General features: G+C 41.7%; 6 protein-coding genes across 6 annotated transcripts in view; 2 read left to right on the forward strand and 4 right to left on the reverse strand.

Moving 5' to 3' along the window:
• Positions 1-261, forward strand: part of LOC308318679 (sodium-dependent neutral amino acid transporter B(0)AT1-like) — a gene marked incomplete at both ends in the record, with an annotated part of 10,894 nt that extends 10,633 nt beyond the window's left edge. Inside the window, one exon of the mRNA XM_080768303.1 lies at positions 58-261. Coding sequence (XP_080624429.1) covers positions 58-261 — 204 coding nt within the window. The remainder of the gene's footprint in view (positions 1-57) is intronic.
• A 3,024-nt stretch (positions 262-3,285) lies between these two features.
• On the reverse strand, positions 3,286-4,824 carry LOC308318680 (calnexin-like; the record flags this gene model as incomplete). Its single annotated transcript, XM_080768304.1, has 1 exon — positions 3,286-4,824. The coding sequence occupies one exon, from the start codon at positions 4,822-4,824 to the stop codon at positions 3,286-3,288; it is 1,539 nt and encodes a 512-aa protein (XP_080624430.1).
• A 4,335-nt stretch (positions 4,825-9,159) lies between these two features.
• On the forward strand, positions 9,160-20,318 carry LOC308319265 (sodium-dependent neutral amino acid transporter B(0)AT3-like). The gene is made up of 11 exons (XM_080769243.1): positions 9,160-9,246; positions 11,432-11,569; positions 12,090-12,271; positions 13,030-13,140; positions 14,005-14,117; positions 15,447-15,575; positions 15,670-15,826; positions 16,113-16,317; positions 17,672-17,831; positions 18,657-18,819; positions 19,313-20,318. Exons 2-11 carry the CDS (start codon positions 11,443-11,445, stop codon positions 19,508-19,510), a joined length of 1,545 nt encoding a protein of 514 aa, XP_080625369.1. The 5' UTR covers positions 9,160-9,246; positions 11,432-11,442; the 3' UTR covers positions 19,511-20,318.
• Positions 20,319-39,187: 18,869 nt separating this feature from the next.
• Positions 39,188-49,105, reverse strand: cyp21a2 (cytochrome P450, family 21, subfamily A, polypeptide 2; the record flags this gene model as incomplete). Its single annotated transcript, XM_080768305.1, has 13 exons — positions 39,188-39,435; positions 40,000-40,103; positions 40,347-40,513; positions 40,875-40,988; positions 41,324-41,476; positions 41,713-41,799; positions 42,419-42,529; positions 42,756-42,851; positions 43,036-43,190; positions 44,218-44,307; positions 45,961-46,152; positions 47,075-47,200; positions 49,057-49,105. 13 exons carry the CDS (start codon positions 49,103-49,105, stop codon positions 39,188-39,190), a joined length of 1,692 nt encoding a protein of 563 aa, XP_080624431.1.
• Positions 49,106-50,205: 1,100 nt separating this feature from the next.
• On the reverse strand, positions 50,206-51,420 carry LOC308318438 (alpha-1,3/1,6-mannosyltransferase ALG2-like; the record flags this gene model as incomplete). The annotated part of the gene is made up of 1 exon (XM_080767996.1): positions 50,206-51,420. One exon carries the CDS (start codon positions 51,418-51,420, stop codon positions 50,206-50,208), a length of 1,215 nt encoding a protein of 404 aa, XP_080624122.1.
• A 1,880-nt stretch (positions 51,421-53,300) lies between these two features.
• LOC308319098 (stathmin-like) lies at positions 53,301-58,460 on the reverse strand. The gene is made up of 5 exons (XM_080768956.1): positions 58,343-58,460; positions 56,307-56,344; positions 55,182-55,375; positions 54,167-54,358; positions 53,301-53,595 (listed from the first exon to the last, which is right to left on the reverse strand). Exons 2-5 carry the CDS (start codon positions 56,317-56,319, stop codon positions 53,536-53,538), a joined length of 459 nt encoding a protein of 152 aa, XP_080625082.1. The 5' UTR covers positions 56,320-56,344; positions 58,343-58,460; the 3' UTR covers positions 53,301-53,535.
• Positions 58,461-60,948: the final 2,488 nt, after the last annotated feature.

Genomic DNA, 60,948 nt, shown 5'->3' on the forward strand with positions numbered 1-60,948 from the left:
CAACTGTCACACAATACTGTATAGGCCTACATAACCATTTATGCTTTATGTTTTCAGGAGACTTTCCCAGTAATGGAGCAAGAGGCCTATCCTTTCTGGGTGTATCTCGTCATCTTTACACTGGCAGGAATTCCCAGTCTCGCTGTCCCTCTTATTGCTATTTTTAAATGTTTATGGGGAAAGAAACGTGATAAAAGTCTTATCCACAACATCTCTGACAACACGCAAATGAATGACGAGCCCCAGAAGTCATTTGACTGATGAACTGCAAAAGAAGCCTTTGTCGACTTTGGCACACTCTTGGAGTTTACATGAGTTTGTATTATTATTATTATTATTAGTATTATTCAGAATCAGCTATATTGTCACATCACAGGTTTACAGAAGTAAAGAAGTGGGTGTTTTTTGTGAATTGTGCCCATCGTATCGTTATTTCTTAGAAGTAAGAGAGGGGAGAAGAGGGGGGGCAAGGGGGGAAGAAGATCAAAGAAAAAACATATATCTACAGTACGGTATAAAAGGTGCGTAAACAGCATGCACATTGTATGCTGTGCATGATATACTTATGAGCATCAGTTAAGGTGCTAGAAAAAAGGAAAAAAAATCAGTGCGTTGTACATAGGATTAGGTGCAAAATGTCAGTGCGTGACGACCGCATAATCCACATAAACGTAGACTGACGCGGTTTAATCCATACGTAGGTCCATGAGGAAATTAAGGCAAGGAAAAATGAAAAGTTATGAAGGCACATGTCTGTACAATCCACAAGGCCCAAGGAAGAAACCGTGTGTATAATCCACAAGGCCCAAGGAAGAAACCAAGTCAATTTGTCCCTGGTATAATCCACCAGTAGGTCTGAGACCAGCCTACACCGCCTGTTATCAGGCTGTGGAACGAGGCTTCTGCCTGCTACTCTTGATACTGCGGTAGAGGCCCATGCCCGGACGCGGTCGTTGTATAGCGGTTAAACAGCTTGTGACTCTCGTGGTGCTTGTCCTTGATGATGAGCTGCATGTTGTTTGACTATACACCGCTTTTTGTACAGTTCCTGGTGTGTGGGGAGCTCGCCTCTCATGATGCACTCTGCAGATCGCACTACTCTTGCTATGGTATGGTTCTTTAACGTGCTCTGCTGACGTTGACCCACTAACAAGTTTACATTAATCACTTGAACCCTCGCATCTCTATTCTTAGGGGAACATTCACAGACAATAGCAGATCTACAAACTCACAACGTGACACGTTGTGAGCTTGTAGAACTATTACGACAGGCAACATCCTGCTATATGGCGACCATATAGTGACAGGCAGCCGCTATACGGGGAGGGAGCTTCAGTGAATGCACCTTATGAGTCTGGCCCTGCCAGGCTACCGCTGTTTGGCAAGATGCAATTGTGATGCAACTCTCTATGGGTCTGATACAGACACATGCTTACACGCCCTACAGTATGGTGATTGTGGCGAAAAAATCGCAACCAAGACTTTTAGATTAAAATTCACAATTAGGTGAAAACAAAAACAATTAAAAACAATAAACCGGGTACTGCATTGGTACAAAGTATCAGGAATTTGTCAAAAGGTTGTTTTATTTGTGCCTGTAACTGTGGTTTAATACTGTACTGTAGGTACTTTGTAGTAATTTTTTATAACTTCAAACTTTCCAAGGGAGTTTCAAAGAAGAGCTACAGTGTACAGTAGAATAGAGAAAGAAAATAATAAAGCCGAAAAGAAACAAGAAAGTGCTACCAGTACCAGCTTTGTTTCTAACTGGATGTACTTTATGTCTAACCTCATACTGTCCCAGTTGGATTATGCTATGTGTAAGTAGATATCTCAGAGTGTATGTAGATGTCCAAAGTCCTCAATTGCCACAACAACAAATAATGACACTAAAAATAACCATAGACTACAAGTCGACAACAAAAGTATATGCCATGGGACGGACTGTGTGCTTTATGAGGTTCATGAGTCAAGGAACCACACCTTTGAGAAAGGTTAAAGATGTTTATTGAATGAATGAAAATGAATGGATCGTTTGTTCCACTTTAGCTTGTGGGTCCAGTGGATTAAGATATCTTTAATACTTTTCATTGTTTCAATAGTTATTTTTTTCAAATTTTCAAATTTGATTCAAATTTTTATAGCTTTTTCAATTTAGTCACACAAACAATTAAGACAACAAACGAAACAAAACTAGACAAGAAAATAATAAATACATTACACAATGAAATCTTTACAGAAAAGATTGTTTCAATAGTTATTAAGGAACAAAAAAAAATCCAAAACCTCCCGACAGCAACCAAAAGGAAATAATAGGTGGATGCTATAAGAGCCCATTTGGTCCCCCATTCTAGTATCCATAGAATATCTGTTAGTGTCTGCCACAGCGCTTTCTCTTTTTGAGCACCTCCTATATCCAGCTTTTGGTGTCTCAACAAACTTTGTAATACACAAACATTAAATTCCCATGGATGTACCTTTATGTCTGATGATGTACGAAAATTAGAGCGCCCCTCACTTCACACGGGTGTGATTTTTGTAATCATACAATTATTATGATTTTGTTCCCGAGTCAACCCTTGTTGGATTAATGTGTTGCATGTGTTAGTTTAGGTTTGGTTTATGTTCCTGTGTTTGTTCACCCGTGTCACCTGCATTAAAACACCCAAGTCTCGGGGTCTGACCACCTCACCGCACCATCATGGGACACAAACAAGTTCAACTACTGACCCGTTACCCAGGTAGGTTATAGTGCAGGTGAAGGCACAAGGTTTCAGTCCAAGTCAGCTGTACAATAAATTATGTCAAATTCGGGGACAGTTTCAGCCTGACCCAAGCCGCACTGACTTGCATTACAAAAGTCAAATTAACATCAAAGTTGCATTTCGTTATCCTCAGTAGGCTGCAGCCCTGACAGCTGACTAGCCTCCAAAGACAATACTGACATTATAGGACACTGTTTTGCCCAATGGGTACTGACATCATGGGACAATTGGTACTTACCTTACTGACAATGCTAACTGATTGCAATAGTATTCAAAATCACACTTGTGTGAAGTGAGTGCATGGTGCCTAGATGATGAAGTCTGATGATGAGGTATTGACCCACATGACAAAGTATATTTTCCCATTTTCCCATTGACTTGAATAGGAATTGGGGTGAGGGGGGATAATATGGCATACACACAAAGTCACATGTTGGAGCGGCTAGCATCTCATGACTTGGGAGAGGGGGATTTCCATATGCAGGCATATCTGCGTCCAGCATTGTGCCAGTGAAATAGGCTAGTACTTGTCTAACCTCCTGCGTCTCACCCCTTCGCTATCGTTATCCGACTCCGTGGAATCCTCCTCTTCATGCGTGTGATCTCCAGAATCTCCATCACAGGTTTTATTCGGCGTCGTCTTCTTGTAGTGTACGACACCGACCAACACAGTGGCCAGGACCGTGACCACGGCTACATACAGCACAAGCGGCCAGGGAAGACCACCAGCCGTACCCTGGTGAATCACGCGATCCTCGTCTTCCTCCTCAGCATCGTACTCCTCATCCTCCTCAGCTTTGTCCTCGGCTTCCATCTCGGCGGCCCTCTTCAAAGACCAGCCATCGTTGGCCCAGTGCTTGGCTGTGCTGTGGTCGCTGGTGACTAGGAAGTTGTCGAAGAAGATATCGGGTGACGTGGACCACAGCTCCAGCCCCACGGCACCGATCGGACTCATTCTGAACGGGTGCAGGTCCTCGAAGAAGTCTGGGTTGGGAATCTTCCTGGGTTTCCAGGTGGCAGCCGATTCATCGTCCATAGCCTCATCCCAGTCATCCGATTCATCGTCCATATTCTCACGCCGGTTATCCCTTCTGTCATCCGATTCATCATCTATATCCTCATCCTCGTCTTCGCCTTGTTGTTGTTCAACGTCAGATTCATCGGCCACATCCTCACCATCGGCAGATTCGGTGTCATCTCCGCCCACTGCATCTGCGCCAGCGATCCATGTAGGGGAGTCTTCATTCACATCATCAGGTTTGACGGCATTTGGCTTCTGGCTCTTGTTCTTCTCATCCCAGTCATCTGGCTTGCGGTCATCCGGGTCTTCGATCTCTGCAGGGGGATTGACCGAGGGCGTCATGTCCGTCAGCAGGTTGCCGCTGTTCACCACCTTTTCATCCACCAGGATCTCAAAGCTGTTGTCTGGCTTCACCACCAGTGTGTACAGGTGGGTCCTTTTATCGGTGAAGTATGACTTGAGGTCGCCGTCAGGTTTCTTTGCGCGTTTCTCCTCAAACTCTCCCGTCTTGGGGTTCTTGTGTCTGAAGATGAAGTGCAGCTTGTGGTCCTCTCCACACTTATCTGGCCCAAACATTATGGTGTAGGGGGTTGTGTCCGCAAACCGTTTCAGGTCGAGGTCGGGGGTCTGGGTCAGGAGTTTGAGGTATGCACCACCACAGTCAGGAACTGTCTGAAAGTTCACCTCATACTGGACAACGAGGGGCTGAGTGTCAAAGATAAAAGGTCTAGGAAAATGGGTAGATATGGCGTGGTGTTTGTCCTGAGACTTAAGGACGAGGCCTTTGTCTCCTGGAAGCTTGCTGAGCTTCATCTCTTCAACCTCCCATTCACCGTCATACCTGGCGATGTCCTCATCGGCGCCTTCCTTCTTGGCACTTGATACCACCCAGCCGTCTAACGTCCCCTCGCCAAAGGACTCTGCGAAGAAATGTTCTCCTCTGGGCTCTGGTGCTTTGAAGGTGTGTGGGGAGGCCGGGCGGAGGCAGCACAGACCCATGGCGAGCAGGGCAACACATAGCCTGAACTTAAGCTCCATGATCTTCCCTGTTTGGTGATGTGACCGCTTGAAACTACCAGCCTATATATGTCTCTCGTGATTATCTTAAACGATGTCCTAACATCACTCTTCAACTAGGATTAACTAATGAGCAAAAAACGCTAAAAACAAGCTTCTTATAACACTGATTGAATGCGCTCTCGCTCTTTTATGTTGATGGTGACGTCGCAATTCCGTCCGCTTTGTGATTGGCTGAGAGGCATTAGGTGCACCTTATTTCTTTGCATTATAATCACTAGCTGATTAGAGTTGGAGGCCAGTCTGACTGTGACGTTAGCATGTTGGCTCATCCTATTAAACATCTGCATATCATTCTGTTGCTGCAAATAACTATACACAGCAAAATACGTTTATGTTTATGTAACACCATGTGGCAGATATAAATTCAGTGGGTGCCCCTCACTTCACACAAGTGTGATTTTTGAGGGCCACTAGCCCCTCCTATGCCCAGCTTTCCGGGTTTATGCTCTGTGTTTGTGCGTACAAATTTGAGATGATTTGATTGGCTAAGCACGGAATGTGATCTATGATGATGATGATGTATGATGATGTACAGTATGACGAAATGTGCCCCTCACTTCACACGAGTGTGATTTATTTCTAAAATAGAGAACATTGCATGTTGTGAGCTTGTATATCGTCTATTTTTGCTATACCTATTGTGCGACAAATCATATAGGGCTTTAGGCTTAAGTGGCTTATTCGGAATGGATGATTCTATTGAATTCATTATTCATTATTCTAACATGCATTCGAAATGTAGACTATAGAACCTTAATTTAATTCAGGCGTGCGTGTGTGCGTGTAGGCGCGCGCGCGTGTGTGTGTATGTGTGTGTGTGTGTGTGTGTGTGTGTGTGTGTTTGTAGCATTTGAGGCCTATCTGTGGTTCTCCCACTAAAATTAGTACCAGTCTTCAATAATCATGATTACTCACCACCAGGGGGCAGTGTAGAAACTCGCCATAGTCACACAGTGGCCACAGTTAATCACAGATTACTGGACTTGGACTTGGTTTAAAATGTCTGGTCTATGGTTAAAGTACCAGCCATGCTGGTAATAATGATGACAAACAAAATGCATTATTTCAAAACACGGTTAATTAATTAGCACACAATGGATGTCATGTCATATTAGCTGCAGGCATTAAGGCCTATTGGTCAGGCATAAATAGAAGGTCACTGAAAACGTGTCTAAGGTCACTGGAAATTATCATGGCCCTCTGTTGACGCCTACTGATTTCGGTGACCCCATGGACTGTTTCTACCGCCACCCACTGGACAATATGTTTATTTGACGCAATTAAGATATCTAAAAAAGTAATCATTTTAGAGATATTATAAAGGTCTTAAAAGTCCTTAAATTGTCACTTTGGTTTGTTTACTGTTCATCCATCCATCCATCTTCAACCGCTTATCCGTAGTCGGGTCGCAGGGGCAACAGCTCCAGCAGAGAGTTCCAGACTTCCCTCTCCAAAGCAACATTACATTTGTAACTGTTTACTGTTGAATGTTACACAACCAAAATCATTTAGACCCACAGTTTGAGAACCACTGAATAGCGATATGAAACAGTGATGAAGGCACAATAGATGAGACCTGAATATTTTACCATCCGCAGCACAGGTGGAGACAAGGGCAGTTTAGTGGCTATTTCAGCTTAAGTGACTACAGGTATCATGTCCTACTATTTCTGCTAATCTTTTTTGCAGGTAGGTATAGCATAATGCTGTTTCTTCAGAAACTGTATTTGTAGTTGCTATACTGTTATCAAAGTCATATCTTGAAGCTTTACACAAGGGCTTTTGATTCAACAAACCGATGAGACGGATTGTTCCATTAGCTCCTATACAGCCAACGAGACGTGTAAGACGCCTAATGTCTCCTGACACACAGTTATCAAACCAACCAAGTCCTTTTCTTCAAAGGGGAGACGGAACAGTGTGGGCCAAACAGTGTATCTGTATTCCATTCAAATAATATACCTCCTACAGTAGTACACTCATTTTGTAAATATCGCTGCCAAAAGAAAGGCGATGGAAGTCATTGGTGATGAGACTGAGACTGAGGTTCATGGATCTAAACAGACTACAGAACGACCAAAATGGGACAATAAGGTTCAGTACCTGCTTACTTGTATAGGGTTTGCAGTGGGACTTGGCAACGTTTGGAGATTCCCCTATTTGTGTCAAATCTACGGTGGAGGTAAGACTATGTCACCGTCTCTAAACGCCTTTTCATTTGAACATTCCTCTCCTTAAACTTTCAATGATAAAAAATAAAAAAAAGTTTGACAGCAAATTCAGATTTTGTCTTAGTATGTACTGTATGCCTTTTAAATAACACACCTAAACATTAGGATATGTAGGCCTACTGCATGTTGATGTTAAACTTCATTAATCATGAATTAACAGAAATAGCTTACATGTATAGGTATACACTATACGATTATATATGTTTTTTATTTGTGTGTGTGTGTGTGTGTGTGTGTGTGTGTGTGTGTGTGTGTGTGTGTGTGTGTGTGTGTGTGTGTGTGTGTGTGTGTGTGTGTGTGTGTGTGTGTGTGGGGGGGGGTATTGATTGTTGTCGTTTTATTTAAAAACATATTCTTATGCATGCATTCATGCCATAGCTATAGTAGAAATATCAAAATATACAACAGGCCTCTGCATTGCTTTGTTACGGTCAAAGTCACTGTGGACAAGGGGACACGCACCTCCTTTTTTCCCCTCCACCAAATCTCTTTTTTACTAGAGTTCATGTAGTTAAAACCCAGTCCATTGTAGATTTTACAGTGACCTGCAATCCTGCATGCTTTGCAAAAATATGTCTGTTTGTTTGTTTTTCACTGAAAGCCACATCATATGGGTTCCTTATCTGGAAATGTCCAATACTAGAGATGAGAAAATCTCCCACAGAGCTTGTGTACCGTGTTGTACTGAATGTCAACACAGCACACTGGCGGAGTTGTTTGGTGTGATATTGCATGACTGACACTTTATGAGCTCAACTCATTACACCAACATAACTGGAAATGAGACAAAATGCAGTCGCACTCGCAGCATATACAACAAAGTTTTGTAAATGAGAGGGAGTAAGTAAGTAACGTAGTGAGTACATTGCATTGTATAGGCCTACAGTACATTGACATGGCTTTTAATGTTTGGATGTTGACTCAGAACTTGATAGGAGAGCGTGTGATAAAGTTCAAAATGTTGATTAAAATTGGCCAGTGGACATGAATTCAATGACCTTCAATAGAAGTGACAAAATAAATACCCCCCCCCCCCCCCCCACATGTATAGGATATATATAATATTTATATATACTGTATATATTGATATTTAAATTATTACTACTATTACTAATCTATTGTCATTTAATTTTTACCTGAAGGAGCCTTCCTGATCCCCTACGTGATTGCGTTGGTTTTAGAAGGCCTTCCACTGCTGCATATGGAGCTGGCCATCGGACAGAGACTCCGCATGGGAAGCATTGGAGTGTGGAGCTCCATGTCTCCATATCTAGGAGGTGTAGGTGGGAACTTCATGTCTTCATATCTAGGAGGTGTAGGTGGGAACTCCATGTCTCCATATCTAGGAGGTGTAGGTGGGAACTCCATGTCTTCATATCTAGGTGTAGGTGGGAACTCCATGTCTCCATAGGTGTATAGGTGGCCAGCGATGAATGACTGTTGATGAATGAAACTCATTGAAATGTTGATTAAAGCTGCAATCTGGGACTTTTAAATGAACTGGAAATTATTACACCAATCTGTATGATAGAGTATTATACAAACTATAGTACTATATGTGTATCGTAGAGTATTATATAACTAGTACACAGGGGCGTGCACACGTAGACGCTAAGGGGTGCTTGAGCACCCCTTGGTGGCCCTCTCTGGACCAACATGCCCTTTTGTCAAGTCCATTTGATACACTTTTCTTTCCTTGTTTTGTATTATTTGTACGTGTATAGTATGTGGCCCAAGGTGACATCGATCAATTCTGGATTAAAAGCTTATAATATATTTATTTATACATTTGTTATGATGTTGTATGTCTGCAGTTTACATCCAAAATAATGCGTCACTCTCTCGGTTCTGCACTGCTGTACTGGAGAAGTATATCACTGAGGGCAGGCAAATTTGCTTTTTGTAAGCGACTTCGTCATTCTGGGCTTGTGTTGTCTGTAACGTCGCTTGGGCTTGTTTTTCCATACCTGGTTGCTGGTTTCTCTCTCGAAATCTGGCGTGTGTGTGTGTGCGTGTACTACACGTGGTGACGCGCAAGTTTGTTTACTGTGTGACTAGTGTGAGTGTCATGGCGGAGCCCGCGTTTCAAATGGATATATTCTTCCTTATTTCCTTCAACTGCTCCAATCCAGCACAAAGAATAGTCAGAGTAAGTTGTTGAGTCCAATGCATATTATGATCCCATTCCCACCGCCGCCACGAACGTACGCTTATAGCTTGATGCTAACGCGACCCCCCCCCCCCTCTCTCTCTCTCTCTCTTTAATGCGCGATAGAGACGCGTCTCTCTCTCTCTCTCTTTAACATGCAATAGAGAGATGCGTCTCTCTCTCTCTCTCTCTTTAATGCGCGATAGAGACGCGTCTCTCTCTCTCTCTCTTTAACATGCAATAGAGAGATGCGTCTCTCTCTCTCTCTCTCAGCAGGGAATGCTTCAAATTGACATTAAAGTTAAATTGATGTGTTGATGTTATTATGATATGTACCATAGGCAATATGCCAATATTGAAAAAAGTTAAAATGACCAGAGAGCAGGCTCATCAAAAATGTAGGTTAGGCTGTTTCTGCTGTGCAGACCTGTTTTTGACCCGAAAATAATGACTTTATAATCGGAAATAACCGATTTTTTTTATGTTGGCAATTGGACCCCTCCATCTGTGAAGTACTGGTACTGGTGCATGGTTCCATGCGCCAGATAAGGTGCCCTTTTGTTTCACTTGAGCACCTGCCCCTCAAAGTGTCTGTGCACGCCACTGCTAGTACATGTGTATGTACTATGTGTATGGTAGAGTATATGTTATGACAATATGAAGTACATCTGATGGTAGAGTTACTAGAGTATGTTAATACAATATGACTGGTAAATCTGTATGGTAGAGTGTGTTAATACAATATAACTAGTACATCTGTATGGTAGAGTATGTTAATACACTAGTACATCTGTATGGTAGTCGAGTATGTTAATACACTATATAACTGCTCCTAAACCCTCTTTATCCGTGGCAGAAATAAGAAAAATCACATAATATACTTTTAAATACAATGAAACAATGAAATATGAACGTCCTTGTCAGCTAAACAAACAATAAAATGTACACAAACAATAAACACAAACAATGGCAATATAACTTTTACAGACAAACAAACCAATTGGGAACGTACCGTATGCGCCTTCTGCACCGATTATTCAGGAGTTCAGTTAAGTTCTTTCATATTATATTATTTTCTCTTATCTTATCTTTGTTATGTCATGTCATGTCAGACTCTGACATGAGAGAGCTCCTCTCTGCAGCTCTGTTCTGTTTGTTCTGATCTGACATGCCCAAGACCCACAGGTGCTTTAAATGAGGTGATTAGAACGAGGTGATTAGAGCAGGTGAGCCTAATTCAACCTGCCCAGGAACCAGATAGACCACAAAACAGAGCACAGTAGATGGCACTATATCACCATGCATTTACCATATGTACCCAAATAACATACCTATAAAGTTCACATATACATTTTCAGAAAGGTAAGCAATAAAATAGAATAGAAACTAGAAATAGAAAAATAGAAATAGAAACTACAAAATACCCATTGCTGGGACAGTTACACACTACATCTGTATGGTAGCGTATGTTAAGTATGTTCCAACGCAGGGAAGCTGGAAGTACCTTCACTAAAAACGCCGGGACAACGCTCCCCACGTCCCAAACTCTTCTCCCTTCTGGCTCCAAAACTATGCGGAATGCACTTCCCATTGCAATCGGAACGGCACACTCACTCCCAATATTCCGCCGTAGTCTGAAAACCCAACTCTTCAGACGCCATCTAAGTCCGTAGCACCTGCCGTAGCACTCGCATTTTATGTAGACATAGCGTATAGTCATAGTGTATAAGCAATGCATATGTATGATGTATGTTTGTGTTCTTGCTATTGTAAGTCACTCTGAATTAAAAATGCCTAAATTGTAAATTGTATGTTAGTACAATAGTAGGCTACATCTGTATGGTAGAGTATATGTTAATACAATATTAGACCCTGGTGTTTTTTGTGACATATGCTTCATGTATTTCACATATCATATAAAGTATAAAGTCGACAAAAGATCATAATGGTGATTTTAGTCAACTGTTAATGTAACGGAGAGAGAAATGGAACCTTTTGGTTCCATTTTTTACCCTCTCGGATTTTCAAGGCGGCGTGCCAGAAAGGGGCCATCTATGAATGTTATGATGTTATTTGACATATATTACGTTGTGAAGATGAATAACACTCCCTCTCTCTCACACACACACACACACACACACACACACACACACACACACACACACACACACACACACACACACAGGTGTGGCGTCCATGATGGTGTCCTTCCTGGTAGGGCTGTTCTACAACACCATCCTGGCCTGGGTCATCTGGTACTTCTTCCACTCATTTCAAGACCCACTTCCCTGGAGAGACTGTCCAGTAAACTTAAACCAAACTGGTAGGCTCCTCTTACTGTAAACTTACAAAACCATACTGCCATGGTACTGCAAATAATACAACCATATCGGTATACTGGCACAGTACATATACACATACAGTAAACTACTCCTACTGTAGAGTCTTCAAAGCAAATCAACATTTAAAGATGGTGTTAAATAGCTTTATATTCAGAATAAAATAGAACAGCGCACATCCTCCGATCTTGGTGCTGAGCCAAACTGTTACTTGAAAAAGACCAATACCGGTCGAAACGTTGTATGTCCTGCCTGCTGTGATTGTGAATAAATACTTGGAGCATTGCGAGCCTTTAAATAGCTTTACATTCCCATTCCATACTAATCATTGCGCTACTCTACAGTAAGAGTGTTTGTTCAGTAACAGGTCTGATATGAATAAATCTCATAAATAAAATAAAATATGGGCATGGTGCATCTGTGCATGGCACACAACATAGCTGCCATGCAATGCTATATGCTTTCCATTGAGTTGTGAACACTTGTGTTGGACACGTCACACAGCATATGTGAGCGAGTGTGAGAAGAGCACGGCGGTGAACTACTTCTGGTACCGCGTGACGCTGAACATAACGCCCGACGTGGAGACCAGCGGCTCCTTACAGTGGTGGCTGGTGCTGTGCCTGGCCAGCGCCTGGTGTCTGGTCTACATCTGCTTCATCCGTGGCATCGAGACCATCGGAAAGGTACTGTAACTGTGTAACAGACAGTGGTGTAATGTAACTGAAGCACAGTAGCTGTCCTTAAGTATACAATTTTGACTTTATTTATTTTTTTACTTGGAGTTTTTACTCCATGGAGTATTTCATCAGTAGGCCTACTTTTACTTCTACACTGGAAACACACTGTTGATACAACTTAAAGGTAGAGTCCGTGATTTCACTTAATTCAAATATCACTTATTTTTTTGTTTTGTTGTGATAATCCTCTCTACTATAGAGTGTGCTGACCATATAAGGAGTTCCTCCCTGTCCCCAGTTAACCCCTGGGGGTCAAAAAACCTTAGGTTTCGTTTTTGTTCTCTATCCTGATTGGATGAAAGCTTGTGTCCCAAGGCAAAAACGAAACCTAAGGGTTTTTGACTGAAATCACTGACACCCCCTTTAAGTTGACATTCCATTTTGATCATTCATTCGGTGTTCCTACAATTCCCATGATGCATTGCACTAATCTGGCATGCCCATACATGGTCTATATATGGCCACATCAACCTGATCTGACCCTTCAATATGCTCTAAAATTAAGATCTTTACTTCGTAAACGGTTGCAACACAGCGCACACACGCACGCACACACACACACACACACACACACACACACACACACACACACACACACATTACATTGTTTTATCTGTTATGAATGCATAAACATCATATTGTTTTATCTGTTAATGTTTAAGAAAAAGTCCCTCATGCAGACTCTGACATTCCCCACCATGCAGGCAACCTACGTGACGGCCACCTTTCCCTATCTGGTGTTAACCATCTTCTTGATCAGAGCATTGACACTGCCTGGGGCATCCGATGGGCTTGTGTATCTCTTCACACCGGATGTGAGTTGGTTCCTAATTCATGAGAATTATTGGATAATAGGTGTAGGGTAGGTTTAGGTTGAGACTGGCTCGTAGGCTATTCACATCACCATGGTATATTGGTCAGAATATAAGACAAGGAGAGTTCCGTTTAAGCCTTAATTTTCCTTTGCACAGATACACATTACAGTCGAGCAAGGAGGTGGTGAGGCTTGTCAGTTATGTTTTTTATTTCAATGACGCATAACAAAGGCCTGAGGCTCCAGGACAGAGGGCTCTCAGGTGGTGGTGGTGGTGGTGGAGTTGTTTGTTGCTGCTGCTGCTGACAAACACTGACTGCATGGACAGGCACTCAGGCAGTATATATAGCTGGCCATTGATTGAGGTGTGAGTGGGAGCAGGTGAGATTGCTGATTGAGAGGGAGTGACAGCAGGAAGTGGGTGGATCCAATCCATGGGTAGGCCAGGGGGAGGGTTGCTGTTGATAGCTAGGATGACTCTTTTCTACAATAGGCCTATAGCCCTATACTGTATCTTGGTCCCTTGTTATTGTGTTTTTGTTACTTAGATTTCTATTTATTTTTCTTGACCACAAATGCTAAATGCAATGTTGTGTAATCAGATGTACTGTATGCTCATTGTTTGACCTGGTATCCTGGTTTCTTGGAGTGATCTGTGCACTGCACTTATGTGATTATTTACCTTGTTTACCTTATTTACTTGTCGAGTTCATGCTTACTCTTCTTATTCTAATCTCGCTCTGGGTAAGATTATCTGCTAAATGTCTAAATTGTAAATTCTAATTCAAGCATGTTTGATGAAAGTGCACATTTCTGTGTGACTGAAATATGCTTCTCAACCAAAACAACAACGTGTTCATTACAGTGGGAAACCCTGAAGAATCCAGAGGTGTGGTTGGATGCTGCTACCCAGATCTTCTTCTCCTTGTCCTTAGCGTTCGGGGGCCTCATTGCGTTTTCCAGCTACAACCCTCAGAAGTAAGTTCATGTCAGCCACACACACACACATTTCGATTTCTTTATTTGAATCCAAAAATTACAATTAACCGAAACAAATATAACGGGGTTGACAGTTCATGTTCACTTAAGGATACACATGGCACCTCCTTCTCCACACAGACAAACTGCCTATAACAGACGAAACAGAACAGTATTTGGCAAGTTGTTTGGCTTTGCTTTTTGTCATGCCAGCTATTCTTAGGACACTCATGGTCAGTTTATGCACATGGCCCAGGCTTCCGAATATCAGTATGGCAAATCTACAGCGATACCCCAAGTTTGTTATGCTTCCAAGTAATGGTTGATACTTAGAATATTTATCTTGGAATGCCTGGTCCATGTACAAATCAAAGACACAGCCCACCTCCAGAATCAGGACCTCCTTGTGACTGGTGTCAACAAAGACAACATCAGGTGTATTCGGGATGTTAGCAAAGACATCGCATGCACAGCTAAACCAATCTGGTGGTAACACTCTTGAATGTTTATACATTGCTGCACTAGATGGCACATACTTTCGAACTGCATCAGACACTAGGTCAACAATCCGGTCGTGGCGAGCAATATATAAGTTTTTGTATGCACTACATCCATTTGTTATGTGTGCGATGGATTCTAGGTGTTGTTCAGAATCATGATGGTTTACAGTATACAGAGTGGAGTCACACACACACACACACACACACACACACACACACACACACACACACACACACACACACACACACACACACACACACACTACTTATCATTATGGGAAAAGAATCACACCCGTGTGAATTGAGGGACGCTCTTATTATCGTACATCATCATGACCTAAAATAGACACTATGGCTATTTGACACTATGATGTAAAATTCTCCATTCATTGTCGATGGGAATTAAGTTTGTTTAAGACAAAGTTTGTTGACTGTAACTAAAAGCTGGATGTAGGAGGGGCTAGCACCTCTCAAGAAAGGTATGCAGAGATGTTTCAACCACTTAAGACCTATATATTTCGTTGTAGACTGTACATTTTTTAACAGACATAATGACATGCTCAAAATAGGGAAGTTGAAGGTGGTTAAAAACAACTGTTGTGTTCTTATTTAGAGGCAAGGAAAACTACGAGAGCTTGGGTAAATATAGTTTACTGAACAATACTTTGCAGGGCAACAATCAACGTGTTACAAGTAGCTACCAATTGTCTCAATAATAAACATCCGGGCACTTGAGTAAGACGTCATCATTAATGTGTTCACCCAAGTAATGACATTACACCACAACAACAACAATGATTAACCTGTCCGCATTTGATCCGGTCTTCAGGAATAACTGTGAGGGTGACGCCCTGATAGTTGGATTGGTGAACAGCTTCACTTCTATTTATGCTTCGATTCCCATCTTCGCCATTCTGGGATTCAAAGCAAATTCAAACTTCGATGCCTGCCGGAATGAGTATGGACATCTTATTCTGCTCATGATTGTTGTTATTTTTTGTCAGGTTTATAGCTTTGCACGTGTTTACTGTTAAATTTGATCAAATTCACAGCAATATATTGTCACTGACCAACAACTTCAACATTGGCGATGAAAACATCACTCTGGATAACTATAACGACTGGCTCACCCACCTGAATGAGAGTGACCCCTGTAAGGTTGAGAGCCTCAACCTCAAGACCTGTGACCTCCAGACCTTCTTGGACCAGGTGGAGTAGCTTTGTGATGTCCTGTGAAAAGTTTAAAATAAAAAGACAGACAGACAGACAGATACAGAGATCTCCATTATGGTACAGTATAGTATATAGGCCTTGGACACAGACAGATGGGTACAGCTGGTACTCGGACAACAGGTAATGCATAACCGCTGTGGTTATCCAAGCGTATATTGTACCCAACAGGCACCGGCCTTTTTCATCATCATCATCATAACCACTGGTCTTAATGTTAATGAGGTGTGTTGAAGTAGTGTTTGTGGTCCTGCTGTACGTGCAGAGTGCATCTGGGACTGGCCTGGCCTTCATCGTGTTCACGGAGGCAGTGATCCACATGCCAGGCTCTCAGGTGTGGTCCGTGTTGTTCTTCGTCATGCTCTTCAGCCTGGGTCTGTCCTCCATGTTTGGGAACATGGAGGGAGTCCTCACTCCTCTTCTAGACCTGCATCTGGTGCCCAGCTGGATGCCCAAAGAGATCTTCACTGGTAAACATCCTCCAACCACATCTACACCGTAACGTGTCTTGTCACAAATGCCATTTTGTATGGCAATGTGAACTCCCAAATGTTAAAGTAGCATTCAGTTGTTTGGGTGATTTGGAGAAAAAAAACCTGGTCCGGTAACAAGATGTGCGCATGCACACGCTCTACAGGCCAACAGCACGCACACCAAGGCCCGCCTCCGCTCGATCATAATTGGAGGAAGGCCCCTCTCTATCTTATATGTTCAGCACACTCTATAGTAGGGAGAATTATTACAAAAAAATATAAATACATTTGAATTAAGTTAAATCACAGAAGATGGATATATTATCATCAGATTACGGTAATAAAACAGCTCCCGTGGAATCACTGTATCCTTTAAGCATATGAATTACAGTTTAATTAATATCCCTATAACCCCATTAACCCCATGCAGGGAGCTCTATAGGGCCCATTGTTTATTTATCTCTCTACAGCTACACTAAAGCTCTTCCGCAAAAATAGATGATCTACATATACACGACAAGCTTGTAGATCTGTTATTTTAGCAGAATGTTTGCCCCGGGATAGGGTTCAAGTGGTTATGGTGGACAACATGCAAGAGGTTTCAAAGTGAGACAAAGTATACAGCATGATATGGTCTATTCTGATGTTTCCTGGAGACAGAATGTGTATTTATTTGAGGCTGAAACTAAAATACTGAGGCAACTTGTTGGTAGGCCTGGGGCATATATGGGAAGTATATTGCAATATTATACAACTGGCTGAATTGTTGGCATTCTTAATTCATATTCATAGTTTCACGTACTGTACAAGATCTAATAAAGGCAATAAATTGTCTCTGTCGGGTGGAAATCCAAAAAGGATTCAAATTCAAAAATAAAATCAGCAGATCGAAAAGCTTAAAACATGTCGCTTTACGTCATGTTTTGAGCTTGTGGATCTGCTGTTTTTGATACTTTTGCGTGACGCTGTAGTGTGATCAATTAGGCCGGGTGTAAATTCACCAAAAAAAAATAGGTTTCTGCCCGACGGCAACGAAAGAGTCAAATGCATGACATCAGTAAGTATGTATATGATGTCATACATGCCCTGATGAAGACTCTTAGGAGTCGAAACATGTCGGCTATTTAACTTTAAAAAAAACATTTTTATAAAGTACTAAAGTAGTACATTTTACATCCGTCCTCTCCTCCCCCTTTTTTCATCTGTTTGTAGTCTGTGGATCACCCCTCTTCTTTCGTATTCTGTAGTCCTTCTGATCCTTGAGGCACCAACCGTACCTTTTTAACCTTTGTACCTCCACTGACCAGTGAGCACCTGGTTGATCTTTTTCCCCTATGATGTCTTCTGGCAGGCCTGATGTGCCTCACGTCGTTCCTGGTGGCCCTGATCTTCACCATGGGTTCAGGGAACTACTGGCTGGGCATCTTTAACAACTACGTGGGCTCCGTGCCTCTGCTCATCATAGCCTTCTTTGAGATGACTGCTGTCGTATACATCTATGGGATCGATAGGTCACACTTTAAAGGCTATTTAATATTCATTATTCTGGTGTTATTGTTAATATTTGTTAAAATGTGTGCTAAATGACATAATTCTGATGGTGTAAACATGTGGCTATAGAGCGTCGCAGTCCCGCCCCCTTTCATGACGACGCCAGGCCCAGGAAATTCATCTCAATGCATTTTTCGGGACTGCGACGCTCTATAGAGTGTTTGTTCAGTACCAGTGGTAAATGGTGCATTTATATACAGTAGCGCCTTGGATAAAGGCGCGCTATAAATGCACCATTTACCACTGGTTACCACTGGCTTTACAGAGATTGTGCATTAGATTCACCCATTCACACACACATTCACACACCGATGCCGGAGGAAACCATGCAAGAAGGCACCAACCTGCACATCGGGAGCAATTAGGGGTTCAGAGTCTTGCTCAAGGACACTTTGGCCTGTGCGCGTCGGCGGTGGCTCAGGGGTAGAGTGGCTGGATGGTACCGGCAACGTTGCCAGTTCGAACCCGGGCTCCCCCAGAGTCAGTGTCGAAGAGTCCTTGAGCAAGACACTGAACCCCTAATTGCTCCTGATGTGCCTTGCATGGTTTCCGCCGCCATCGGTGTATGAATGTGTGTGTGAATGGGTGAATGTAATGCACAATCTATGTAAAGCGCCTTGGATAAAGGTTCTATATAAATGCACCATTTACTTCGACAATGGGGGCCATGGTCTCCCCCATCTCCTCTTTAGCTTTTCAGATCTACATTTTCATATCAGGACACCAATTTCAGGGTGTCTTTTAAATGAGTGCATGCTTATCCAGAGTGTATTCTGCACCTTTAGGTTCAATGATGACTGTGAGTGGATGACAGGCCGCAGACCCGGCCTGTACTGGCAGGTGACATGGAGGTTCGTCAGTCCTCTGATGCTGCTGCTGGTGTTTTTCGCATATGTTGCAGTGATGGCTGAGAAACAACCCACGTATGATGCCTGGAACCCAGAATATGTAAGATTAGAATCATTTACCTTCCATTGTAAAACTGGCTCAAAGGGTGCATGCACAGAGGCAGAGATTATAGCCTATACAGATGCTCCAAATCCTTGAATATGCTTGAAATTAGATCTTTTAGATAAGGATTTGTTTAACCGGTGTAGATAACTACATCATCTTTTGTCTTTTTGAGAATGCTGAGCTCTAAGATGCATTAGAGCAAGTGGAAAATAAAGTCTATTCTATTCTATTCTATTCTTCTAACTTTAACCATTCTGGCATGCTTTCACAAATCCATAAGCCCATGTGACTCCAAGGGCTGTATTTTGCGTGTCTTAAGTACCAGGTCTTATTCCCTAACTTGAGTAAACTAAAGACCTGGAGGCGTGATCAATGCCATTTGGCTATTCTGAGTGGCCAAAGAGCATTGATCACGCCTAGTCAGCCTGGTACTTAAGACACGCAAAATACAGCCCTTAGTGTATAAACCAGTCCATGCCTCCTGCAGGTGGACTTCCCTCTGTCCGAAGTGAAGCCCTATACTGGTTGGGTGTTCTCCATCTGCGTGCTCCTATCTTCGATCCCCGTGGTCTCCATCCCTCTGGTGGCGCTCTATAACTTCACAGGCTTCCTGAAGAAGAGAATCATGAACAGACATAACAGAAACCCGTACGCAGAAGATGAGCTCCGTCAGGGAGACTTGTAAAGGAAACACTTGTTCATGTTCGGCATCAGCATCAGCTTCTACTGGCTTTCCACTTACTGTGAGGAACACCTTATGGCTTATGTGTTTTTGTTCATAGCTACATTAGACAACACTGTTATTGTCGCATATGGTTGTTGTTCTCCTGTCTTATTAGCACTGTGTAGGAATGACCGTGTTAGTGGCTGGAGAAACTGTACAGAGGCATTGATAAAGGTTAACCAATGGTATGTTTATTGACCAAATGAGCACTACCAACTGGCATCAATACAGGAAATTCTACTCCCAGCACAGATTTTAGTTCACCTGCAAAATGGCAGCCTTTTATACCAAGCTGGAGATAATGAGAATGGAGTGGACTAACCCATTTACAGGGGTGTCTTCAAATGAGAACATACCATAAATAAATAAGCATACAATACATATAAATAAATAACCTTAAACCATACAAATGTTACAAGTTTCTGTGAACTACATGAACTATACAAGTTATCCTTGACACTAGAACATAAATAAGCAATCACAACAGCACATCTACTGGCCATCTCAGCTAGACAGGAAACAGTATTCAACAATAAAATCATGACTGCAAAATACAACTGTGCCAAGTGCAAATATGCTGTGCAAAATAAGTAACAGAGGACCACTCTGTTACACACTGACTTCTGGTAATGTTGCGCAGAGGTCACGTTCATATATTTTACTATATATTAACACTAGAGACAGTTATGAAATGTACAGACTGTGTTTTTATACATTTATTTCTATGATTTGTGTTGACGAAAGAACTGTTCAAATCAATGCAGGATCATTATGCCTGACAAATATAACAAACAAAACAATGGAAATGGAAAAAATAAAAATGCATGGGTGTGCAAACTCCTCCCACACAAAAATGTCTTGGTCTACAGTATGTCTCTCCATTCGTCACATATGAATGATTAACGTTTACCTTGACCTTGATGATGACTGTGTGTGTGTGTGTGTGTGTGTGTGTGTGTGTGTGTGTGTGTGTGTGTGTGTGTGTGTGTGTGTGCGTGCGTGCGTGCGTGCATGCGTGTGTGTGTGTGTGTGTGTGTGTGTGTGTGCGTGCGTGCGTGTGTGTGTGTGTGTGTGTGTGTGTGTGTGTGCTAATAATTTGCTAATTTGAAAGTATTTCTGTAACATAATAAGGATATACTAGTTATATTGTATTAACATACTCGGCCACAGTGGTTCTCAAACCAGCACGGATGCACACACAGAGACCCCCTTTCCACCGGTTCAGTTCTTTTTGGTTCTTAGTCCATGAGCCAGAGCTCCAAAATTGGGGGGAAATCTAGACCTAAATTAAATTGTTTATAGGATCAATACGAGTAAATTAATACATGATAACCCTTCCACAGTAGTAGCTTTTTCATATTTTCTATTATTTTGCATATTTTCCTACATAATGCCTCATTTGCATATTTAAAATGTAAAATGTGTAATAGGGGCCTGTGAGAGTTTTCAGTCAGAGCTTTTCATCTGTTCCTGTTTTGGACAGTTTATCACCACTCTCTCACATCGTCACATGTTCACAGACACAGGTTCTGTTTGAAAAAAGTATTTTTGTATTTGATTTGTACTGCATTACAGTGGACTGGTTTCTGCTAATGATCATTTGCAAAGGACTCCATTCCAGCACAGCCTTTCACTCGATCACAGGTTAATCATTTGACACATTTACAGTAAATGGGATTTGTAAATCCCCATGCACAAATTACGTAACAAAGTAACAAAGAACAATGATATCACATCACACAAAGTGAAACCAATCTTCTCAATAAAACAATAAATCAAGATTAGAAGCGTCAGATCTCTCAATGACATTACATTACCTTTGACTTCATAGGAGTGACATTGTTTCCAGGTTTCAAGTTAAGGACAGTTTCTTCAAATTGTTCAATCGACCATTTTTTCTCCGTTCATTCATTTTGTTATGAAAGCCTATGACAATTGCTAATTTCCCTGAAGGTTAAGCACAAAGCAGAGATAGATGGAGATCAATGCCATAAACACAGGTTACCCAGCAAATGCCTAAGAGTAAACAAGGCAATTATGTAACAGTTAAAACTGTTGAAATAAACATGTCTTACAGGTTTGGAATAAACAAACTTAAAGCTACATACGTTTTATGTCTCTCCTGACAGAGGCAATCATGCACACTTAAATAACTTAACCCTGTTCAATCTGACAGCAGGATAGAACATGTAACTCCCCACTCTCAATGGAAGAGTATATACCGGTAGACTAGAGCACCACTAGAGCACCACTGTCTGCAGATGTAGTTGTATTGTATGAACAGGCTCTACACATGAAGGTTTATTATTTTGTAACCAAACAGTAGCTTAGGTTGATTCATTTCATTGATTTATGTTGCAGACATCATATAAGTGCTCAACAAGGGTCAGCCATTATTCATGATTTCGTTTTGCTCATTTGCTCATTTCACAATAGCGTAGGGGCATCATAAGACTGGGTGTGACCACATACAACCCTGTAATGATTATACAATTACCGGTAGTTTGTTTGTATAATCTCAAAACAAACTATATATCTGTCATGTCATGTCATGTCATGTCTGGAACCCCTTTTATCAAAGGAACAGATGTCTCCAACAATGTTTAATCATTCCCAAAGATCACAAAGTTTAATACCAGTCGGACACTTCTTAAAGATGTTATGGATTAAACACACATAGTATTAACCTTTGATAGCTCATTAATCCACACCTCCCTCTCTCAGGTCCCCTGGCTGTGTACACCAAGGCATCCTCTAAGTACCGACTGTCTTTGATCAACCAAAGCCCCTGGATGCAAGAATTATGATGACATAAAGATAAGATATGATTGATGCATGAAATCATAAAAAATAATCACAGACAGTCACGTGTTATACTCTATGACAACAAAGGCATATAAATACTTTAACATGACCTCCCCAAGCTAGGAGAGAAGCCCGAGCACGAGTTCCCATGAAGTGGTGATTTTCAGGTGTGGTAACATATGTTGTAATGAACTAGAGCTTTTTCTACAATATATTATTAAGTACAATGTTCTACCTCTGCAATGAACCGCATGCCATGCAGTCATTTGCATTGAGTCAGCGATGTCACTTTTCTTAACAATGTTGTAGTCTGTCTAAGAATATTGTGTGTGTATTTTCAACAGGTTTGTGTCAGATCTCCAGGATGTGGACCATGATGAGAGTGTCAGCTGTTCTGGTGGTTCTGTTCATACAGAATGTTAGTGGAAACAGTGCAGGTAAACTGACTCTAATGTCCTCTAGTTGGTATGGGCTCTATCGTATCCCATTCTTTACCCACAACCATTAAACACTTTCCGTGAATTACACATTTAGGAGCTTCCACTGTGCGTAAAAGTTATATTGCAGCCACACAACCCACTATACATTTGCTGACACCTTTATTTGCTGGTGGAGGTGTGTCTGTATAGGTTGTTTCCCTATATTTGTTATCTTATGCACACAGGTTTAGGACAACGGAAAGTGGGTCTTAAGTTCAAACCACCCGTAATGCGAATCCGTTTGATAAAAGAATGCGCTCCTGATTTGGAGCTGCCTCGACGCAGAACATTCACAGCTCAGAGGTCTCGTTCTGTCTTAATTCTCCACAAATCTCTGTGATTGTAATTTTCCTATAATCAGCAGAGAGACCTATCTTGCGTCAGGGGCACTTTTTCCTTAATTTGCCACCGCCTAAATCCTTAAAACACCTCCGCTAACCATTACATTATGCATAGGTGTGGTTTGGGCGTTACGCAAGTTAAACCAATCAGTGTGCCAGGTGCCATTGCCTTTAAGAGACCCATTATCCATAATCCATTATGCCCTGGAATGAGCCTTATGGAAGAGCAACGCATTCAGCCTTGGAATACATTTTTATTACAGAGGGTTGTTTTGTGTGTCCAGTATCCCCCCCACCCCCGTGCCGTTTCTTTTTCTTTCCTTTTTTTCTCAACCGCAAAGAACCATATGCACCAAAAACACACGTTTTAAAAATTCAAAGTGCTGTGTAAGAAGTAACGTTCGATCTTTCATTTGGTATATAGATCGCGATTGTACTGCCTCTCTATGAAACAATATCAAGCGAAAACTAAATGTCCATAATGTTCACAACTTTCAAAATGTATAGCCATAATGAATGACTAATTGCTTTCACAGACACAGGACCAACTTTCCTCAGCTGTGAATCATGCCATGATGAGGCTAAATGTCTGGAGTCACCTGTCAAAACGGAGAGAGGCGACAACTTCAGCCAATCAGTGTCCTGTGTGTGTAAAGATGGCTTTGTGGGTGACGGCCTCACCTGTTACGATGTAAAGCTCTGCAGTGATTCCTCCTGTTGTCACCAAGGTTACAGATGGTCACCAGAGAAAGGCTGTGTGGATATTGATGAGTGCTCCCTCCCTGAGGCACCCTGCACCCATGGCTCTCTCTGTGTGAACACACCTGGCTCCTTTGAGTGCCTCGTGCATCTCTCCAAGGACAGATCCGGTGTTCATTTTTCCTGTGGCAACGTGGTTTGTCCATTAGGTCAGGACTGTATCAACTCTCGCTGTGCCGATCCCTGTGATCACCACACAGTACTGAATGATGCCTGGAGAGCAACAGATTATAGTGATGGTACCGTGCGCTGTGACAACGGTGGTGTCAACTGGCAAGGGTGGTATCGACTGTTCCTGGGGAGAAGCAGTGCCCAGATGTCAGAGACATGTGTAGAAAAAAACATGTGTGGAACACATGCTCCTCTATGGATAACACAGCCTCATCCAGCAGTGTCCGAGGGAGTTGTACGACGCAGCGTCTGTGGTCACTATTCAAACGACTGTTGCCTATTTGCGTCACATCCCATCCATGTGAAGAACTGTAGGAACTACTATGTCTACAAGCTTGTAGCGCCAAATGGCTGCGCATTTGCCTATTGCGCAGGTAAAAGTGGTGTATTATTATTATTTGTTTTTACAAAATATGAATCTATAATATTATATTACAAAGTTTGTTTGGTGACATTGAACGCATGAGTGCTTGTTTGATAAAGATGCACTTTAATAATTCTCCTTCTTTGCTTTTACCTTCCTATAGATTTCTCCTCAAATTATCCTGAACCCACTCCAGCTGTCACTCAACCCCCTCCAGCTTCAGTTTCTGCCCTCATTTGTGGTCAGAGTCAAATCCAAATTGGCCTGAATCTATATAACCTGCAGTCCTCTGGTCTGAATGGATCCTCTGGCCACCTGGCCGACCCACAGTGCTCATCCTTCACAGAGCATAATGGAACAGTGTGGTACCAAGTGGAACGTCAGGCTGACACCTGTGGGAACATATTGACGGTGAAGATTTGTCTGATAACATGTTGCTGTTTTACATGATTGTCTTTGACAGCTGTAAAGTCAGTTTTTCTTTTGTGCTGTCTGCCACAGTGATGATGTTGGCCACAGTACACTATGACTTTGGAGTTGGAATCCAAACTTATTTTTGTGGTTGGACAAAGGTTGTTAAAGGAGTTTACCATAAAATAATCTTGTCGTTCTGTTTAATTATGAGGTGCATAGCCTACTGATACTTTGTATCCAGCTAGATGATTCACTGGACTGACTATTCACTTCAGTTAACCTCTGTCTTTCAGACCAACAACACCCATGCCATCTACTCCAACAGTTTGTTTATCTATCATGCAAATAACACCTCACTTCCTGAGAGGGTTCCATTCTCCTGTGTCTATCCTCTGGAGACAGAGACCAGCCTAGATGTGGCTATCCGACCAAACCTTGAGTAAGTAAACTATTTTCAATAATGCAAATGACATAGTAATGAATATACATTCAACATTAAGAACATAAACATGTGTGGCCAATGTTTCATATGTCAAGACAAACTGCAAAATGTGTCTGCTAACAGTGACAACCGGACACATGACCAAACCAGAGATACAGTTTGATCCTTTAAATGCTGTTTCCTTGACAGGCTTGAAGGTGCAATTTCAGGTGTGGGTTCCCCAGCCAGTGCCTCCATGTCCTTGTTCCAAAACTCCAACTACACAGAGCCTTACCCAGCAGGCCCAGTCACCCTGCCAGTGGGCTCTGCCCTGTATGTAGGAGTATCTGTAGAGGAAACAGATCCAAGGTTGGTGGTCGTTCTGGACGACTGCTACGCCACTCACTCCTCCAGCCCTGATGACCCCACGCGACACTTCCTCATTCAAAACAAGTAGGTTTCATTATTGTGCCACAATAAACAAGAAATTAAAGAGACGGTTAATTGGGTGGGAGTGTGGCAAACTATGATGTGCTTGAGGTGCTTATTATTATTAGTGTGTGAATGTAAAATGGCAATCCTTCAAAACAATAAATGAATAAGTAAATTAATGAATTAATGAAGAATGAGGGATGAAATAGTAGTGATGTATTTTCTTCAGGTGTCCTACCGACCGTCGTCAGGTGTCAGTGGTTGAGAGCGGCTCTTCCCTACAGGCTCGTTTCTCTGCCCTGCTCTTCCTGTTCCATGGAGACTACAGAGATATCTACCTTCACTGCAGCCTCCACCTGTGTGACCAGAGAGCCTCCTCATGTTCTCCTGTAAGTTTCACATTTTCTTTCCACACTGCTGTTTCACACCAGACAGTTAAGTCAGTAGCAAACTGTGTGCTTACTGCTATTCCTTCACCATTCAGGTTTGCTCAGGGAGGCGGCGTCGCTCCATTTCCACATCCTTCAAACCCATCACCATTGGACCAATCAGCTGTGAGTATCAAGAACAACAATAATAACAATAATAATAATATTTTATTTTATTTTATTTTATTTGTGTTGACATCTCAATATAATTAAAGTTGATAACATTTGTTTTTGTTTTGTTTTCTCTTTCCATTGGATCTTTAGGGGACAAGCTAGTGGAGTGAACCAGTGGACATCTTTAAATGATTCCAATATAATTCCATTTGCTTACATTTTATATGATGATGACAAAAATGATGATTTGTTTTTGGTGTGTAGGATTCATAAATATGCTATGATTAATCTAATGATTAGGTATAACTAATCATTAACAATGTTTAAACAATTAAATGGTATTTTGATTGATTAAATAAAATGCATGGAATGGCAAATCTGTGTCTGCTTCTTTAAGGTACTAGTCCCAAATAAAACATTTATGTAAATGTAGAAATATATGAATGCTCAATGATAAATAAATAAAAACATATGTATGTAGCCTCAAAGTTTATAAAAGTAGTATTGTAAGAAAACACACTGATCATTGAAAAAATATCCTTGACATCAAGTATGTGTGTCATAACTAAATAATAGTGAAAAAACAAGGTGATTCTGACATCAACTGTCTATGACTATGAATCCTCCCTGAGAAAATATTCTTCTAAATAGGAGGAAAAACCTTCGATAGGGCTTTAACATACAGTACAATACCACAAATTAGTTAACACTAGCCAATCAAACAAATGATTAAAAACAAATTATAATTTAGCTTTATTTTGTTAGGCTACGTGTTCAACACTGTCTGCTGCACATAATGCTGAGCATTGCTAACTTTGATCCATTATAAATGTACATAATTATATTTGCTGTTACTGTACTTCTTGCATTTGTGAGGAAAGGATATAATTGGTTCTATAGCGGCACTCAGTGGTTACTTTCAGCCATGACACTGTCACACAGAAAACACTTCAACATAGAAGTTGGCAAACTGAAAATTCAGGTATAGAACAACTGGCAAGTTTGGATCATTAACCTGCAGTTAACAGCAGCATCATTTCAGACAGAGACGGTGCTACAGATTAGTTATCTCATTAGAAATGTGACACAGGTGTACGTACTGCCATAGTGCCATCTCAAGGTACAGCCAGGGCCAAATTAGCCATTGGGCTGGCGGAGCCGGGGCCCCTAATTGCAATTCCAATTGCAATCAGCTTGCCTGTGGATAAACACAGCCCTGGTCATAGCACATAGACCTTAGCTCTGGTCCATAGCCGTAGGACTTATAGGCGCGATTCACACTCCTTTTTTAGAGCCGAATAAAAGTCGGTTCGGCTCTGTAGCACCAAGTTATTTTTTTATATACTTTTTGGGATTTTCTTTAATAGTACAGTACTACAGTTGCAGCAAAGGTCGTCGGGCTCGGAGCTTATACAGGTATGTGGTATGTGCCTTAACAACTAGGCCATTGGAGCCCCCAATTAGTAAATTATTTTTGTAGGTATTTGGGCACCCACAGATTTGATTTGTGTTTTAAACTTGAATGTAAAGTACTTTGAATTGCATTTCTCCAGGAAGGGCGAGATCCGGTAGCGACCAACGACCGGAAGATTTCATAGTACAAGTCTGTTGTAAATTTTAATTTATACAATGCAGTTCATAATTACTCATCTTTACTGACTGACTCCACTGTATTATGGTGGTTGACAGAGGCTAAAGTGTTGTGTCAGTTGTACTCCAGGTGTCTTGTCTCAGTACAGATCACCTTTATTTGCATGCATAGGCCTACTTGTGAGGTCAGGCTCCGAGACATGGACACTTTCAAAGAAATGAGAGAAACATGTTTCTTCACTAGTCCGATCCAGAATAACACAGTTTGCCGGCCATGCACTGCTAGTACAAAGCTGACAATGAGGTTATATCTTTCTTCTTCTTCTCTGGAATCCTGCCTCAAAGCAGACCAGAGGTAGAAAACTGTCGTTCCCTAATGTCATCTCTAGGGACACATGCATCAGTAAGTCTTGGATACGTGGCACTAATTGAAAATAGGAATATTTTACTGTAGAATGATAAGATGACTCCAGTCTTTGACTTTACTGTAGAATGATAAGATGACTCCAGTCTCCATGGGAAAAAATAACTTTTATTCATGGCTTTCATAGTAAATGTCCAAAACACAAATATACAAAAATCATCATAAAGAAGGTTTATTTGTCACTGCAAGTGAGTTGAGTGGAATGTTAGTAGTGAGAAATTATTCATCGGACTGTGCAACAGCAACACAAACCATATACAACAATAGGCCTATAATTTAAAAATTATATGTATGAGAATTATTTGCATAGTGATGAAATAACAGTGAAGCTCTTGAACATCCTGTTCTCCTGATTGTTGGCATCAAACAGAGCGTGGGATATATCTTCGTTTCACAATGCGCTACAGACCCTATAGGAGGTGGATCACTGATGTGGAATGCAGCAGAGCACACCGTCAGCTCCCAGTGAGTTTACCACAATATACCACACCCAAACCATGCTACTCTGAGTTGGCAGTGCTCCGGATGGCAAAAAAGTCACAATATGACAAAGTTCTCGGGAATATAATGAATGATTTACGATTTGTAAATCTACCTACTCTACCGCTACAAGTGCCACTGAGTTGGCTCAAGCGGACTTCACAACGTTCGGCACGGCGACTCGCTCACCTAAGGTCACTCGGCTGTGCTTCCGGTGGCTCAAGTCCGCTTGAGACGGCACGCTTTAACAGTCAAAAACACACACTGAGAACTGGACTAAATGCGAAGGGCCTAAAAGTCAACAAGTGCCTTATAGTGCCAAGGTCGAGTTAAGTACTGTATGTGCTATGAATTCCTTTAGTGTTAATCAGAGGTCGATGATGATAAGTTGGACAGAACAAACAAGGCCTTGAGTCCAGTTGGTATACACTCACTGGATTCTCACAAAGTTGACACACACCAAGCCAACTTTGCATGCATGCGTGTGTGTCGGGGTGCGCAGGGGGGGATTCCAGCCAGAATGACTTTAAAATATATATATAGTTTGTTTTAATTCTATTTTATATGCATATATGTGGCCAGTTACAGTACCGTTTGAGTCATCTTTTTACTTCTCTTTGAAACTTGTTGAAGCAGAAAAACACTCCCCCAACTATAGGTTAGCTGCCATAGCATAGTTTAGTGAAAAATGTGTCTTGCATTAAACTCAACTCAACTTAAAGTAGGCAGTGGCAGTGGTGGGAAAAGTACTAAAAGTACTATGTATTAAGCATAGGCATTAATACGCTTTGAGCTTCGGCCTATACCTTATCGTTCAACCAAAAAAAAGACACACACACACGCACGCACGCACGAACGCACGCGCACACACACACACACACACACACACACACACACACACACACACACACACACACACACACACACACACACACACACACACAGAGACACACACACAGTTTGACAGGGGTGAAGGCAATGGATAATCACACAATAAAGAGCCAAAGGCTTGTTTCCATTGTTGTCCATAAACATTCAAACATCAAGCAACAAACAATGATACAAAAAAGATAGTTAAAACATGTCTGTAGCACCTTTATCCAAAGTGCTTTACGCACATTTTACATTCCAAAATTCACACAGTGACAGCCCACTATAAACTGAATAAAAATACAAATAATGGAATCGAGCATTTCCCGTCAGTGTGTCGGGCACCAGTGTGTGTCGGGCACCATATACTGTACCCAGGTCTCGTGACATCATGTGACATCAGGGATGGAGATTTGGAGACCCTGATGTCAAAGTAGATGCGACCTGCTGTCGAAGTTAAGCCCATATATGGACATCCCTGATGGCATCACTATTGGCCAGCAACTCTATCTGACCTCAAACCTCAAACCCTTAGATCTCCATATATGGATAATTTCAGAACCTGTTCAGACATTCCTGTTGATCCTTCCCCATCCATCCTTCCTCTTCAATGTCTCCCATTCAAACTCTAGACGGGCCTGCCCCAAAGTCATTAGTGCAGCCGCACCCGGAAGCCGGCGAAAACAAATTAATTTTAATTTTCGGGCCTGTTGAGAACTCTGGTCTAGCCATATCTCCATATATGGTGGCGTTACGTGTCACGAGCCGTGATTTCACGAGGCGACGAAGGCGTGACCATATATGGAGGCGTGATGTCATGAGGCATGACCATACATGGAGGCGTGATGTCAACAATAATTACAATAATAATTATAAAGCCAAAACTAAAACGAACAACGAATGAAAAGGGCAATACTATTAATACCCTTGCTTCTGGTGCACAGGTGCTAAGTTCCCACGTGTTTGTTTCTCAGCCTTTGGCATGAACGCCAACTTTTCCCACCCAATTCAGCGATAGAAGTTCCACAGAAACATGTTGACATTGACAGATGTTTGGTTGGTACGTACCACGGTGACAACCTCATACTGTATATAAAGAACCCTTGTCAGCACACCAAGGACACTCAGCCTGTGACCTGTTGTCTGAACCATCTGGTGAACCATGGTAAGAAGTATTTCACTGACCTATATTGAGAGAAGATGGATTTGTATATATTTGACTATAGTGCATGCAGGGACAGGGGTGCTTTAACATTTTTCAAAGGGGGCAATGTTTGAATAAAAGAGCTTCATACTGTACCATACTTGTCTGGACCACAAAAAGTGACATTCCAACACAGTACATAGTATTCAATACCGTACAGTGCAATAGTAATAGTCTTTTGTTGGCAGCTCAGATTAGCCAAATGTAAGTGCTTTTTCATATTTGTGCACTGCATTACTATTATATTTATGGAAAATGTAATTGTCTTTTGTTCATTTAGCAGTGTAGCCAAATATTAGCGGGTATGACAGGGTCTTTACAAAAATAGCTTTTCTTTCAAAATTTATGAAACAACATTCAAGGTGGGATTCCTTACAAATTCTACTGAGAAATAGTCTATCTTTCCAGGTTCATTTCCAATAGGAAAGAAGCCGTGGGCCAGATAAAATCTAACCTCGTGCCATGAATTGCCCCTGGTCCGCAATGTGGACATGTTGGAAACTAGACATTTGATATCCTTATGCTGACTACTAGTATAACCAAATCTTATTTAATTTCGTACAAAGAATCTTGAATTAATTGAAGAGCTATTTCAGTTTGGGTTGAGACTAGGCCTATTTACAGTATGCAAGTTGTCCTGTGAACTTAATTGTTGTTATAATAGTCACCTGGTTCTCAAAGTGCGCCAGGGACACCGCAGGGGCCCTTGAGTGAGTGGTTTCCAGGGGGTCCCCAGCAATTTAGTTAATCTAGTATCAAAATCAGTTTAACCACTTTAACCCAATATGCAAGTTGTTTGAAAATAGCTGATCTACGAGCTCACAATTTGCCATCTTGTATGGGGGTCAAAATATGTTTAGCTATCAGTGGTCAAATAATCATCAATCTGGGGGTCCTTGCCCTGGAAAGATTTGAGAACCACTGTGTTATGGTGTAATTGTAAAAATTGTAAAATATTTTGCTTTCCGTCCAATTTGAAATCCTAGCCATTGTATGACGTAGTGTTGGTCCTCCTGTGTGTCCTGAGCCCGGTGGTTGTGAGTTCTCTGCCAAGGGACTGTGATGACGTCCACAGCCTGGACAGCAGTGCTCTGAGTGGGGTCTATAACATCTATCCTGTTGACGATGATACTGCTGTGTCTGCCTACTGTGACATGGTCACCGATGGAGGAAAATGGACCGTAAGAATGTTTTAATTTATGTCAGTTATGTCATCTAACTGCATTATGCAGATTAAAATTCTTCTTCTCATTATTATTATTATTATTATTATTATTATTATTATTATTATTATTATTATTATTATTATTATTATTATTATTATTTTATGAATTTAAAGTGTGTGACAACAAGTCATATCCATGGGTGGCACTGCATGGCAACAAGTTAAAGGTTGTGACACCAACAGGTGTCACTGTTGCACAGCCTAACACACAGACACACACACAGGCCAGGGAGGAGGGATTGTACAGTGCAGTGCAGTGCAGTACAGTACAGTACAGTACAGTACAGTACAGTACAGTACAGTACAGTAGTACAGTACAGTACAGTACAGTACAGTACAGTACAGTACAGTACAGTACAGTACAGTACAGTACAGTACAGTACAGCACCACTCACTTCAGACGGGTCTGATTTTTGATAAAATGTTGCTATATATTCCGATACCAATCATTACTATAGTATAGAGAGTGTTTGTTTACTAATAGCGTACTCCCCATCCCTCTCCAGTTGTTTAATAAACAGGAAATACATTTTCAGGCAAGTTGCCAATTTCAGCCAATAAGGATAGACTACCTACCCATTTATCAGCGTCAATGCTATAGTGTTCCAGTTTCTCACTTTGTGTCATCACTTCCACGTTTCAGTTGCTTATCCTGTAGCCTCTATAGTTCTCTGGATCAAATCGGTATCCTGAACCAAGTTTTACGTCGAAGAGACAGGGAGACCAGGGAGACCCTTTAAAGCACTATAGTACTCTACAGCAATGATTACTATCATAATATAAAATATCACTTACTGCAGTTTTAACTATAGCTTTCTCAGTCTCTGAAGAAGTGACAGTATCTGACATTTTGCAGAAAACTAAAAGAGTTCGTACTTCCATCTTTTGTTTATGATATGACCTTTAAGTGTCAGTTAAACTGCTTCAATAGGCTACTGACACTATTTATATACACATGTGAGATATGCATGTCTATAACATTTGACACTTTAATAAAATTGAATTGAATTGAATTGAAACTCAATAATAGCATCAAGTCAATGTTATTTATATTGGACAAGCAGAGCTTATGTCATTCAGTCATCATACTTCTATCCCCTATATTTCCCTTTTTCTGCCTCTCTCTCTCTCTCTCTCTCTCTGTCTTTCTGTTATTCACTTCCCCACAGGTTTTTCAAAGACGGGTGGATGGCTCAGTGGGATTTACCAGACTATGGGACGATTACAAGAGAGGTTTTGGCAATGCTGATGGAGAATACTGGCTAGGTAAGAAGCATAACATGTGCTGTCAGATGCAGAGATATTTACTTAATTCTTAATTGACATTAAATGAAAGAATGTCCTTTTAACAATCTTTGAAAAGTTGTAACACTGTACTGTTTAGAAACAGTTAATAAAGTATGCAATCAATCAATCAATCAATCAATCAAACGTTATGTAGTGATTCCACTGAGCTGGAATGCTGGATTTGAACCGCAGGGGGTAGAGAGTTAAACCAATCAGATTGCTTCCTATGAACTACCTGTTGTATAATCTGGGTACTTCTAACACCACTGGTCTTCATGTCCTGCAGGGCTGGAGAACATCTACTATCTGACCTACAAAAGAAGTGAGTTGAGAGTGGACATGGAGGACTTCAGTGGGAACACTGCTTCTGCTGAGTACAGCAACTTCTACATCAACTCTGAGGAGCGTGACTACACAATGCACTTTGATCTTTTCAAGGGTGGGACTGCAGGTATGTTTGATATAGTATAGGAGAGGAGTGATTTCGACAAAAGATTTAGAACTACTCCTTTACAAGTAAAAGTTTGGAATTCAAAATGTACTTGAATAGAAGTACAAAAGTATTGGCATCAAAATGCACTTACCAAAAGAACTCACTGTGCAGAATGTCCCATTTAAAGTTTTCAATAAATATTTAGAAAATAGCAGATCTACAAGCTCACAATGTGTCACAGTGTGATGCATTGTAAGCTTGTAGATCGGTATTTTCAAATGGCTGAGTGCTGATGTGGGTAATAATGTAATTAATGTAATAATAATCAAAGTAACTAAAGTACAATATTTGCCTCTGAGATGTAGTAGAGTAGAAGTAAAAGTATTTGAAATTGAAAATACTCAAAATTGTACTTAAGTGCGGTACTAAAGTAAATGTACTTAGTTACTTTACACCACTGGCTTTCAGACACAAATTAATAAATGTATGGCTACCTGCAACTATCCATTATTTTCTTTAGTTATATTCTTCACAGATATATCTGCCACATAATGGTAACAGACTATATTTGCCAGCATTGGTCAATATCGGTATCAGGAAATAAAGCTGACATAAACCGACATTTATCTGTTGTTGATAAGCATCAATTTTGCGCTGGCTATGTTATCTGCAGCCTATACCAAACTGTGGATTCTGAACATGTATTTCTTATAATGAAGATGTATTTGTTTCACTGGCACAAAACGGGGAAATAATAACACCAAAAACTAAACAAAATAAACAAATATATCAGCTAAATTGTTATTTTCACTATCGATATTGGCCAAGAATGTCCATGTTGCCGCATCCTATACTTTTCTTGGTGATTATTCATCATCATCATCATCATTGATCATCATCATCATTTATTTTTCTATATATATACACACCAGTCTGGTGCAATGCACAGGTCCTGGCGGTACTCCTGGTGAGAGCAGGAGTGGACCTGGTGAGACGTACTGTATAGGAGGGGCTCGGACAGGAGTCAACCCACAGAGCCTAGTTCCTCCACATGCCAGAATTGTGCCTCCCAGTCCCGGCAGAGTAGTTCCGGAGTGGATCCAACAGATTGTGTGGCCCTGGTCTTTCCCTAGTGGGTCTGATCGAGGGTAGCTACTGGGACGTAAGTCGGGACTTGATCACCCCGGCTGGGTCATCCGAGTGAGGGTTATGATGTTCGCAAGACCCGAAACCCTGATGACCTTGGGATACATCACTGAGGATACGTCCCAGTTGCATCCAAGTGATGTATTTTCGAATAAAGTTGTCCTTTATTTTAAAGGACAACTTTAGTTTTTTCAACCAAGGTTCATGTTTTAGGTTGTTAGTAGAGTAGTAAAAGATGAGTGTTAAATTCTTTTCATTTGCTGCTTTCTTTCATTTTAGCGTTTTTATCTATTTTTGACAAGGGGCCGGGGGCATTCAGTTAACACGTGGCTAATTATGTCTTTTTGAGTTTTTGTAGAAAAATGTAGTGAGATTTCTTCATTGTTATTTACTATAGTCCTACTAGACCCCAAAATAAATGACATTTGGCCACAGTTCTGAACGAACACCTGGAACCTAGGGGGATGCACTGTGTCATATTGGCTCAATCATCAGTTTGTCACCTCCTCCTTCACATTCAATAGATCCTGTGATCTTTTGTGGCCAGATGTAATTTCCTGGGGTCTAGTAGGACTATAATAAATAATAATAAAGAAATCGCCGTAAATCTTTGTAAAAAGACGTATTTATCCACTTCGAATGCCCCCGTAAAATAGCTAAAATCCTTAAAACTAAATAAAGCTGCAAATGAAAAAAGTTAACACTCACCTTTTACTTTCAACAACCTAAAACATGAACCTTGGTTGTCCTTTAAACTGATGATGATGATGTGGTCAATGTTGAACTGCACTTACCTTCTGTTTTTAACTCTCTCCACAGGTGACTCACTGGGCTATCACAATGGACGCAAATTCTCCACTCTAGACCGAGATCATAGTTCAGGAAATTGTGCAGGAATACGTTTTGGAGGGTACTGGTATGGCAATTGTGCGGTTTCAAATCCCAATGGACTTTATATGTGGGGAGTTTATGACAGAAATAATGAAATTGGTGTTACGTGGAATGCTTGGAAAAGTCACCTCTATTCCCTGAAGTCCATCAGCATGAAGGTCAGACCTATACCCAGAAGAGAAGAGCAGGATGAACAGACAGGTGAATAGATCCATTGCAGCAGGACAGTCCTGTATGACACTTCAGACACATGGTCAGACTCACCCATTAAGACCTGAGGTCGATTCTACAAATGCAGTCTAAATCAGTGGTTCTCAAACGATTATGTTTCTTAGTGCCAGGGACCCCGAGAAGAGAAGATTTGTGTTAAAAAAGGCAAATTATTCTAAATGTTTCACGAATTTTGAAACATTAAAGATTTAAAATAAATAGGCCAATCACAATGAGGACTTTTACTTTTAAGTATGATGCCAATACTTTTGTACTATTACTCAAGTAAAATTTTGATTACAGCCAGGGCTTTAAATAAGGGAGTATTTCTACACTGTGGTACTGTTACTTAAGTAAAGCATCTTAAGTAAAGCCTTACTTCTTCCACTACTGGTGGAAGACACTACCGTGACAATACCGTGTCACTTACCAAATAAATAAAATAAGATTTGTGTCTACAAGCTAAGACTTCTAATGTTTATTATGACTCCTGAACCTTCATGTCTGAACTGCCTGATTACCTGGTTCTGGATATCTGGCTGAATCCCTGTCGGTTAATTTAGATTAATGGCTATGACTCTGTCTCATCCCTGTCGGTTAAGATTGATTGATCTCATGACTCTTGCCTGGATACTGGATTAAGCCCTTGCATTTATTTCATATTTCTAAAACATTATAAACCGTTTTTAATTGTGAAATTTGGTCATATCATGAGTGAAACTAATTAACTCAATGTTATTCCCTTCTCTGTAATGACTGTAATAAAGCAAGCAAGCAACATATATTTTTTAATGTATTTCATTCATTTATAAATACCAGTTTGGAGGCTATAAATTCATTATTCTGTTACTTAGTTTATTTTGTCTTTGTCATGGTTTATCACAGCAGTTGTACACAGTATAGATTTTAAATGTTTCTGAGGAACGTACTGTGTAAATCAAGTGAACATACTAAATATATAGATTGTGGTTAATATGTTCCCTATCCTACCGTATTTGTTATACAGCTTCATTTAGTTATCGTCTTCTGTAAACTAAAACGTTTTGTCAATCACTGTTTTTGTTATTACATGAGTTTTAGTTAGCAAATACTATACAGTATGTGAAGTTGCCCGAACGGCCAAGGCTCCAAAAACAGTCAGAAATGTTAGTTACGGGTTTTTATTTTCCTTTAACTCCTCCACCAACATCCAGAACAGATTCAACAGGGTGAAACCAGAAAAATAACAATAACAATAATACTGAGAAAATAAATTAACACTTGAGCAAACACTATGAACAAACCCCAAATGGATACGAGCTCTCTCAGGCTGTACCTTGTTCACACAAGGCCCTGCAGCTCTCCCTCAGGGATGTTACCTGTGTCATGGCCCACATCTAACTGACTCGCCTGTCCCTGCAGCCTCCTTTATATAGGAGTGGATCCTACCACTGGGCACAGACTCACTCAGCACATTGCTTCTCAATTACATTACTTCACTAATATAAACACTTCCATCAACAACCCCTTGAATACACAGTAACCTAAACCTTCTCAATAATGTGTTACCAGTAAACAAGTATAAATCAGAATGAACACTCCATGACAATTACTCAAAGCATAAGGGGGAACACCCCTCTCCTCCACAGCACCTTCCTCCCCTTCTTAAAGTGCCAGCACTGGAGAGGCCATACACACTGAGGTTGCAATAAACACAGGTTAATAAACTGAATGTTCTCCCTTTGTGTATCATTTCATTTGTATTTTGTACATCCTGTAAATGCATACATCAACAGTATTGACGTCACATTACATAATAGGACCTGTCTGCCCCACTACCCACAGTCTGTGTGGTGTGTGCGTGCGTGCAATGTCCTTAATCAGTGTGTGTGTGTGTGTGTGTGTGTGTGTGTGTGTGTGTGTGTGTGTGTGTGTGTGTGTGTGTATAGGGCACGGGCTGCCCCGTGACACAGTACTTTTGTAATTTTATTCAATTCAAACTTTGAATACAAGGCCTGCAACAGCCTAGGATACAAACTTTGTCAGAAGAATGAAATAAATACATTTTTGTATCTACTCATGTATATCCTGGTGTGCGGACTCTATCCACCTTTAAATTGAAGTCCAAGTGTTGCCTGCAGTGCACAAGGCAGAAGAAACAGTCTTAAGATATAAAAGGTTCATTACTGAAGGATGTCTTGTTTATTGCGACATGATGTGGAATCTGTCATCAGTATAAGTATATTATTCAGGAAATTAGTCATTTCTCCATCTCATTCTCAACATCATCAAGTGGATTACAAAAGACAGACACCACAGTAACAGACTGTTAGTGACGACGAGGACTGGCACCCATGCTGTGGTGTCAGTTCCCTGAACAAGGTAAGAAAAAAGAGGAAAAAAAGGCAAGCACATTGTATTAGGGTGCAGCTCATCACGCATGAAAAAGAAAGAGGCCTGAGAAATGACATGCAATATAGAATAAGAAAATGAGGGGAGGAAAAACTTTGAAACTGATATTAATCCTCAGTAAGCCAGACAGTCCGCTGTGGAAGTAGGCAGCCTCGACTCTCTCTGATGTCCAATTAAAATAAATTCCTCTAATGGAATAATCTTAAGTGTATAGCTTTATCTCAATCCTTTGTTATTAAATATTCAAATTTGTCATCCTATCCCTTTCCCTTTGGGTATAACGGTGTGGTCACTGTGGTGGATCTTCCTCTGTTGGACTGTTGCTGGGATGGCCGACAGAACCACAGGGGAACAGGAGCTTGTTATCTTAGTAAAGACACTCGCAGGACGGCCGACTAGCACAGCGGTCGCCATCGTTACAACTACAAGTGGGGTGGACCTTGGACGAGACAACTTTAGACGAGACTATCTCCAGGGGGACAATTTGTGTTGTAAATGTATATCAAATTGCTCTACATGTATATCACAACATGAAAACAATATATAAAGTGCAGAAAATTACTCAAAGAAAAGGTGAGTGGTTAACTTGGACCAGGATGTTCCACAGTATGTGATGAATGTGATGAAGATAACAACATTATGCTGAATAGACAATTTAGACATCTTAAGGTTTAACGATTATTTAACAAATTAGTTTCATGCACATTTCCACACACATTCCGAACTTCTTATATTAAACACAGAATAAAACACTACAGATTAAGTGGCGGGTCTTGGGCGAGCTATAACGTCATAGGATTTGACCTTGAGCACCACACTGGCAACTCCTCTCAGGTCTGGCAGAGAGGCCTCATTCTCAGGAGGAACAAACTGGAAATCTCTCAGCAAGTAGGCAGTGAACAGAAAGAGTTCCACTTTGGCAACGGATTCCCCGAGACACAGCCGAGCACCTCCTCCGAAAGGCAGCATAGCACGCGTGGAGCCACCGCCTCCCTCCAGAAATCGCTCTGAAAGAGAGAGTGGCTAGTGTTAGCGTTATATTTGATTGATGTAGCAGGGATCTATTTGCTAGGAGGGAAGTGAACATACAGTATGTCCGATCTGGTCATTCATATGGCTACTGTGGGGATATGTTTTGTCCCTGCATGCTTCTGCTCAGACTGAGTAGAATCATTTGGGGTAAAGGTCACCCTGTGCCCTGTGCTATAGGTGTGAAGGTCGCATATCGGTCTGAACTGAACATATATAGTAATTAGTATATCGTCTCTCTCGGGTGGAAACCTAATTATGTCCAAAACTTTTACTATTCAAATTCAAAAGTAGCAGATATACAAGCACAAATGCATTTCAAGCTTGTGGATCTGCTATTTTTCTGTGTGACGATATAGTATGATCAAGTAGGGCATTAATTTACGAAAAAACACAAAAGGTTAAAATATGGAGAAAGGAGGTTTCTGCCCGACAGCGACAATATACTGTTTGCTGTATGGCTTAAAGTAAGTTCAAGTGGTTAAGAAAATGTCTAGCCAAGTGAAAGGAATGGTGTGCACCCCAACCCGCCCAGGAAGGACCTGGTTTGAAGTGAAATGGGTCAGTCCAAACTGCAGGGTCGTGGTGCGCTCCGAACAGGTTGGGAATGATCACTGTGTTCTTAGGGATGAAGTAGCCTGCAATGCTAAACACATACAAGGCACACAGATTAGATCAGTGGTTCTCAATGTTGGGGTCCAGACTCCAGATCAAAATTGCAGTTCAAATTTAATTATTTTGGGGGGTCGTAGTGGCCTGAAAAGGTTGAGAACTACTGCTTTTTCAGGTCTATATGTATAGGCTACTACTGTGAAAACAAGCCTCAGTCAAGAATTAAATTAGAATCTATGAAAAAATGATATGTACGTATAGTATTATCAGCGCTGACCTGCTGTCTCTGATGGCTCTGTGTGGCACTGCCAGTGGAGCTACGGGTCTCAGTCTGAGCACCTCGTTGATCACAGCGCCCAGGACGGGAAGGCGGTGTCGGTCGCTGTACGTGGGGTAGCGTCCCTCCAGCACCGTGCACATCTCCTCATACACTCTGCACTGCAGCTACCGGTCAAACATTTACATTCTATCTGAAGACCATTCAACCACTTCACAATTTACAACATAAGCATTTAGCAGACAGTAGACACTCATATCCAGAGTGACAAAGAGCGAGATCAGAACAAGCAGAGCTTTGAAACAAAGTATAGTATATCAGGAAAATAATCGGTTATATAGCATTCTTCACATGTGTAGTCAAGAAAAACAAATCCAAGTTACAAAAACGTGAGAACATGTGTCCAAGGTCATTATGGTATCTGCATATATACCATCTATTGCAAAAAGTGTGCTAGGGGCGTAGGGTGGAGTCTGAAGAGGTGAGTGCTAGGGGGGTTATGTGAAGTCTGAAGAGCTAGGGGGGTACCTCCGGTCTATGCAGTAGGAAGGCAACAGTCCAGTTTAGCCAGGCTGCAACTGTCTCTGTCCCCCCTATGATGAGGTCCACTGTGGCCATGTGGACATGGCTGTCTGTCAGCACCTATACATACATACCCAAGGACAACATGGATTCATTATGCAGCTATTCAATGTTAATGTTATTAATTAAGCATTCAATCGTGAATGTTGCTTCAATACCAAAGAGGATGCTGAAATTAAGCTGACTTGAAGAGGGTAAATTCAATTGAATTCAATTATTTATTTATTAATGTATACATATTAATAAATATCTTGGGGGGAAAAAGAGGGAGACATTTTCAGACAAATTGAATACAAATAAATTAATTAACATCTTAAGATCTCTCAATGGTGCTTTTAATTCCAAGCTGATGATTAGTGCGCTGACCTAATAGCTGAAGGTCAACAGGTACCCACCACTTCATGTGTCGTGTCTGGTGATTGGTTAGTGGCTCCATGGGTTGTGTCTGGTGATTGGTCAGTGGCTTCATGGGTCGTGTCTGCTGATTGTTGGCCGGTGGCCAGCAGCAGAGATCCTATGATGGCATCTTTGCATGTCTTCTGTTGTGACTGTGCAACAAAACAGTTGATTAATAGCCTACAGTGTGGCAAATAGAAGACTAGCAGCCTGTAGGCTGTAACTAACAGCTTCTTCATCCACCACTCTGAATATTATGGATAGATGGATGGATGGATGGATGATCTATGCGTCCATCTGTCCGAAGTCCGTCTATCTTGAGTAAACAACATGGTCATTGACCGCTCTTCAAATCACATTATGTTTTTCCATTTTGTTTGTTACAAACCTTGTAATCATTTAGCTGCGCTCGTATCATGTCATCTCTCCTGGCAATCTCTTGAAGGAGTCGGGAAAATGGCGGATTGGGGAATTTCTTTACGGAAAGATCAAATTAAAAAGTTGAAGCATCAAGTTGAACCCTATATCGTCCCTATACGTGGCATGGCATGACAGGCTAACATCCAGAGATAGAAAATAACTGATCAAAATCAGAATTAGCTTTATTTTCACACCGTTTTACAGGTAAAACCAATGTTTTTGTGCATGTTCCCATCATGTCATTTTTCCAGGAAAAACAAAGAAAGGGAATAAGAGAGGGGGAGGGTAAGGAGATCACATCAGGAAAATAAACACAGTTTTTGAGCGTAAGCGTAGATAAGATTATATATAAAGGTGTGTGAGCAGAGCAGCTGCTGAGCAAGACTCACGCCTTGCTCAGCATTCTTATGACAGACTCCATGCCATGCCATGCCATGCCATGCCAGAGTCGGGGGTTCAGGGCCGGGTACTCAGGGTCAGAGCCATGGTGCACCCTGATGAATGAAGTTGAAGTGGTTAATGTGTTGGATGTGGTGTGTGTGTGTGTGTGTGTGTGTGTGTGTGTGTGTGTGTGTGTGTGTGTGTGTGTGTGTGTGTGTGTGTGTGTGTGTGTGTGTGTGTGTGTGTGTGTGTGTGTGTGTGTGTGTGTGTGTGTGTGTGGCTGGTGGACTCACCCGCAGCAGTGGAAAGGAGTCCAGAGCAGAGATCCAGGAGGAGCCCCACAGTGCGACGATCTGGTTCAGACAGTCGTGCAGACTCTGCAGCTCCTCTGAGCTCTTGTCATACTGCAGTAAAAAAGAATGCTCACATTTGTTTACTTATGAGGAAAAGTATCAGTACTGCAATGTAGAAATGCTCTGTTACAGGCCAATTGTGTTCATATTGACGATCGACACACGGTGGATTTCGCTCTTTACCACTGCGCCACTCGAGCATTCTCTTTCTGGTCTGTTTTGATTTCCTCAGAGGAAAAACACACTCGGCCACATGGGAGGACAGCTAGTTACTCACTTCTTTTTGGAAGACTAGAGTAGTGATCACATTGCTGGCTGCTACAGTGAAATCCTCTGACAGATCCACAGCACTGCCCTGATAGTCCATCAAAACCTGAAGGGTGAGAGAGCAACGATGGAATGACATTTTTTAAAGTGCTAAGTATTGATGCCGGTTAAACTGGTGATTTCTTTCCCCTTTGTGTTCCGTGACCTGTACATACATATCAATTGGGGGTCCATGACATGAAAAAGGTTTGAGAACCACTGATATAACTCTATTAACAGGTGCTCTGTACCTGTCGCAGGTGCAGAGCCTGCCTCTCGATCACACCGTGCAAAGACCTCTGAGAACAACGCTGCAAGGCGCCGTGGACCAGCCGGCGATGGGCCCTCCACTCCTCTGTGTAGTCCCCCAGAGAGATGGACCGGCCTCCCCACGACACAATGTCTCCTGATTAACACACCGAATCCACGGCAAACGAGGCAGTGAAGTAAGCAAGTAAGTAGGGAGTACATTTTTATCAAATATAGTTATTTTCACAGAGATATGTGGTATATATTTCATACCATACAGGAGAGAAAATGTGCACGGCAGACAGACGACGAGATGATGTTCCTTGATGATTTATTTCAGAGTACACAGCACAGCAGAGCATAAGCTTACCTCCGACGGCCTTCGCCGTCGGGGAGAATGACCAAGTTACACTCAAAGTATAGGTATTAAGTACAGTTTCACAAACGTGTTCACTGTTCCTCTGAAGACCCATTGATCAACCATTATGCTCCCAGCTATCAACATCAATTCTATTGTTACACAAATTGCAGCAGGAACAGACAGCAAACCGTAAACAAACCGAATAACAAAGGCAGGCCTTGTAGACAAACTGACTGCAGAATACATTTACATGAGATATCGTTTAGAATTATTAGAAACCACAGATATCTCACAGTGCTTTACAGTGGGATTAAAAACCGTACATGAGTTAGAACAGAAAAAGGCTGTGCAATTCATCTCGAGGAGGACAGCAGATAATAATAACACAAGCATGGAAATAAAATCAAGTAACTTCTGCAAATGCTTGTTCGAATAGTAGCATTTTCTGGTTGTTCTTAAAATGGTCCACAGAGGCTGCAGCTCTCAAGAGCTGTGGAAGAGTATGCCAAAGTTTGGGAGCTACAGCCTGATAGAATTAATCACCTTTTTAAAGGAGAATTACAAAACAAACTCCATCTCTAGCAACATCTTCGACATTATGAAAGACAGATGTAAACTAAAAATAAATAATTGTCGAGTGATCAAAATAAGCCATTTAGTGAGGGAAAACAAATGCCACTGGTTCATGGATACAATAACATTACGGTAAAATAATAGCTAGTCAGGAATTCTCCTTTAAGTATTCTGGGTCCTGACCACACTGTAGCTAAACATTTAATAATTAATTTGTGGTTGACCCTTTTCAACCTGTATGTTTTTTTACCTGTGTATGAAATTGGTCTCCCAGCAAAGTCTGACCATTTCTTCACCAATGCTTCTCTTATGACATCACTGCTGTTTAGCACCACCATGGCTATAGGAAGACAAAGACACACGAGATGATTACATAATGGAAAACAAAACAACAAATGTCCATGTTCTGGAACCTGACCTCTTTAGTTTAGACTATATGCACCACCTTGTGGTTGGTTTGTGTTATTTCTTCCTCTTGTGTGAATGGTATGTTCCAGTTCATGGTATGGTCCAGTTTAAGTTTGTCAGGGCAAATTGAAAGCAATTTAGTTCATTCCCTCATGGCATATGAGAAGCAAGCATGCAGCAGAGTGTTCTCCACAGCTCTCCAACGTTATGTGTTTTGGTGTAGATATGTCTGTAAGTAAACTTAAATGTGATAATGCAAACTGTCAAAGAAAATGTGTCAGTTGAGTAATGTGAACTAGTCAATTTAGTTGTCTACATGTTGGTCTACAGATTATCATGTACCATGTTAGCTACAGGAGTGTGATTGCATCAGCTATGTGTACATGTTTTCATGACAAACTTGACTACTAGAATCTTTCGACGGTAGTGGAATGTCGACATATACACCAACAGTGAAGTACGCAATTTCAATACAAGACCGGAAAATCATTTACATCTCCTAAAGTTCTGTACGGGTCTGTGTCAACTTTCCATCGGGTACAGGAGGGCTCAGCTATGGAACAGCTATATTGAGATCTCGTCACAGTGTACTTCATATACTCATTTTAAATACAGGCTTTTAGGACACATTTGATTAATCAAATTAAATTGACACTCACACTTGAAATAAATAAATCCATTGCTGCATCAAAAGTGACCAGTAAGCAACCTCGCCCTAAAGGGCGAAGTTGCGTGCACGCAGCCGCCTCGTTGACGGCAGACTGCTGGGCGAGCGCAGGTGCTTTGGCATGGGGGGGTTCAGATCAACATGGAATGTATTTTGTACTGCCCATATAAGGAGCATGTCTTGAGTGTACAGGGCTTTATGAGGCCAGATGAACATAATGGAATGTCAGAACATATCAGCTCCATACAGTATATGGAGGCTTTGGGGCAGGCCCGTCTAGAATTTGAATGGACAGGTGGGCCTATTGAGAACTTACTGGCCATATAAGGAGCATGTCTTAAGTGTACAGGGCTTGATTAGGCCAGACCAATAACTTTGGGGCAGACCGTCTATAGAGTTTGAATGGACAGGTATAAGTCAAAAGGGAGACATGGAAGAGGAAGGATGCATGGGGAAGGATCAACATATGGAATGTCAGAACAGGTACTTCTGACATATATCCATATATGGAGATCTGAGGTCAGATGTAGAGTTGCTGGCCAATATTGATGGCATCAGGAATCTCCATATATGGACTTAACTGCGAGAGCAGGTCGCATTTACTATGATCAGGGATATCCATCCCTGATGATGTCACGATGACCAGGGCGGGCACCATATATGAGGGCTGATGTCACGTGATGTCATGATGACCTGAGCACCATATTTGGTGGCTGATGTCACGTGATGTCATGATGACCTGAGCACCATATATGGTGGCTGATGTCACGTGATGTCACGATGACCTGAGCACCATGGTGGCTGATGTCACGTGATGTCACGATGATCTGGGGGCTTTGCCATGTGACGCACTGACGGGAAATGCAGGATTCCATTATAGTAAATGCAACAACTGTGATCATGTAAAGGATTCATTACTGGTGCTGCCACACTTGAGGCGGTAGATGCTGCCGTAGCGCTGTGCCAGGTTGGTCAGATGTATGGGCAGGTGGTCGTGGGCCAGCTCCTTCATGTTGCCCAGCAGGAAGAGGCTGGGCGGGCCGGGCAGCGAGGGAGAGGAGGACGGGCCAGGGAGAAACTGATAGAGATATTGTCGTAGTCCAGATGTCACTGCAGGGACACAGAGAGGGAACGGCAACGCAGAAATACTCTGTTACACGTAAAGGTCCAGAACTCAACATTTATTTGAGTAAAAGTACAAGTATTGGTATCAAAATGTACTTAAAGTACCAAATGTAGAAAGTACTCATTATGCAGAATGTCCCATTTCAATAGTAATTCATAGCAGATCTACAAGCTTGAAACGTGGTGCTACGCTTTTTGAACTTGTAGATCTGCTACGTTTGCTACTTTTTAAATTAGAATCCTGAAAAGTAACAGTTTAGGTGATAAACAAGTGAAATTATACTGATGAAACAAACAAACAAAATTAAGCTGATAAATGGGTTAAATCTTTTATCGTCTATATAACAAGGGTGCCCAAAAGACAGATCTTGATCTACCAGTAGATCGCACAGGCTGTGCAGGTAGACCACAGTTGACATGCCCCTAAAATATATAATTTAAATAAATAATCTGCCACTTGAATTAAGGTGACTTCCCTTGATTAAAAGACACCAAAAGGGAAGCTCAAACCCAAAATGCAATACTTTGTTTCCAAGAGTGTTTAACGTCAGGATTACAAAGTTAAAACCCTATACCAATTTCATTTCCCCCTTTATTTCCCATTCCAAGTGCATTTGCCTAAAATGTAACTATTTTCAGCAATGGGATAATATATATATTTTGGTGGCTAGATCTGGTTGAGCTATACCTCTCAAGTCTAAAAAGTGTGGGCACCTGACCCCTGGTCTAGAGCTGGAGACCCCTATTCCTATACATTCTTATTGTTATGATCAGAATTCAGAATATAAAGCTATCAGTTTATAAACTTTGCCCCAAAAATGTGGTCAAAGTAGTTTTAGAAGACACAATTGGAACGTTGACATTGAAATGTTAGTTAATTATGTAATGGTCAAGTATAATTAATTACCGTTTGACAGGCTTCCATTGTGCGTGGATGTGCCTCTCTGTCTGGACCTGTAGCTCAGCACGAGCCACAACAACACCACCAGAACCGCCGCTCCCACTGTGATCGCTGACATCTCCAGTGCCAGATCTGGACGTCAACACATCCAAAAGGTCTCATCACCATCATGCTCTGCTCTTTTATATTCTTCCACTCTACTTCCCATGCCTCTCCTCTCCCCTTCTCTAACCTGCCTGCCCTCGGTGTTTGTCTATTTGCCCGATTCAAGGAGGGCTAAATATTGTTGCAGGCCAGTGGGGTGGGAGGGGTCAAGGAAACATACTGTGTATCATCACTCGTGATGATGTGATACACAACAGGGAGCATAAGCTTGATAGATAAGGAATGAATGAATAGCAATAGCGGAGCGCCTTTTGTTTCTTTTCATCGTTGAAAACAGGATTGCGGTGAAGGAAAACAAACGTAATCCATTACCCATCATCACACTGGCATGCAGAAATGTAGGCTACTTGATACGACGTGACAACAGTCACTGGCCTTGGATGGCTGGCTTGAATGTTTATTTATCCTAGAATGATGGATGGAAGGAAGGAAAATGTGGCTTTCCAAATAGGTTTTCAACAGGTGGTCCGTGGACCACTGGTGGTCCGTGAAGGTCCATAGACTTGGCTCAGACTACTCTATTTTTGTTGCCCTAAAGTGCCCTAAACAAACATAGACTTTGCTGCCATATGACATGATTTCCGAAAGGCAGGGGCTAGCGTTCCTCAAAGATCTGCATGGTTTGTTTGTTAATATTGTTAGAGAAAGAAGTGCGTATAGAGGTAATGTCACAATTTACTGCATGGATTTGAGCCATGAGCCTGTACTTCAAGGCTGCAGTCTTTCCAGGTGAAGCACCAGGGACATTGCTTTTATGCCTTGTATCTATGCTCCTAAAGATCAGATACTGTTATAAGTGGAATCAGTAGTTCACTTAGATTTACGTCAACAAAGAGTCAGGAAGACAACCCAAAAGTATGTTAAACAAGTGCTTCTCATACATTTACATTTCAAGGACCCCCACTTTAGTATGCATGATTAGGCCATAAATCCCCATAACTCTTGAGAGTGTACAAATGTTTACATCTCAGAGTTACAGATCGGTAAGGGTTCATTTGCTTCCTAACTATCCTAACCCTGTACCCGTTGATAAAAAAGGTTTCACCTCACTTTTACCTGAAACTGTGTTCTGACAATAAAGCTGGCTGATTGATTGATTGATTGATTGATTGATTGATTGATTGATTGGTAAATGGTGCATTTATATAGCGCTTTACATAGATTGTGCATTACATTCACCCATTCACACACATTCATACACCGATGGCAGTGGAAACCATGCAAGGCACCAACCAGCACATCAGGAGCAATTAGGGGTTCAGTGTCTTGCTCAAGGACACTTCGACACTAACTCTGGGGGAGCCCGGGTTCGAACTGGCAACCTTGCGGTTACCATCCAGCCACTCCAGCCATCACAGCCAGAGTGAGGCCGCAGTAAATAAATGTTGTGTTGAGGCGTAAGTATGTAAGTAAGCATGTTTAATGCAAGGCACATTTATTTGTATAGCACATTTAAACACCAAAGCAATGCGCTTTACATGAAACATGAAGGGAGCATATAGTCAAGTGGTATATGAAATATGATTAAGGTTATTCTGTTTCTTAAGGTGTTGTTTTGAACTTGTTTTTCTCCCCACTGAGCTAAAGGGCCCATATTTCAAGGACATCTCAGCTCCTCTACAGGCCTTTAGATAAACTGAGGAAAAACACTCACTTCCAAGGTGATGGTTTCTTTATTGTAATGTATGTATTTCTTTATTGTAATGTAGTCACTTAACCTTCAGTTAATCACTATGGCTTTGGGGTCTCTGTTATTGACATGAATGACTAAACCCTTTTACTATGCGACACAAAAACCTATAAAAGTAAGACAAATTGAGTACCTGCATTGAGACACATGCAGGTCAAGTGCATGGCAGTAACGTCCTGCATTTGCGGGTGGAAATGTGGCTAAATGTTCTAAACAGGTGATGATGGATGTGTGAAACTAAAAGCATGTGGTTTAACACCTTTGTGGAGGGAACTTTAAGTGACACTGTATACACTACTATTTGTCTCATAAGCTGCTGACATGACTTGGAAAAGAGCTGAGAAAAACACATTAACCACCTTGTGAAATGGTGTGGATGGTGGGGGTAGTGAAGCAGGTGAGGGGAATTGGGAAGAAGGAAGTGAGGGCAGCTACTATGTTGACATTACGTTTAACCTCATGCATGATGTGTATAAGTAGATACGTTTGTTTGTTTAATTTAAAGATGGAGTGCCACGATTTTTTTTCACCATAAAACATATGATCATCAGGTACAATTACAATATAAGAGGAAAGAACTTTTTCCAAAAAGTGTACAGTATTTGTTAAAATCATGCTTTTATGTGGACACGCCCACCAGTTCATTCAGTATGCCTGGTTTGCCTGGTGGGTGGTTCTCGATCCACCTGAACTGAAGCCGCACCCAAAGCTGTAGTTGTATGATAAAGGGGGCTGACAGTGTGGTGTCACTATATTACTGTTTATTTCAATAGCCTGTTTGACTGTCAAGGGTTCAGCCTCCAGGAAGAAACCCTAAATACAAAGTTAATACACCATTGCACAAAACAACTCCAGGGTGTCTAATGAAGTACTGTCACCTCATAGACACATGAATAACTGGAAAAATACAAAAATTGTGGCACTCCATCTTTAACATGTGAGCATGCAGATCGACAGAATGTTTGCATAAAGGGCATGCAACCTTGCAACTACTCTTCAGCTACTTGCGGGGGAGGCCATGTGGAGGCTTCTTCTCCCTTAATGGAACCGCAGCTACAGACAGTGCCCACTAGGAATGTGGGGATCCACTATAGACCGAGGAACAAGTGATGACCAGCTGCCCCAAATACCGGCCAATGGTGATCGTGTCTTAATTGACTTACAGGCGATGTATGACACATGTGTCCTTGGACACACGACAGAGCAGCACATCATTGCTCAAGGGCAGTACCCAGGATTCATTCTGAGCCATGATCCCCGTCACCAGCAGCACTGCTGGGCTTCACTGGATCAGCCTTAGTATGTAACCGTGTAGCTGGTCTGAGAAGGCCCGCAGAGAGAACTTATCCTGCACCCTCCTCCGCCCAGCTTGTCCCATGTCCGTGCGGAGCTGAGGCTCGCTGAGCAGCCTCGCCATGGCCTCGGAGAAGGCCTCCGGCGTGGGCTCGCACAGGAACCCCGTCTCCCTGTCCACCACGCTCTCCAGGGGTCCTCCGGAGTTTGCGGCGATCACGGGGCAGCGGCAGTACATGGCCTCCACGGGAACGATGCCGAAGTGTTCCCCGCTCGGGGTGTACAGCACGGCCGTGCAGCCTCGCAGAAGCGCCACCTTCTGGGAGTCGGAGGGGGAGCGCAGGAAGGTGACGCAGCCATCCAGGCCTAGCCACGCCGCCAGCTCCCTCAGCTCTGCGTAATGGCAGACGTTCTCGGCGACCCGGTCATCGTACCCCCCTGCCACCACCAGGTGGACGCCTGTTCTCTGACCCGGGGGCAGCCTCTTCCTCAGGGCGGCCAGGGCTTCGAGGGCCAGCCCCAAGTTTTTCTTGCGTTCGTAGCGGTTGAGTGAGAGGAATGTGCAGGTGGTTCCCTCGGGGAGCAAGCCTTCAAAGCCCCTCGCCTCAGTGGAGGGCAAGTCGAAGGTGTCGGTGTTGAGCGAAGGATAAAGGACGTCCGTCTGGACTCCTCCGAGACTACGGAAGGTCTCCCTGAACACCCCTGCGGTGAACCGGCTGTTGACCAGGACTACGTCAGCCATGCCGGTGGTGCGTTCCTCGAGCCAGTCGATAGGGGCGCGGTACATCTTCTTCAGGGCCGACCTCCTCTGGGTCAGCAGCCGGTCAGGGAAGTGACAGTAGAACAGGACCTTCCTCTTGTGACGGGCCAGTCTCAGAATGGGGATGCACGCCGACACCTGATCGCAGAAGATGACGTCGTATTCGACCCCGCTGAAGATCAGACAGAGAGCCACGTAAACCATTCGTAGGTAGGCACACGGGGCATGCAAGTAGCCCCACACTCTGGTGGGTAGCCAGTCGCCCACACACACCACAGGCAGGTCGGGGTCCAGGGTCTCAGGGAAGCAGTGCGCGGGGTCGTGGTGTGCCGTCCAGATCTGGACGCTACAGCCCTGGGACTTCAGAGCAACCGCTGCGTCGACCACCAACCTCTCTGCTCCACCTATGCCCAGGTCTGGGTGGAGGAACACCACCCGTGCCATTCTTTATGTGTTAGCAAGGTGTGGAAGTTCCTAAACAGACTGTTGCTCCTGATATCACTTACAGGAGTTAACCTGCCATCTTCTGGCAGCTACATATACTGTACTTATGTCTTTACATTTTAGGACTAATAACCCCAATAACTAATAACCTCTTATGTCAAAGGACTAATAACCCCCAAATAAAAAACGAATGTAAATTTATCTTCTTTATAAATCCAGCTGATTGGTTCAAAGTTCAAACACATGTGACGTCACCTTATGCCCATATATGTAGATCCACAAACTTTTACATGCAGCCTCCAAGTCCTCAAGACAACTGAAATAATATAGGCCTACTGCACTACTACTATAGGCTACATCAAATGTAACTCTATTTGATAAAGCTGATGTCTGTGTGTCTGGACAAATGTGTCACAGTGAAGTTAAAGTAATATGGGGTAATTATAATGTGTGCTGCACCCCAGACCGTTTTTTAAGTTGTTTGAATATTCATTAGATCAGACACCCTCCTATATTAAGGCCATTCAACTTCAATCTCCATTTTAATCATGTTTAATAGACTAATTTAAACCACACGTCCCTGTTTCTGGTGACTGAATGATATCAAATCATTTAAGCCTATTGAAGTTTTCGAGTGTTTTTAAATGGCCGGCCTATAATTTGTAAGGACGCCTTTGATCCCTGTGTACACTGCCATTTGACCAAAAGACAATTTATTGGACTGTAAACATAATAGCAATGCATACATGCCTGAAGTGTAGTTATTGACATGACACTTACTTACTCTCGTGCTTGTTTGTTGGCGCTGCCGTCTATTTGGTGTGAACGTCAACAAAACTGAACTTGCAGACAAAAGTAGAAACATTAGAAAGATGATACCAACTAAAAAAGCAGAACGTAATGTTCTGCAATCCACTTTGCTCTATGGATTTACTTTTTTGCACGTAGATTTTGCGTCATAAATGATCCTGTGTTCAGATCACATAACTCTATGGCTCAGATGGGTTAATATGAATAACCACAAGGTGGCAGTAAAGTCCAAGGAATTGGCTGCAGCCTGCAACAGTCTGCCCAGTGCATTGATATGCTTGGAGAAATTACATGACAAAACTGTTCCAAACCATTCCCCCCCCCACAAAAGCAATACATTAAAACACAAATCATTTCTTCCTTCCTCTAACATTCCATTGATCTTTTTGCTAAATTGCAACTGTCAATGAACAGTACCTGGCTTATATCATTCCATTAAGGCTTTAAAAAAAACAAATGGGGGTTGGTCAGTGGTTCTCAAACCTTTTCATGTCAAGCCGGACTCAGAATATAATGTATTTGGCCACAGATTAGAACCCCATTTCAAAATATGGTGTTCCAGGGACCCCAGAGGCAAAGATTTTAGTTAAAAACGTTCGCTGGGAAAGAATATATATTGAAAGATTTACACACATTTTCACAATTTTTCAAAAATGAGCTTGAATATCTGCTATTTTTCAATAGCTAAAGTTTAAAATAATGGTTAAAGAGGTTAAAAGCTTAAGTGACTACTTGCATCCTATCAATAAAAGAAAAGAAAAAAGAAAAGCTTAAGTGACACACCCCTACAGTCTGTGACACACGTGTTCCATGTCTTAATGGGTTTAAAGGTGATGTACGTGACATTTGTTGGTTAAAATAAAAAAAAGTAGCTGTGTTCTAGGACACAACAAAGATAATTTTATCAGCTTCAATTTTATAATTTTGTACATTTTATTTTTTTTCTGTCTATTGTAGAGATTGCAGTCAAATATTTAATGTGACAAAAGGCTCATGGGGCAGAAGCACTGAATTTGAGCTTTAAAAAAAGATACCTTAATACCCCTAGCCTTGGGAAAAAAATACACAAATTTGAAAAACAAAAGGTGTATTTATTCAGAACAATACAGATACATGAACTTGCCACAGATCTAGGTAATACGGTACAATCGCATAACAGTGCTTATGTTGAAAATGTCATCCAAAACCATGGCAGTCGCTAACCTAAGAATATTATATTACTGCCAGTGAACACAAATATATATAAACCTCTTTGGACATGTAGAAACACTTTTTTTCCACAAACACAATTTATCCAAACACTTTTCAGATCCCGGATCCTTTGATAATTTCCTTGTTCTTCCGTACCTCCTCCAGTTTCTTGTCCTGTAAAGAAAATCACAATGTACAGTACGGTAGTTATTCACTTGTTTGACTTTTCCCTCTCTGTCCAATCGAATGAGTCGAAGGCAGACCGGCCTAATAATGTCAAGACAGAAGGTGCTACAAGCTACTACGTTTTTTAGGCCATGCTAAATAGGCAGCCGAGCACAACCAGACTTTTTCAGCCTGCAACCATTGTGCAGATGTGACCGTAACCTAATTTAGACCAGACACATTAAAGCAATATCACTGACAATTGATATTCCAATGATTACTGCAACACATTTACAAAACCTTTCTTCTATTGAAATGAAACTAAAAAATAAATAAATAAAGTGTTTGTTCGATTGATTGATGGGGGTAGCAGAGGAACAGTGTATGACTGCTATAGAATATAAAGAAAGATCTGCAAGTGTTTCTATACAGAGCTGGAATTTTTTGTTCAGGAAACTGTTGTTCCTTACTTCCTTCTATTAGAAAAGAAAAGAAAAAGGATGTAACCTCTTGCAATATAGCAAAATATTTCGTTTTTGATCTTATTTCCGTATAACGTAAAGGGTGAGAAGACGTCTACCTTCTCCTTGAACTTCTCGTCGAGTGCCGCCATGCGTGCCTCGCGGTTCTCTTTGTTGGCTTTCATCTTCTGGTTGAGCTTGTCTTCCATGGTCTTGCTGAAGTTGTCGTTCTCCTCCATGGCCTTCTGGACCACTTGCTTGTCGTGCTCTCGTTTGTCAGCCAGCTGCTTCAGAACCTCGGCCTCCTGGGTCTGGAGAGGAATGAAATAAAGTCAACTCAGTGTGACCTCTTCAGGCATTAAAACATCTACACATTTATTTGTTTATATTCAGAATGATTACATTCACCACAACTTTAATGTGGTGTCATTTTGGACAATAGACGTGAATGTTCAACTGGTAAAATATCATAGGTTAAAAGAATGGGAGATCCGGGCACTTGACTTCGACCACAACGGTCAGGGCTAAGAGGAAGGTTGCTTGTGGTCGAAACATGTATTAAATTGTGGCTGCTACCTCTTATAAATTTGTCTGATTCAGGAGCATCTTTTACTATTTTAACTCAACTATGTTGACTTTTATGTCTTCCGTAAGTTCGGGTGAGCACCTAGTTGCCTTGTTCTCTCTGTAAAAGATCAAAGCTGTGTGTGTGTAAGAATATCAGCCCATCATCGGTCAGACTCTAGCAGTAAAACTACACTTCTTATCTGTGTGCTACAGCAGGGGTTCCCAAACGTTTTAGCTCGAGACCCAAAAGAAAAGTTTCTCCGGTTCCCAAACCGAGAAAAAGGATTTCATAAATAGAAAAATCAATCACGTTTCATAAATTAGGAGGAAAAAAAGAACTTAGCAAATCTACAAGCTCACAATCCTTCATGTTTGCTTTTTCTACTTATTTATGAAATAATGTTGAAAATAAAATGTAGGCCATTTTGGAAAATCTTCTAAAATAATTGAACACAAAAGGTAGGAAACAAAAAGTGCTTGTGGCCCACACAAATGTGTCTGAACAGTGTGTGGTGCCTCTTAATTCATGAACTGCATCTCGCCATTGGTCCACTTATAGAAACATACCTTGCGCCTCTCCTCTGCAGCCTCCAGTTTCCTCTGAATCTCCTCCAGGGAGCTTCCCTTCTTCTTGGGTGGGGAAAAGGGAAGCTCGTCTTCTTTCTTTCCCTTCACGTGTGCAGTGGAAGGGCTGAGGATGACCTCGAAGGCTTGGCCAGAGGCGCGCTTGTTCAGCTCCTTGACTTGGAGGATGTGTGCGTCTGCATTACAAGACAACGAAGAGCAAAATTAACGAAACGTTTAGCCAAAGTCGGCAAAGTGTGCTCTCACTGATGGTGGCTATGTGACAGTGTGGAATGTACCAATTGCATTGGTTAGTGTATGCAGCAGTGTATGCGTGCAAGCATTTTATTCAGACACATGAATTGTGCAGTATATAATTATATGCGGGGGCACTGATGTGACTACACAGTATTTGTTGCCATGCCACTATTCTGAAACCACAATAGCTATAAAAAAATACATCCCAATGAACCAAAATCCCATTAGTCAGATCATGCATCTGGTAACCTGAAAATACACAGACCATGGAAGGTTTTATTTTATTGTGTGCCATTAATCTTAATGTATTTTGACACATAAACCAAATTCTTGCTTTGTAGTGTAACCATTGGTTAAAATAGGCAACAATTTTTAAAATAGATACAATAATGTGCATATACATAATTATGTATATATACACAAACTAATAGATTGGGGAAACAACGCATTGGAATGTTAAAGTTCATTATCCAATATCCAGCTAGTAATCCTGACAAAAAGAACACTTTAAGCACCAATTCCTTGTAGGACAGGGCAGAAACCTTTTTTTTTTAGTCATAAATTAATGCTGAATTAGTCACTTTTTTTCAAATAAAATGGCCTACTCGATCACACTAGTACAGTGTCACACAAAAGTATCAAAAGTAGGTGTTCTACGAGTTCAAATCGTGATGTCAAGTGACGCATTTTGAGCTTGTCGATCTGCTACTTTTGCTATTTATTTTTATCCCGAAAAGTTACTTTGGAGTCCACCCGACAGACGATATAAATTATATCCTTGTGATATGCATGTTATATAATAATATGTATTGTAAGCTAAAATGTTATCTGCTTTTGTCTGTACAGGCCTCTCTTTATGACCTCACCCACCTTGAGATGCCATTTCAGCAGAATTGTTTCCGTTGTACCTAGGAAGAAAGTTTGAAAAAGGGATCAGTCTAGCATCAAGCTACACAAAAAAACCCTGCCATCTCAGAGTGACTAAGGATTGAAGGTCTTTCACTCTGTGTGTACACAGAATGATAGACGGCAGGGCTACACACTACGCAGGCAAACAATATCACCACCTCTTTCCAAATATAGAAGATACCTATCAAGAAGACCACTTCCTCACACTACTAGAACAGCCTCCCCCACCCTACCAGGCAGTTAGGCAGCTCATAAACAACCCCACATTTATCCTCACTGACTGACCCCTGAGGTTGGGGGTTGGGACTACTCCACCCTCCCCCATTTGCTGGCACCAGAATCAATGGGTTGCATCTGTCTAATTTTGGGAGCACGAATGTGCACATCAAATTAAATGAAAAATCCGACCATGATTCCTTTTCCAAATATGTTGGTCACAAACACGAGCCAAAAACATAACCTCTGAGGCAATTTTAAAAAAGGTAATCGCAGTGCAGTGCACACAAACATGCAACAAAGGAGTTACGTCGGTTGTAGGTTTTTGTCTGTCGATGCTGATAGACAAAAGACAAGTCATGCACACCCAGTGTTGTCTTAGCTGCTGTATCATTATATAAGTGATGCCCAGGTCATGGGAAAAGTCTCAGTGTTGCACACACTATTTTACAATATAAATGTGAATACCTGGCCTTTGTAAAAAATGAATAATCTCATAAGATGATTAGCCACTTTTAAATATTTTTGCACATGCATGGTAACATGTGTTATCCAACTTATCCCTAAACTTCTTTGCTTTTTTAACTATTTTGACATCGACAGGTTAGCTGTGAGCTTAGTTTGAGCTTTTTTTCCTCCCCTCTGCACTAACAAAAATAAGGCAGTACATATCTGTACCTGTACCGTTTACATTTCTGACTAATTAAGTATTCAAACACCGCAGGACAGACCAAATTATCCTTAACCTCAAGTTGTTGTAAAACTACCCGATACCCACTTCACTTGTGATAGTACTCAGCTAAATAAAATCACTAATACAGGGCCTAAAAGCGAAAAAGTGTTTTCATAATAGTTCTAGCCCCATATGTGCCCTCTCCCTACGCTCAATGAGCGTAGTGCTGAGGGAACATACTGGGGCTAATGTAGTTCATATGTAGCCTACTCCTGATCCATCATGGCTGCTGTAACATCAACCTACGTAAAATAATTAGTAGTACTGATTCTTTCTTTGAAACATGGTGTGGCACTGTGGCTCGTCTCATACTCATAGTATCCCTTTCTTCCCCCTTTTTAAAAAATAAATAAAGAGAAGTTTCTTCTGCTAAAACAAATTCACCCACCTGCAGCAAAGCTGTGGTTGTTGTTTCCACCTCGTTTCAAAAACGCGCCCGGACAAAAGAAGAAAGCCTGCTGTCAAGTTGATTCCGTCCCGAAAAAGAGTAGATCTACAAGATATCACGTCGTCGCACGCGATGCGTTGATAGCTTGTAGATCTGCTCTTTTTTGGCAAGCGACCCACTGTCCACTCCCACTACGATGGAGTCGTGTAGACTAGTAGCCTACATAAACTAAACCTAAAGCTGTCCAATTAAAGATTTTATATGCGTTTTAGAAACCTAAACCACGAAAAAGATTAAAATCGTCGAGTGTAAAAACGAATTAGATCATATTTTAGTGAGTTTTAGTACGGTTAGCTAGTAAAACACATGGTAGATGCAAATGGTTGTTTTTCTTTCTAAAATGCACTTCTTCAAATGAAATTTAAGCCTAAATTCGACCAACTGTTTAATAACCTTTTTACAGTTCGGTTATTCCACATATTAATCGATGTGTTAAGTTAAACTCACGGTTTTAAAGAGCTCTGCATAGTCACAAAATGTGCTCGTTTTTACCAGCAACAATTATTCACCATAGTGTCCAAAATTCGACCAGGATGGGTTAATAACTTGTAATAGTTTCGTTGTTCCACGTATTTGTCGGTGTTTTGTAAAGTTACTCACGGTTTTAAATGCTCTCTGGTGTTGTTATTGTTGTCGTTTTTTGGGACAGGTCGTCTCCTCTCTTCTGTCAGTCGGTGTGTGTTATTGTATTGTGTGTGAACTCAACTGAATGTGATGATGAATGTGTGTGTGTGCGCCAGCCTAAGTGCCCTGCAGCATCCACTTTCGCGGCAAAAACCGACTGAAGCGTGACGTCACGGCTACTTCTTCTCAGCCATTGGTCTGAATCAGGCGGTGGCGGGTATGGCCCGCACCACCCCCACAAAACTTGTTGTACCATGTGTTGTGTGTGACGTGGTGTGGACTGTGGAGGAAAACTACAAATAATCCAGCATGGAGGACAGAGTGGGAGTGAGTGCTGCTGTCTGAAGAAACGAGTACAGGTGAATACACATTCTGCCAGGATAAAAGAGGATAAAACCAGAAAAAGCACTAAGACTTGTTTACATAAGACTGATATAACTTATTTAAGAGCCCTCCATTTAAAATCCATCAATACACAAAAAAACAATCATATTTCTATGCATGTAGTGTATTAAACTCAGAATTACCGGTAGTATCCATGCCTGCTTGACTTCTCAGTCATTGTTGTGGATGGAGCATTTCCACACCTGAAACCAGGCTAGAGTCTTTTTTTAAGTGGTGGCACTGGTGACCCTTTTACTTGTCATCTTACTTTACCCTTAAAGCTCACACCTTTCTATGAATATAAACCATATCCTTCAGATTTCATAATTCACTCAAAATGTAATATCTTCAGAAATTAATATGTAAAGTACACTTTGCTGCTTTCAAATACCTTTGTACTTTTACTTAAGTCAAACGTTCAATACAGGACTTCTACTAATAACAGAGTAGTTCTACATTGTGGTATTGCTGCTTTTACTGTGTTGTTTACTGGAAAACAACACAGTAAACAACTACCGGTACTTGTTTACTTAAGATCAGAAATAGAATCCAGTGGGCCGGGCCAGGCCAGGAGCATGGTAGCATGCAGTAGCTGGTAAGGGCACAGATGGGTGGGTGGACATTAGGATGTATTTTACTGTAATTATGCCGCCTCTAATCTCAGCCACCATATGCCTCTGTGGGCCAAACTCCCACTGTGAGTCAAACATTAATAATACACGGCTGGATAAACCCAAATTCACTTTGTCGCAGGAAGTGTTGCTCAAGTTAGAATTCATAAACCTATGTCTTGGATCAAGATCATCTGCACTGATTGATTTTTATTAATAATGTCCCGACTCCCTATGTACCAAATTACACTTTATATTTTCTATGGGACACCTTTGGTTGGTTGGATGGACATTTGATGCAAAGCAGTAGGCCTACTCTCCCAAAAAGGGAAAACTATCATTGAGCAGGTGTTGCGCTTCATCTGACGACTCCCATAAGACCATTGGAACTCATGTGGTATAGTAAAACAAAAATACATCGCATGGATGCACCTGGGACGTATCCTCAGTGATGTATCCCAAGGTCATCTGGGTTTCGGGTCTCCCAACATCATACCCCTCACTCAGGTGACCCAGCTGGGGTGATCAAGTCCCGATTTACGTCCCAGTAGCTATACCCTCGGAAAAACCAGGGCTACGCAATCCGTTCCTCCTGAACGTGCCATTCTGGCACGTGGAAGGACTAGGCTCTGTGGGTTGGCTCCTGTCCGGCCCCCTCCTCTCACCAGGTCCACTTCTGCTCTCACCAGGGTCTACCAACATCATACCCCTCACTCAGGTAACTAATACTAATAAAATACTACAAATTATCTACAAATTCACATCAGAATTTGAAACACGTACCTACCTGGGTACGATTCCCGCTGGGGATGCTGTGGGCACTGGTGGCGTGTTCTCTCCTCCACGTCATCAGTGCCCATACCCGAGGCGGGGTTGGCAAAAGGGCCTTTCTGTGTGGAATTTGCATGTTCTCCCCGTGTCCTCTAGGGCCTAGGGTATGTACCCTCACAAAAAGCATGCAGTAATCCTGGTCTCTAAACTACTTCCCCCTGGCCAGCTGGGGCGCCTGATGGGAGGGGAAAATAACTTGTCTGAATAACGTGTTCCTTCCACGCGCTACGTCCGGCCGGGGAAACTCCCCCCTGTCAGGTGAAAAGAAACAGCTTGGACTACTCATGCATAGAAGGAAACATGAAATCTGATGGGATTCGCTGTCCAGGATTATTAATCCCGGGTCCTGCCAGGATTATTAATCCTGGGCGCTACACTTCCTCTGCCAACCTGAGCCAACCGGAGTAGTCCAAGCTGCTTCTATCTAATCTAATGATTAGATAATTGACACTGGGTGAAAAAATGCGGGTGAAAAATAATTTGCTATGCGTAATGATCTACGCGTAGTAGAGCTGCTATTCAGGGTGCATTTAGTTTAACCCATTCTGGACGGGAACCCCTTTTTTGGGTTCTTGTTGCTATCTACAGTATAGCAAAAATCGGCCTCAGTCCTAAATGAGTTCAATGAGGCATGTGAGCCATGTCCTGGAATACAGTATTCACAGAAACTTATACAGAAGTTGACAGAAATGCCCATAATAAAGCAAATCAATAAGATCATACACTTACTGAAACTAAATCAAGCATATTGTTTAT

The sequence above is a fragment of the Protomyctophum bolini genome, assembly GCF_963924005.1.
Source record: "Protomyctophum bolini genome assembly, chromosome: 7".
Lineage (NCBI taxonomy): Eukaryota > Metazoa > Chordata > Actinopteri > Myctophiformes > Myctophidae > Protomyctophum > Protomyctophum bolini.

Excerpts from the sequence above, each read along its gene's own strand:
- LOC308319265 (XM_080769243.1), top strand. The coding sequence starts at position 11,443 with ATGATGGTGTCCTTCCTGGTAGGGCTGTTCTACAACACCATCCTGGCC. Across the intron at positions 12,272-13,029 it reads GCATCGAGACCATCGGAAAG|GCAACCTACGTGACGGCCAC; the intron begins GTACTGTAACTG and ends CCCACCATGCAG. Across the intron at positions 15,576-15,669 it reads TTCGATGCCTGCCGGAATGA|CAATATATTGTCACTGACCA; the intron begins GTATGGACATCT and ends TCAAATTCACAG.
- LOC308319098 (XM_080768956.1), bottom strand. Across the intron at positions 54,359-55,181 it reads CTGCAGAGGAGAGGCGCAAG|ACCCAGGAGGCCGAGGTTCT; the intron begins GTATGTTTCTAT and ends ATTCCTCTCCAG. Across the intron at positions 53,596-54,166 it reads ACGAGAAGTTCAAGGAGAAG|GACAAGAAACTGGAGGAGGT; the intron begins GTAGACGTCTTC and ends TTTTCTTTACAG.